This window comes from Rutidosis leptorrhynchoides, chromosome 7, assembly GCF_046630445.1.
Source record: "Rutidosis leptorrhynchoides isolate AG116_Rl617_1_P2 chromosome 7, CSIRO_AGI_Rlap_v1, whole genome shotgun sequence".
NCBI lineage: Eukaryota > Viridiplantae > Streptophyta > Magnoliopsida > Asterales > Asteraceae > Rutidosis > Rutidosis leptorrhynchoides.
In genome coordinates this window covers 315,659,369-315,720,316 of record NC_092339.1, presented here as the reverse complement: position 1 = coordinate 315,720,316, position 60,948 = coordinate 315,659,369, and the positions used below count along the sequence as shown (strand labels likewise).

General features: G+C 34.2%; 1 long non-coding RNA gene across 4 annotated transcripts; it reads right to left on the bottom strand.

Moving 5' to 3' along the window:
* Window positions 1-2,856: 2,856 nt before the first annotated feature.
* LOC139857969 (uncharacterized) lies at window positions 2,857-17,175 on the bottom strand. 4 transcript variants are annotated; one of them, XR_011762763.1, is made up of 13 exons: window positions 17,064-17,175; window positions 16,673-16,722; window positions 16,344-16,438; window positions 15,139-15,236; window positions 12,795-12,897; window positions 8,539-8,612; window positions 8,305-8,430; window positions 7,994-8,124; window positions 6,654-6,887; window positions 6,126-6,172; window positions 3,828-3,970; window positions 3,650-3,729; window positions 2,857-3,540 (listed from the first exon to the last, which is right to left on the bottom strand). It is a non-coding gene; the product is annotated as an uncharacterized lncRNA (long non-coding RNA). The 4 variants fall into 4 exon arrangements; XR_011762762.1 differs by having other exon boundaries at window positions 8,305-8,612; XR_011762764.1 differs by lacking the exon at window positions 6,126-6,172 and having other exon boundaries at window positions 8,305-8,612.
* Window positions 17,176-60,948: the final 43,773 nt, after the last annotated feature.

Genomic DNA, 60,948 nt, shown 5'->3' with positions numbered 1-60,948 from the left:
CTAGTTTGGCTTATATTACGTACTTTAAATACAATATATATAACCAGAGTTGTAATAATGTGAATGTAACAATTTTCTTGAAATTTAATGGAACAATCAGAGCATGACATGTGGCGCTACAATCACCTCACATGTAGGGATGACATCGGGTCGGGTTTGGTCGGGTTTATGTAATCCTGGACCAGAACCCGATTAAGAAACTCCGCCCCAAACCCGGACCGAAACCCATCAGGTCCCCATTTACTTACATACTATCGGGTTTCGGGTTTCCTCACGGGTAAACGGGTATACCCGATTGGTCATTCTTTTTTTTTTTTTTTTTTTTTTTTTTTTTTTTTTTTTTTTTTTTTTTTTGAAAGGCAATGTTAGTGGTTAGAGTTAATTCACGAAAATCCCCCCCCCCCCCCGAGACTCGAACCCTTGGTCTCCTCGAACACCATGTTAACATGGTGACCAATGAGGCAAAGCCCCATTGGCACCCGATTGGTCATTCTGTATCTATTTTTCAATAAGTTACCAAATCAAAACATTAAAAAATAACTTAACTACTACATGTTTAAAGTATTATAGAATATCACATACACAAAGTTGATTGAAACGTTTCTAAAATACTTAAATACACAAAGTATATAAAATATCATATTTCGAAAACTTATTGTATATGATTATATTGAATAAAATTATACTTGTTTTCAAAACAAATAGGAGAAATTTTTCATATATTAACAATATAATACTAATACTAAAATTTTACATAAAAACTAGTGTAATACCCGCAACCTTGCGAGTTCGAAAAAGAAAATAACTAAGTGCATTCAAGTAATATGAGTTAATAATATAAAAATTAGGTGTCAATTGTTAACTGCAAATGAAGAAAATCAACAGTGAAATGGCTCCCTTTGTAGCCAAGGCATCACCAAAGTAGTTTATAGCGTTAAATAGTGTGATAAATGGTAATCTTAATTGATTAGTGTTCCTTAGGCAGTTAGGCTATTATTTTCAGCAAAGATTAAAGCTATGAAGAACCGAATTTCACTCTGATATATCTTCAATGTTGTTGGAGCAGGTTGCACCAGATATCCTTGTCAAAATTCTTGCCACAAAACTGACACTTGTATGAACGGTTAAGAAACTATGTTATTTACAAACTCGATGACATAAAAAATCTAATAATTATGGCTGAAATTCCCCCTGTTTGGCAAGATTCACTTGTTATGTTCTCATGGTTGACTCAAATCACTAATGTTTGTACCCAAACCATGAGTCTTTAAGCATGTTATGTATGTAAATATTCCAGATACACATCAGTATACGTACGCGATTGTTTACATGATGATTCATTATGAAAACATAACATCCGTTTTGATTGTTAGTCGGGCCTGTTTGACTCCCTATATAGCTTCATAGCTTCAGGTGACTTAAAGGAAAAGATATTCACTGCGTACATCAATACATGTAGAAGTTTAAATATCCGTACCTTAATCGTAGCTACTGCTTCCACAACTTCAGGTGACCTATTATGGATTTCGAGGATCTAAAAAGTAATCAATATCAAAGTAAAACATCCACACTAAGATCATCTAAAATTAATAAACTCACTTTATCTTATAGAAGAGCAATGCCAACATTTTCACGAGAATAAAAAAATATCATCTGCCTTTTGCAAGATTTCATTGAAGTGATTAAAACTCTATCAAGAATAAAGAAGATATCAATATAGATAAGCTCCATACCTAATAGAAAATAAGATCCTTAATATTAAATCAAAAACCATCTAAATACCTAAGTTTAGAAATAAACTATGGGGCTGTTATTGAAAAAATATTTCTCACTAATCAATTTTAAAGAAAAATAGTATGTAAGCATCAACAAAATAAATTACAACACACTTACCTCACGAACGTCATGTGCATGTTGTGTATACGATAGCGATAGAAAGTCTTAACTCCCCATGTACTAATATTATGAGAATAGAGAAAACGACTGATAAGCTTTTCAGATAATCTATCTAATGTTAAATTACCATATAAAAGCAGTTTTAAAGACTAATGTTCGATATTCATAATTTATCCACCCAACTATAACTATTATGGTTCACCCGGCATAAGCTTATCAAAAAATTGTCTCATAAAGACTTCCAATAATATATAAATCAATTGAACCACATTGGTAATGGACATGTCTGTTACCTACAACTGTGATAATTCAATGGTTGCATAGTCCATCCAACCATCCTGTCGTGCATCTAATTATTCTCTTGCCAGTACTTTAGTCATGTTACAAAATTGCATCTCAGAAAAAGGTATCAGACTATAAGCGCATCCATTGAACGAACAATACGCAAGGAGATAACAAATTATGAATCGCTAACCTATTCCCACAAGAGAACTGCCTCAGAAACATCATATTTGTACTCTAATGGCTTATAAGTCTTAGACTGTGGGTTGAACTGCAGGTGCAAACCAAATTCAGAGGTCAATTAATTAATACGTGACACAGATATACAGATATACAGTAAATGCGGTGGATATAGAGATACATACCAAGGTGGTATTAGTCCCTTCATGAAACATAAGGTTCAACTTGCAGTGGTCAACGATATGCGCAGAAAGTCCAAATCCTCTATTTGCCTTCATTATAATTGACAAACTAATAGCACTTGAAATAAACATCATTATAATTGAATAAATAAACAATGGTGAACTTAATTCACTTAAAAAAAATCACGCGTTCAATATTGAGCGCATGTGTGAATGCATTAAGTAACAAATAACAGTAGGCTAACAAACCTGAAAATCATAGTTACTATAAAAACAGTATGCAATCAGTCATAGATTCAGTATAAGTTTGCTGATCTACTTAATTAGTTTTATCATATAAAAGAGCCCTTGAAAATATTTATAAATAATCATGACTAAAAAGAACCCTTGAAACTACATTTGCAGTATGTTTAAGCAATTATTCATTATTTGTCATCATAATTTACGCTCGATAACTTCACAACGATCTAAAAACTTAATTGCAACAGTTAATCGAAATACACATCCTTTGAATGTAGTTAAAATTAAATATGAATTTCATATTAGAGGGTGTGATGTACTGCCTTGTCCTGTAACCATTTCATGCAAAGAGCACCTAGCTTATCATCAAAAAACCCGACACCTAACTGACTTGCCAACAGAGGTATGTATTCAATGATAGCCAATTGAACCCTCCAACGCCTGTCCTCCGCAAGTTCAACAATTTCCGGTAGTAAGGATTGAGACAAATGATCGATCCCAATAACCTAAACAACTAACATTATATTGACTAAATAGAAACCATGAAAACTATTATCAAGAGTTCCAATAATACTATCAAGCTTATCACCATTAGTTACTAACAACACTTGTGAAGTGAAAAATTACAATAAATCATAATTAAAAGAGTGTATGCCTGATTCACTTGATCTAGCTTACTGATGATATTGAGGCGTACATCAGGGTACTCATCCTTTAAAAGTGAAAGAAAAATAAGAAGAAGTTGTTCAATTGTTGCATCCTACAAATAACCATGAAACATAAAATAAATAAGATATTTGATATCAATATCAATATAAGTTTATAAAATATAATTAATGGTATAAAGATAAATCAGATAATACACTTACTTTTACAAAAAATGTGACATGCCCATTATAACAGAGGCCAAAGCGGACCTAAAATGCTGACAAGAATCTGAAGACAATTCCTACATGTCATTGGCAAGTATTAGATAGTTGAATAAAAATAAAAATAAAAATAACAGAATTCAAATAAAAGCTCGATTTTTAAAAGTGAACAACTCACCTTCACACAAGGAAAGAATATGTAGAATTGCGAGTTCAACATTTAGAATGCAAGAGAACTTGGTGACCTTTCCAGCAGCTGCTATGCGAACTTCAGCTTCTTTATCTCTAAGTAGCCTTACGTACGCTGGGACCAACTCCGACCTATCAATTTCAAAAGGGGAAAAATAATGATTGTTTAGTGTTATCAATAAATAAAATCATAATATAAAAACAGAAAACAATTTTGTTATTATTATTTGTTTGAGGTGCAAACCAAAGTCTCACATCGGTCATGGGACAAAACAAATGTATGTATATAAGTCTAAGGGGAAGTCCCTCTATCACCAATTGGTTTTAGAAAAGGATGGACTCTTGAACTTATATTGCAGGACATTGTGTTTGGGCTATGCGATCCTTACAAGTGGTATCAGAGCATCCAGGTGTTTCGGATAGTTTTTTGTTTGGAGATGGCGGAAAACGGCGGTATGCAATTTAAGGTGGAGCCATTTGAGATGGCGGATGACGATTGTTATATTATTGAACACATGGATGTGTTTAATGGTCTGGTTAATCAACTTGAATAAGTTGAGGTTTAAAGGAGGAAGAAGATAAGACCCTTATTCTTCTTGCCTCTCTTCCCAGTTCGCAGGATAAGAGATGAACATCCGACGACCGTTTTGAGCATGGGTTTGCTATGGTTGGTCATGGAAGGGGAAGGTTTGCCGAGAAGAGATCTAGCGATAACAGTAGGTCTAGATCAGAAGACGGCGTGAAGGGTATCCAATGCTTCAAATGTTATGAGTAGGGTGACTACGGACGGACTGTCCACTCTAGAGGAATGGTGAAGGTAAATCTGGGGGTTCATCGGCTGCGGTAGCAGTTAATGTACCGGTGGGAGATGTTCTCACAATCTCTAAAAGTTCTACTTCTGTTCAAGATGAGGTCCTGATGATGGGAGAGAAGTATGAGGGTTTATATCGTCTGGTGGCGAGTACAAGATGTACTCATGTCTCGAAGGTTTTAAAAGCGTGCATGCGGGAAACAGGTCGGGAACATGTTGGGACATGTTTGACCAAGGTAGACGATGGTGAGAAGGAAAATTCTACTGTGGTGGAAGAGGTGATTCGAGACTCCTCTCAGGTGTCGACTAGGTAAGTTGACAGGGTTAGTTGCACATGTTTATTGGCCGATTTATTTGAATCAGGTTCAGGACCGAGGTGATTCAAGGTGTGTGCAGCGGGGATAACGGAGGCTAATGGTAGAAATACTGGGTGATAGTATTTTCGGTGACGAAGACAGTAAATGTTCGTCAAGGTGGAGATTGTTGGACAGTAGTCCATATTTGACTAACATTTAAATGTGATAAACATGTGGTTGTTAGAAATTGTCCAAGAGAAATTTGATTTTGCATCATCACAATTCAAAGTTGGCAATGTTTGTGTTTTCACATGGGGTAGGTGTGATCAAGAGTTGTTGACAACTTGTATGCATGAATATATTCATGTATAAATAGGTGATCTTGCAGAGAAGAAAATAACATCCACAAAAATGTAATCACAAAGGAAAAACATAGTTGATAGGGTTTATCAACGGAGTGTGTTTATTTGTGAGGGTATCACAAAGTAGATAGGGAGTTGATCAGTAACATCAACGGGAACCCTTCTTTGTGAGGTTAAGAGTTTTATTCTTGTAAGGAGTGTAAAAGGGTGTACGGGAAACTTAGATTTTATACTAAAATCTAAGGGGCTTGGGTTTGAGTTTAACTCATAGTGTACTTTTTCTTGTACCGAGTTCTTTTATATTATAAGAATAAAGGAGACTCTTGGGGTGGATGTAGGCAGGGTTTGCCGAACCACGTTAAATCGTCGTGTTATCAGTTACTTTATTTGCTTTCTATTATTTTTCGCAAGTTTGTCTCAAACAAATTATATCCTCGCTTCCGCTGGTGTGGGTGTGCTAGCCAAATTGTCATAACAATATTTGTTATTAGTGAACCACTTTCTGAATTACAAAAATGTTCAACCACTATAAATAGATTTGCATTAGGTGATATACATAATAAGCCTTCAACAACAACTATAACAATACTCAATCCTACGAAAGTGATGTATGGGGAAAAATAAGATGTTCCTCTACCCCAAATAAAAAGAGAAGTTAGTTTTCCAACATCAAGTAGAAAAAATCATTTCTCTACCTATACATAAGCCTTCAAATGTTATATCATATTAAACAATGCTCTAAAAAACAAGTCAATATAACATATGACCAATATTTAAAGAGGTGAAAGTGAACAAATGCAAGCAAGAGACATCTTAACCTTGAGTAGTGTTGCAAGTGAAGTCAATACTGTATGATCCACTCTGACTGCACATTACATAATAATTTAATATAGAAAATTATGCCACGAATTCAGGTTGAATTAAAATTTTAAAGTAATGAACTAACTAACCTCAAAATTATAAAGCAATAAATGAATTAAATTTTTTAATTTAGAGATTTACATAACTATTTCCAAGTTTGTAAGAAATGTTGCTTTTGAGATCATAATTAAAACTTACAACTATGTAGAAATTTTAACAAATGCAAAAAAAGAGTGTGTGATGATTAGGCCAACCCAATGCAGATGATTATAACTCGTACCGAACATAACGTTATTTGACCCACTGACTACCCGTGTCTAAGTTTTGCCCATAAAACAATATGGAAACCTGACACCATATGTTACTTATATACAAAAAATTAACATCAAATGAAAATGAAGTAATCATTCTGAACAAATTAACATTAAAAATACATTACTATACAACTAATAAATAGGTTGCAATATAAGGGCCACATAACAAACCTTAATCGAGCATTCCCCTCAAAACATCCTTTGAGAAACTCGATACAACCATCATCTCCCCTGCGCCACAACTTTGTGAATTGTAGTTATTTATTGGAATATTGTGATGTTTGTATAACGAACCACGGGTATTAATAATTGCGTCTTTTTGTGGTATTCCTTCAACCTTTAGACAAGAACACATCGAGATGCACAAAAATAACCACCACCGCCTTCAACTTACAAGTCTTATACCTGCTAAATGATTAACATTCGAAGGCGTTAGTATTGAGATTGAGTAGCTTAATTATATAATTATAATAAAAAAACCTTCAGTATTGATAACATTTGTACTGAAAGTAAATACATTGAAACAATTAGTATTGTAAACGTTACTAATGAATACAATTACAATGTATCATTCCATTGTTCATAGTCAATTATATCATCTCCGAGTTACGACCGCGTTAAATTTACCAAAAATGCAAAGCAAACACAAACCAAATTCATTCTTCATCTGCATTTACAAATCACATGTGTTGAATGTACAAAGATGCAGAAGTGGGTTAACTAATATATTTTGAAAAAAGACAACCTTTAACTATAAACATCTTGAAGTAAATGTTAGTTATTAAATGTACATAGAAACTGATACAAAGATTAAGGAGTTAAATATTATCCCTGAATTAAACATGTGTGTATCAAGGCATTTTTCAACAACACTGTGAAGTTTGAAAAAAAAAAATAGGCCAAACGGGTCATAGGGTCAAAATGGACATCCAAACCACTTAATTTAGTATAAGATTTAATGTCATGATGTATTATAAATTATGAGTTGCATACCTTGGTTTAGTTATCCCATTTTAGCTGGAACACGCAACAATATGAGTATAAACATTCGGCTAATTACTAACGCTAAAGAGGTTTCTATATATAGAGATTGAAAAACGTACAAGTTCATGGATATAAAGCCTAGAAAAATAGCGGACTATCAAGAAAGATTTTTGAGTAACAATAATGGGTGACAATATGGGTGGGTTTTGATAGCAGGTAAAATGGTTCAGATTGTTACGGGTCAATTCATAGACGGATGGACGGATGAATATGAGCCCATGTGCATAAATAAGCGATTAAAAAACTTTGTTGGAGATTAAATATTCATGTGCAAAAGTTACTAATCAAAAAGTTTAATGGACTGTTTGTTAATCAGTTTCTCACGAAAGAGATGTCAATGTATATTTTATTGACTGTTTGTTAATGGTTGTTATCAATTAGACATAAAATAAATAATATCATTAGTGAGAAACTGATATATATATACACACACAAAAATTTGATATAGTGAAGCAAAAAACCTGTACCTAACTCAATCTTGACATCCCAAGTCAGAAAGACTACCATGATCTACTCATGTAGTGATCTTGAAAGCATGCATCAACCATAAAGTGTCAAAAGAAAGTCAGAAATAGCCCTATGTAGCTGCAAAAACACACTGCAACGAAATATTCATCAACCATAAAGTGTCAAAAGAAAGTCAGAAATCGTTGCAGTCTTATATCTAGTAAGTTAATTAGCACAGAAACATCAACCATAACATAGTTTCAAATAATAAAGGTAAACACAAATTTTTAATCCACAATATAACAAGAAGATAATCGAGACTGGATAGTACCTTTCTACTTGGCTGATGTACTGAATCCGGATGGTGAAATTTAGACTCGAATCAACCAGATTTATTTTCTAACTCATCAAATCCTCGCTTCATCGAATAATTATCAATCGGGCCTCCATATGAATCCTAATAATAATAAAAAAAACCGGATCGATCAGATTTGTACATCTAATTCAACAAATCATCGTGCCAAATCATCAATTGTGGTTCATATCACCAGCTGAGGAACCTAACTGAGAAGAAAATGCGGCAGTAAAAGCTCTTCCAGTAGCATCCGGAAAAGTTGTCGTTGAGCCATTTACACCTGACTGCAGACCAAAAATTGACTCAAGAATAAATAAATCGACATTGATGCATGAACATAGGGTCACATTCCCAATTAACCAACACTTTGTCTAACTACAGCCACAATATGACACATTGTACAACAACAACAACAACAACAATACCCAATTCCACTGAAGTGGAGTATGGGGAAGGTTAGATGTAGACAGTCCTTTCCTCTACCCTAAAGTAAAAGGGAAGTCATTCCTCCACCCACGGATACCTATCGATCCCCGGTAGAGGAAGTCGTCCCTCCCTATTCTGTAGAGCAGAGAGGCTGCTTCCTAGGGACCTCCGACCAGAAAGAACCATGAAAACCGATATGTGAAATAAAAAATAAACAAGTAAAGTTGATAAAATATAAACTTCACCATGAAAAATGTATACTCCAATACGATATGTATAGGTAAATAAAGCATATAACAATATAATGTAATATAGCATATAAGTAAAATATGTGAGTGTCAAATAAGTAAGTATAACAAGTCATGTAAGTACAATAAGTATACGTAAACATGTTGGTAAGAAGCATGTAGGTATAATATGCAGTATAAAATAGATGGTATACTATGTAGGCATAGACAAATAAGTATACTCTGTTAGCATAAAAACATGTGATATGTAAGTACGTATAATTTAATAGCTATATAATGTAATACAAACATGTAACCATAAAGTGCAATAAAGCATGTGAATAAGCTACAATAAGTATAGATATATTATATATACGTAAAGTCCCACGAAAAAAATAAATAAATAAATAAATAAAACATATATGAAGTGCACACAAGCAAGTAGGCAAGAAATATAATATAAATATATAAAATAAAAAACCATATGTAGAACCTATTCATCTATTCTAATTCTACTCCTCCACAAATTCCTATCAGAAGTCATGTCCTCGGTCAATAAGAGCTCCTTCATGTCAAGCTTCACTCTATCCTCCAACCTACGTCTGGGTCTACCTCTTCTCCTTACGCCCCCAACAACGAGGGTCTCGACTCTCCTAACCGGGGCTAAAAGTGGGCGCCTCATAACATGCCCGAACCATCTAAGTCGTCCTTCCCTCAACTTGTTGGTTATGTTCCCAACTTCCAAGTTCTCCCTAAAAACTTCATTTGGAATCATATCTAGCATGGTCTTGCCACACGTCCACCTAAGCATCCTCATTTCTGCCACCTCCATTCTCCTCTCTTGGGCTTTCGTCATTGGCCAACACTCTGAGCCGTACAACATGGCCGGTCTGATTGCCACCTTGAAAAATTTCCCTTTCAATTTAAGGGGTACCTTCTTGTCGCACAACATCCCTTTCGCTGCCCTCCACTTCAACCATCCTACTCGTATACGATGCGTCACGTCCTCATCTATCCTTCCCGATTTGTGAAGCATCGAGCCTCATCTATCCTTCCCAATTCTGACATCCACTAAATCCTCTTGTTCTTCTTCGCTCGCCTTGAAATCGCATCTAAGGTACTCCGATTTAGGTCTGCTAATCCGTAGGCCATTTGATTCTAGTGCAGTCCTCCATTGCTCTAGCCTTCTGTTAAGCACATACTGGGAATCCGAAACTAAAACAATATCGTCGGCGAATATTATGCACCATGGGATGTCCTCTTGTATCCTCTTAGTTAGTTCGTCTAGGAAACGTCGTGTTGAAAAGGTTTGTCAACCATCTAACCCCATCGCCTCCTAGGCACCTCCACGCCTCAATCGGGATTTGGTCTGGTCCTACTGTTTCGTTTCTCCCCATCTTTCGTAGGGCTGATCTAACTTCCTCCTGGTTAATCCTCGTGCAGAAACAGTTGTTTTGGTATTCACGAACCTCGTGGAGTTCCCCGTTCCGCTCTGTTCTTTCCCTACCAAAAAGGGATGCAAAATACTCTTCCCATCTTTTCTTAATAAGGTCTTCTCTCACTATACTTTTACCTGCTTCATCCTTGATATATTTGACGCTAACTAAGTCCTTGCCTCTTCGCTCCCTAGCTTTAGCTATTCTATATATGCCATTGGCTCCCTCTTTAGAGTCTAGCTTCCTATATAAATCTTCATAAGCTTTGTCTTTTGCAATTGCTACGGCCTTCTTTGCTTCTCTTTTAGCTTCTTTATATCTTTCTTCTACTCTAGTTCTCTCTGCAGGTGTCCCTGCTCCAAAAGTAATGAGCTCCTTAAACCTCGTCTGCTTTAACGCGACTTTCGTTTGGACATCGTCACTAAGCCACCACGATTCTCTATTACTCTTATGGGCTCTCGATGTCCCTAATGCCACCCCTAAAGCTTCTTTTGCCACCTCTCTAATAGTGGACGCCATACGGTTCCATAACTGGTCAACGTGAGCAGGGGCTACGTTATCCCCTTCTACACTCAATCTATCGGCAACAGTCGTTCTAAAAGTCTCTTCCTTCGCTCCATGTAGGCTCTTCCAAAGGATTCTATGTTGCACAACCTTAGCCCTCCTACGAACTCTTCCCCAGGTAACTAGGTCCATGATCAACAATCTGTGCTGGGAGGAGCACGTATATGCTGGAAGGACCTTACAGTCCCTACATGTCCTAAGTTCCCCTTTACGAAGGAGCAAAAAGTCAATCTGGGTGCAACGGCCCCCGCTATAAAAAGTGGCTAACTGAGCATCCCTCTTCTTGAAAAAAGAGTTAGCTACAACCAACTCGTGGGCAATGGCAAACTCAAGGATTGAGCGCCCTTCTTCATTTCTAGGACCAAACCCAAAACCCCCATGGGCTCCCTCGTAACCTTCTGTCTCCACTCCTATGTGTCCATTCAGATCACCCCCTATAATTAGTCGATGATCCGCTGGGCACCCCCTCACTACCTGATCTAACAATTCCCAAAAACTCTTCTTTTCCGTATCACTTAAACCCGCATGAGGTGCGTAAGCGCTAATAACCGTGAAAGTTTCCTCCTTAATAATTAGACTAACCGACATAATCCTATCGCTAAACCTACCCACGTCAACAACGTTATCCTTATGTAGATTTCCCAAAAAGATACCTACCCCGTTCCGTGCTATCCTAGAACCCGAGTACCACAACCTATAGTCCTTAATGTCTACCGCCCCTTCACCCTTCCATCTAGTCTCTTGAACACACCCTATGTCCACATTACTCTTGATAAAGGTATCAACGAGCTCAATCCTCTTGCCCGTCAAGGTTCCTATATTCCAACTACCCACTCTAATCTTACCAAGGGTGGCTACCCTACTACCGCCTCTAACCCCTCTAAGCCTACCCACCCCTAAACTAGGAGGACATGACCTCAAGTGACCATAGGTATGCGTAAGATCAATATTAACCTATACACCAAAAGATGACCCAAGTAAAAGCTAAAAAAAAGACTATGATAAATAAGTATTTATAGTTGCAAAAATAATAAAAACATAAGATAAATAGAAATAGATTATGTTATAGCTAATATAAAATTCAAACTGGAATGCAAGTATAACAGTAATATCTATATAAATATGATAAAAATATGTGAATATATATAACAATGATATATATATAGATAAGGGTTTACTCCTAATATAAAAGTATAGGCAGGAATCAGCAAGCAATTAACACAAAGATAGATCGAGAGAGAGAAACGTAACCGGCCGGAAAGATAACTTTCCGGTTACAAGCGGCGGCGGCGGCCGACAGGAGACTTGTGGTGGAGCAAAGGGTGGTAATTTCCTATGCGAAGAAACGTTCTTGCACCAGGTATGAGGTCTGAGATTGTTCACTCGCCGAAAATTGGCCGGAAAAGCTTGAAAATTGACCGGAAAAAGTCACATACAACGGTCGTTCTTGGCGGCGCGTGGGATCTCCGTCACCGGCGAGAGTGGTCTCGTTCTAATCGTTAGCTATAATCAGGTTAAATGAAAGTGGTGGTGTCTTTTTAAAATCAACAGATTTGAAGAATTTTGACAAGCAAGATAAATGTACTCTTGGTAATTTTTGGTACGTTGGGAGAAAAAAATGAGAAGAGAAAAAAATATGACACATTGTGTTTAAGCATTACAAAAGTTGCCAGCGGAATTAACATCGAATTAGCTTTAGACTGCTTCAAGCACTTCAGCATAACAATACGATATTTATATAACATAAACATAATAACAGTAAGTATGGCAGGCAATATGGGTATAGTAACATAAGTATGGGAGCAGAAAATACATTAAGTATTCCGGACATCCTAGATGAAGTCCAAGCCACATGGCATCAAATCTTTCCTCTCTATTGTTGTTGATTTAGGTGTTACTTTGGCAGCACACTATCTCTGAAATAAGACGGGTAGAAACGACCAGATTAAATAAAGATAAACAAGAGCTAACATGTGCGACGTGACACCCTATTTAATTAAAGTAAAGATCTAGAACGACCAGCTTGCAAACACGACTATTTGTAATTATATTGGCTAACATTAGCAGTGATGATTGCTAATTACCGTCTTCCAGGCATACACACGTCCATTTTAAAATGTTCCTCAATAATAACATGAATTAACATGAAGAATGGTGACTTGAATTATCAAAATTGCCCCTAATCATGACTCTTTTGAAAATAAAATTCAAATTACATTATAGTCTGATAATAAAGTAATTGTATACATAACTTTGTATCATACGCACATACAGGCATCAACTTGTAGAAGCTTGGTCACACTTGGTTATATATCTGAACTCAATATCTAAGGTATAATAGTACGACAAACAAATACATGGCTCAATAAAGTATGTACCATAATATCCAATACCCATCTTAAAGACATTAAAAGATAACTATATTGTCTCTGGACTATCATTCATTACACGTTCTGCGACAAACAATGTATTCTGAATTACGCCATCAAGGATCTAATATTAAACATGTCCGTCTATAATCCAAAATTTGAGAACCTACAGAATAAAAAGATATGTTCATACCCTTTCATATTTAGCTACTTCAATAAATAATAATATTATGATAATAACATAATAACATATAATAATATAATAATATTAAACGTGCTTTCGAAACATAGCAACCTATAAGTAACTCTTAGTCACTGAAGTAAAAAATTCAAAACCACACATTTGATAATAAAAAAAAGCTAATTATATGCTCCATTATCTTAAAATCAGTATTTGAATTTCTAAACTGTTAAACAAATTGTGCCCTTCACTTTGTAACTTATTAGAATATTGAGGTTATTCACAGTGATTTGCAATTAATCTGATATTCCACAACATGGACTTCATCCTACTGATTACAGCTATATGAAACCACCATAGATGTATGAGTTTCCAAATAACTTATCACAACTCCAATTAAACAGACGCGAGATATCAGGATTTATAATTGTCAAAAGTGAAAAAGATAGATAAAAGCTCATTAGATTAAAAACTATGAGAAAATAATTATTTTCTACTGCCATTAAAATAATGCATTATTAGGCACAAAGCTATATGATCAGCATTTACATAAACTGTATTGTAAAAACAGTTAACAAACCATCAAGTCCCCTTATAAGCTAGTTAGACATCTGATACAAAGCTTAGTACTTTAATCAGATGAACAAATAACTATCACACATACATATATACATATTACAAATTATCAAAGAAATAATCCAATTTATGCCACGAAACACAAAAGCTCGACTTACATTTCACATTTATATTTATATATCTAACATGTGTCACAATAGATTAGACCTAACAATCAACAAACATTTTCATCAATTGTATATCAAATTGACAAACAGATACTCTAAATTAATATACTCTAAATTAACCTAATGATGAGTATTAACCCTAACGACAACCTTAAGAACGAAAACTAATTCAAACAAATAAACAAATTTGGCGATTATAAGTTATTTGATACGTATGAATGTATGATCGATCAGTAATTTAGAATTAGGGGAAAAAATGTAATAAAGGAGTATAGTTATACCGACTGTGATTGATCGATTGATCATGCCAAATCATCAATTGGTCCTCAATAAGTATGATAATAAAATGAAAAGAAATCGAATTATGTGATGATCATATCATTAAAGTCTAGGGTTCCTGTAAGATTAATTGATACCGAATAAGTATCAATTAATATGAAGCTGATTTCAAAAAGGTATTAGGGTTCCAGAGAAGAAAAAAAAGAGCCTGGTTTTTTTGTGAATGGGAAGTTTTGAGATGAACGTGACGGTTTTGATCAGATGAAATAACTTTTCGGTTTCCTTAGTTTTAGATGGGTACTAGTGAAGAGACCCGTAGAATTACGGGTTTGTAAAAGAGCAATTGTTAAATGATATGTTATAGTTGACAAATGTTATATATCCAAAATGTGGATCTTATATAAATGTATATCTTTATCTACATATCTCTAATATAATGAGTCAAATAAGTACCTATACTAAGATTGTTGAGTAATATATTAAGATAACCACAAAAACCACTAACACTTCAGAAACCAAAATGAACCCAATTATGTGTTTAACAGTTGAAAACTAAAAAAATCATACAATGATCAAGTAGGAAACCTGCTTATCCCCATTTTCACTTGAAGAATCCAAAATGAACCCAATTGTGTGTCTAGTTGCACGCTAATCCCCATTTTCAGTTCAAATCCGCTTATCTCCTTAAACCATGAAGCAAAATAATCAACAATCAAAACTTACAGCAACAACAACTAAGCACAAAATAAAATAACAAAGCTCTTCAACAAAATGAGTAAAAGTGTAATCTTTTTTTAACAGTTCCGTTTTTATACCCTTTTCCTCACATTACCAAGTGCAAATAATATAAAAAATGGTTGTTTCATAAAAATCATATTTAAATAGCTTTCTACCATTTACATGTTCCTGGCCTAGTTTTCTCAACACCATCATAAACTAAGTAGCAAGATACATGTGGTTAGACTAAACTTCTAATATATAATATATAAAAATTTAACATGGTAATACTGTTATTCATCATGTAGAATTATAAACAATGTAAACGGGTCCAGAAAAATATCAACACAACTATTACAATCTTACTTTCTAAACCCTAACTATTACAAATCAAAAGCTTCACTGAAACTATTACAAAGTTAAGGAAAAAAAAAGTTGAAGTATGAGTCTGAAAATCTTTTAAGTCACACAAAATCATCCCATTTATAAATCAATACTTAAATATGTAATAAATGAACGACATTGATGGTTGTAATTAAATCTACCTACGGTTGTAATTATCACAAGTAATCTTCAGAAATATATTACACCATTAGATTTGTTCTCTCTCATTTGCGACCCATTTAGAATTGGCTATGTGACCCACATTTATAAATCAATACTTAAATATGTAATAAATGAACGACATTGATGGTTGTAATTAAATCTACCTATGGTTGTAATTATCACAAGTAATCTTCAGAAATATATTACACCATTAGATTTGTTCTCTCTCATTTGCGACCCATTTAGAATTGGCTATGTGACCCATTTTGAAGTATGCTTCAACTGAATACTTTAAAAAATGATACTTGATTTTGTTCTCTCTCATTGGAGTAAATCATTATAGCTGATATCCTATTTAACACACTATTCTTATACAAACCACCCAATTTCCTCACAACTACAATCTTTACAGTTAGTGTTTTCATACCTAATATACATTTGCATATTATCTTAAGAACTCAAATATAGCAGCAGACACTTTTTAGAAGCAAAATGTAAATGCACCTAAGAGGTATGTAAGAACAGACCTTATAGGTGAGAATAATATTTAAGCGTCTCGGACATTTCATCAAACACCTTTTCATGACCTTTCATAAAAACTAATCATGCTTACTTTGAGCACCTGCATTTGATCAAACAGAAAAGAAACGTAAGAAGTATGTAAGAACAGACCTTATAGGCTTCATCTTAATTATATTCTTCAAACACACTTGTTGCATGATTCATCCCTATCCGACCCATTTACTCAAAGAAGTTGGATGACTAATACAACAAACAACTATTCATCAAAACAATAAGTATAAAGTAATACAATTATTTGAATTAATCAACAGTTGATGATATTAATTTAACTTACATTGTTGCCACATATCTCCTGCATAATCTTCACTATATCCAAAATAGTATCTACAGCCCAGTAACAACAAACATAAATAATCCACAAAATTAAGTCATCATATCATAGAAACATAATTTGAGCAACTAAATACTACTGTAATAATATGTACCAAAGAGCGAGTCAATACAATTGTGACATATTATAAATTAATATTAAACATCTACCTCTACAGGCATTTAAATTCATGTTCGTAAAAAGTTATTTAGGACATCGTGTTCTTAAAAAGTTATATGTCTGCAAAAACTTCATGTTCTTAAAAAGTTGTGTCCGCAAAAATATACCAACCAACTACATAAAAATACAAACATTACGAGCACCAATTAAATTATAGGAAAACTATAGGTCTTACGTTATTTAGAACTCTTAACCTCGCTTTAGGCCCACCAGAACAGCCAAGTGTGTCTAGATGAATTTCATATGGTTCTTCTTTCACAAGACATCTAGCTTTCCAAATAAGTTTATCTACATTGTAAATTGTAAACATTACCTGATAAGGAATTCAAAACCTTAAAGTCACAACAAAAAAAGAACCATCCCCAAGAAATATACAAATCAAACACTTACTGATTCGTTGTAGTTTTATTTTTTCAAAGCGAAAAAAACATAATGAATAATATTGTAGATTATTATGTGCTAATAACTTATAGTTATTGATATTCATATAAGAATTTCATCAAACATTTGATTTGCATATAAAACAATAAACCTTCTTACATAATAAACTTGTTTTGATGGTTAATTTAAACTATCTTTATCTAAATGCAGTAAAAAGAAAATAGTAATTGGGCAAAACACATCAAAAAGGAAGTACCTTGCTAGTTGAAGTTGTAGATTAAGATATGTTGCTTATGGTTCTTCATTAAGTGACTTCTGTCTTCTAATTCCATTTCTTTCTGAACGAACAAATACATTCAATCTTTGTCTCGCTTCAAAAATACCAATTTGATTTTGAATATAGAGGAATTAAACGATAAAGAGAGCAACGATGGTTTAAGATGATCCCATGGAATTACAAAGGTTCTAGGGTTGATAAAAAAAACATAATGGTTCTAGGGTTTATAAGCATTACCTGTTGAATTTGAAGACGAAAACGGCAGTGGTAGCAGTAGCGGCAGTGAAGACGATGGTGGTAATAGCTGCGGCAACGGTGGTGGTTGGTGGTTGATGAAGGATGAAGATGAAGGATAAAGGATGAAGATGGGTAGCGGTGGTTTTTTTGATTCTGGAAAGTTTTTGGGTAAAAAGGATTTGAATTTGAAGTGTATGGGAGAAGAATCATGGCGTGCCTTTTTTTGATATCTGTATTTACCTCCCCAATAAATAATGAGGCGTGCAAGGATGCAGTCTTTGATATATGTGTTTTAATATTAGCTTAATTAATTATAATTATTTTAATAATTAGTTACTTATAAATTTTATTTTAATTATAAATCAATTTGTTTTATGACATCTGATGTCGAACGAGGTGTATATAAAATAGTTTATAATTTTAGCAGGAAATACTATTAAATACGATACAATTTTACACAAGATATTTATTTATTTATAGAATGGATATACTTAAACCTTGCTACAACACTTATAGGCAGTGTACCTAATCGTACAGTAGTGTAGTTTTTAGTAAGTCCGGTTCGTTCCACAGGGAAATCTTTAAACAAAGCTCAACGCTATATTAGTTTACTTTTATAAAAATACAAATATATATATATAAGTAATATTATTATTATAAAGGGGGTTTTTACCGTTTAATGACCGGTTTGTCGATTTTAAAACCTTAGTCGCAGTTAAAACCTAATGTAAAATATAAAATAAATACAAGACTTAAATTAAAGCGTAAAGTAAATAACGATAATGAAATTGTGAATAAAAATGCGATAAAATTAAATTGCGATAATTAAAAGTACGATAATTAAAAGTGCGATTAAATAAAATAACAATAAATAAAAGTGCGATAATTAGAAGTGCAATTAAATATAAAATAAAGGAAATTAAATATAAAATAAAAGAATTATGCTTATTTAAACTTCCGTAATCATGATGTTTGACGTGTTGATTTTAGTTTTATGCCCATGGGTTAATTGTCCTTTGTCCTGGATTATTCAATATGTCCGTCTGGTTTTTGTCCATAACAGTCCATCAGTCATAAATATAAATTGCAAGTGTCCTTGTCAAATTATTATTATACCCGAAGATAAATATTCCAACTAATTGGGGATTCGAATTGTAACAAGGTTTTAATACTTTGTTTAATGAATACACCAGGTTATCGACTGCGTGTAAACCAAGGTTTTACTACTTTGTTAACAATTACACCAATTACCCTTGAATGTAATTTCACCCCTGTTTTAATTATTCTAGTGGCTATTAATCCATTCCCGTGTCCGGTTAAATGAACGATTATTCGTACATATAAATACCCCGCCCATCGTGTCCGATCGAGTGTATATGGTAATTTATAGGGACGCCCAATTGTAAATCTTTATATTAACATTAACAAACTTTCATTTAGTTAAACAAATATAAAGCCCATTAATAGCCCATAGTCTAGTTTCCACAAGTGTCGTTCTTTTGTCCAAACCCCAATTATGGTACAAAGCTCAATTACCCAATTTTAGTAATTAGCCCAACATCATGATTACTTCGTTTTAAACAAGCATAATAATAACTTAGCTACGAGACATTAATGTAAAAAGGTTGAACATAACTTACAATGATTAAAAATAGCGTAGCGTTACACGGACAGAATTTCGACTTACACCCTTACAACATTCGCTAACATACCCTTATTATTAGAATTATAATTAAAATTAAAATATAAATTATAAATATAAATATATATTACGTATATATTGAGAGAGATTGAGAAAAAAGGATGTAAAATTCGATCAGAATTCGGTTGGCTTTATAGCCAGAAGTGAATTTTGGGGCTCCGCGACTCGCGGCAAAATACCCTTAAAACTCCGCGAGTCGCGGAGAGGTATTTACAGTTTACACCCTTGGAGTTTCCTGCTGCCGACGGTTTTAAATATATATATATAATATATATATAATTAATATAATTAATTATATATTATATTATATTTATATATATAGTTAACTTGTAATTTTTAGTCCGTTGCGTCGAGCGTTAAGAATTGACTCTGGTCCCGGTTCCGGATTTTCGAACGTCCTCGCGTACAATTTAATATCTTGTACTTTGCGTTTTGAATCTTGTACTCTTGTGATTTTGAGACGTTTCTTATCAATAATTGGAACCTTTTTGATTGTCTTTTGTTCTTTTGAGCTTTTTGGTCGTTTGCGTCTTCAATTCGTCGAATCTGTCTTTTGTCTTCACCTTTTATTATTTAAACGAATATCACTTGTAAATAGAACAATTGCAACTAAAAGCTTGTCTTTCTTGAGGAATAATGCTATGAAATATATGTTCGTTTTTAGCATTATCAAATATTCCCACACTTGAGCGTTGCTTGTCCTCAAGCAATATTGTCTTGAAATACTAGAATCACTTCTTTATTCTTCACACTTTGTACATCAGTGATTTCTATATGGCGGTATAAACAATGGTAGTAACGATATGGTTTACAGTCCCACATGACTATAAAAATTTAGATCCATTAAGGAAATTGGATCTTTATGAAAACATTTGATCTTTTGAAAATTAAATCTAGTTTTTACCCTAGATAAGTTTTCCGGAATAACCCTTTACCGGTGTTTGCAAAATATTTTTGTGGGTTTGGTGGGTTTCAGATTTGAAAATTTTAGCTCAAAACTTGCGGTTTTGTGTCACCCACTTGCTAACCTTGTATTTGGAAAGCAACACGTCCAGTTTACTTGTTCCGTATATTACCTTTCGGCAAACTACCGTCCGGTTGTAAAGGAAAGCGTTGAACAAGCAACTGTTTAAGGCAATGTCCCATGACATGCTTTTGATTATGGTCTATAACGTGTCGGACGCAATTACTATCCTTGGTAGGAGCAATAGTAAAGCTCACCCTTATAATTTGTCGGTCTGGCACAAGGTCCTGTCTTTGACCATGTTATGCAACCACCGTTCTTACGGTTGACACCCGATTTAGTTCAGGTGACCTAATGAATTCCAGGTGAATTCCTAGGATTTTACGTTCAATGGTAATGAACGCATTGAAAATAGGGTTTTCAGAAAACAAATCGGTTTGTAATTTTTTTTTCAAAATATTTTCTCGTTCAAGCTCGAGTTTAGATATCATCGAATTCCATGAGTTTGAATTCTCAATCTTTAAGGTCAATCTCTAGGATTGAGTAATATCAGTCTTGAAAGCTGATTTTTAATCTTTAAGGAGATTATCCTTTCTGGGGATCTGATTCATTAGTCTTATCCAGCTAATTTGCACGGTGCCTCCCCATTGTACGAGATAAATCCTTCTCATGGTTAGGATAAATCTGACCACTTGGCGACCCTGTTTAATGCTGAGGTCCGTGGATTTCCTGCTGATTTTAGTGATGACTTTTCTAGATTTTTCGTCAACCTACAGCTGGTCTGAACGACAACTTCATGACCTAAATCAAGAAGCGCGTGTCTTTTTCGGAAGACTTTACTTCCTTTTAATGATGGAATTGATTCATCGTGTAGATCCATCTCTTCTTTTCTTTCATTGGGTAAAACAGTTTAGTTTAGTCCAAAGCAAAAGTATTTTCAGTTATTTGTTACAAATATATGTGACATATGTTTAAAATAACTTGGTAAATTTTCCCACACTTGGCTTTTTATTTTTCTTTTTATCGTCCTCTATTCCATTTTAAATGAATTTTAACATTTTAGTTTGTTTCTCAATTTATGTCCTTTCCGAGGTAACAATAATTTCGGTGTTAAAACCTAGTTTTATCGTTCATAAATATGTATAAACATGATTTTGAATTCATTTATTTGAAAATTTTGAAAAATTTTACTAGAATTGGGTAGTCAGTATATAAGACTAGGGCTGTTCTTTTTTTATCAGAGAGCACTAGATTCTAATACAACTACTGCTTTACTAGTATTTTAATGGTAACCAAGTGTTTAATATAAAAATTTTTAAAATCCGAAAGAATTTAACCCCTTCCCACACTTAAGATCTTGCAATGCCCTCATTTGCAAGAAATCAGTAACAATTTAAATTATTGAGGGTGATTTGTGTGAAAATGATTAAATTTTTACCAAAGTTTCCAAATATATTGGCGTTTGTTTGCTGAATGATAAATGGTGCACGTCATTTGTTCATTCCGTCTTGTTGTTATTTCACATATATTTTGCATCATTGTCGTCAAAATTAGTTGCTTTTGCTGAACTTAATGCCAGTCTTTGAAAATGCGTTGTTTTACCCTGTTGTGTACATAAGATAAACTGCAAACATATATTAAAATTTAAATATTAATTTGAAATGCATAAAATTAAAATTTCATATTTTAAAAATTAAAAATTCACACCAAACTTAATTTAAAAATTCATATTATAAATTCATACCAAACTTATATTAATTTTTTAAATATTTACAATTTTAAAAATATTGTTTTTACAAAGTTTACAATATTAATTTAAGATTTAAATATTAATTTTAAAAACATGATAAAAATAAAATTAAAAATCTTTTTGTCTTTTTATCCCACTTTAATCAATCAAATATTATCAAAAATATGCGCCCCTCTTTTCGGTAAAGTAATTTCGGTTCCAAGACCTAATTTAACTCATGACGAATTTTTGAAATATTTTGGGTTGATTGTTTAAAGATATTTATACCTTAAGAATAAACGTTAAATTTCGCAGTGATGTAATAAATTTTTGAATGATATCAATAATTTCGGTCGCCAAACCTAATTTTATTTAATACCAATTTAATACTTTTTAGCGAACAAATTAGCGTTTATTATCAAAAGGTTAAAAATAAAAATAAAAATAAAAACTGTACAGACATACCTGTGAAATAGATTTCTTAGTTATATGATCTATTATATTCATAAGATAGTCGGTTTAATTGGTCTTCCATGGCTGCATAGGCGTAACCTCGAGCATTCATTGTCTTTTCTTCTAAACACATGAACGGTCCTTCTCTGCATAAAGTAACAAATTCGGTATTTGAATAGGTTTGATTATTTGAACATTTACCTCCATGTGACCATTTTCCGCATTTGTGACATTTTTCTAGGTGTCGTGCTCTTCTTTTCGCTGCGGATTTTGATTTTCCTTTACCAAATTGTAACTTATTATCTTCGCATCTGGATCCTTTTCTAACTCCGTCCATTCTTTCTCTGATTACTGATACTATTTCACTCGGGAGTATGTCATTATTACGTTTAGTGATCAAAGCGTGTAGCATTAGACCATGGTTTAGTTCACAGGCAGTCTTCATTTTGTAAAAACCTAAAAAAAATAAAAATTCAGAATGGGGGGAGAAGACTAGTTCTTTAGGGTCTGCTAGGGAAAGACCATACGTGTTCCATTTTCGAGAATTACACGAAAACAGACAATCTAACTCTAACAGAAATATATATTATCCTTTAAAGACTTGATTCTCCCCATACTTAGTTAGCTGTGGTATTGAAATTGTGATTAACTTCGTTGTCGACTTCCATCGGACCCTGTATGTAATGTTTAACTCTGTGACCATTAACTTTAAATTCAATCCCATTTGAATTTATTAATTCTATCGTTCCGTATGGGAAAACTCTTTTGACTATGAATGGTCCAGACCATCTTGATTTCAATTTTCCAGGAAATAGCTTGAATCGTGAATTGAAAAGAAGAACTCTGTCTCCTTCTTTAAATTCTTTTGAACTTCTGATTCTTTTATCATGCCATTTCTTCGTTCTTTCTTTATAGATTAACGAATTCTCGTATGCTTCATGTCTTAATTCTTCTAATTCGTTTAGTTGACTTAATCGTAGACGTCCGGCTTCATGTAAATCAAGATTACATGTCTTCAAAGCCCAAAATGCTTTGTGTTCAATTTCTACTGGAAGATGACATGCTTTTCCATAAACAAGTCTAAAAGGTGTGGTTCCAATTGGAGTTTTGTAGGCTGTTCTAAAAGCCCAGAGTGCATCCTCCAATTTAATGGACCATTCCTTCGGATTTGATCCTACGGTTTTCTCTAGAATACGTTTTAAAGCTCGGTTGGTATTTTCAACTTGTCCACTTGTTTGTGGATGATATGCGGTGGAGATTTTATGAGTTACTCCATATCTTTTAAGAACTTTCTCAAGTTGATTATTACAGAAATGAGTACCCCGATCACTTATTAAAGCTTTCGGTGTTCCAAACCTTGCAAAAAGACGTTTTAAAAAGTTGACTACAACTCGTGCATCGTTAGTTGGGAGAGCTTGTGCTTCCGCCCATTTAGATACATAATCAATGGCTACGAGTATATATAGATTATTATGAGATTTTGGAAATGGACCCATAAAGTCAATACCCCAAATGTCAAATACTTCACATACTTGGATGACATTTTGTGGCATTTCATCACGTTGACTTATTCTTCCGGCCCTTTGACATGCATCACAGGATTTGCAAAGAAGGTGTGCGTCTTTGTAAATTGTAGGCCAATAGAATCCAGCTTCATAAACTTTTCTTGCTGTTAGTTGAGGCCCATAATGCCCTCCTGTTGGTCCTGTGTGACAATGGTTTAATATTTTACTAGCTTCATCTCCAAATACACATCGGCGTATTATTCCATCGGGACAACTTTTAAACAGATGTGGATCTTCCCAGAAATAGTGTTTTATATCACTGAAGAATTTCTTTCGTCTTTGGTACGATAATCCTTTTTCAAGGAATCCACAAACTAAGTAGTTTGCATAGTCTGCAAACCATGGGATTTCTTTATAATCTATCTTCAATAGATATTCATCAGGAAAGTTGTCTTGTATGGCCGATTCATTCAAAACTTCTAATTCGGGATTTTCAAGACGAGAAAGATGATCAGCGGCGAGATTTTCTGCTCCTTTTTTATCTCGGATTTCAATATCAAACTCTTGTAAGAGTAAGATCCAACGGATTAATCTTGGTTTAGCATCTTGTTTTGAAAATAGGTATCTAAGAGCAGAATGGTCGGTATAGACCACCGTTTTTGCTAGAACGAGATATGATCGAAATTTGTCAAAAGCAAAGACAATAGCAAGGAGTTCTTTTTCAGTAGTTGTATAGTTCGTTTGTGCTCCTTGTAATGTCTTACTAGCATAATATATAGGTTGAAATCGTTTTTCAATCCTTTGTCCTAAAACGGCTCCCATTGCAAAATCACTTGCATCGCACATTAGTTCAAATGATAGATTCCAATTTGGTGTTATCATGATTGGTGCATTAGTGAGTTTTTCTTTAAGAATATTAAAAGATTTGATACATTCATCTGAAAAGATGAATGGCGCATCCTTTTCTAGGAGTTTATTCATAGGAGTGGCAATTTTAGAAAAATCTTTTATAAAACGTCGGTAAAAACCGGCATGCCCTAGAAAACTCCTAACTCCTCTAACATTGGTGGGATGTGGAAGTTTAGCAATTACATCTACTTTAGCTCTATCCACTTCAATTCCTTCTTTTGAAATTTTATGTCCAAGAACGATGCCTTCTTTAACCATGAAATGGCATTTCTCCCAATTAAGTACTAGATTTGATTTTTCGCATCTAATTAGCATTCGTTCCAGATTAACTAGACATGATTTAAATGTATCACCGAAGACTGAAAAGTCATCCATGAATACTTCCATGCATTCTTCTATCATGTCGTGAAAAATCGCCATCATACACCTTTGAAAGGTTGCAGGGGCGTTACAAAGTCCAAATGGCATGCGTTTGTAAGCAAAAGTACCATAAGGGCACGTGAATGTGGTTTTCTCTTGGTCCTCGGGTGCTATTGGAATTTGAAAATATCCGGAAAATCCATCTAGAAAACAATAGTAACTATTTCCGGCTAATCTTTCCAACATTTGATCTATGAAAGGTAAGGGAAAGTGATCTTTTCTGGTGGCGTCATTTAATTTTCTATAATCAATACATACACGCCATCCTGTTACAGTCCTAGTAGGAATAAGCTCATTTTTCTCATTTGTGATGACAGTCATGCCACCCTTCTTAGGTACGCATTGAACTGGGCTTACCCATGGACTATCAGAAATTGGATATATCAAACCTGCATCTAGCAGCTTAATAATCTCTTTCTTAACTACATCTTGCATATTAGGATTTAGTCTTCGTTGACGTTGCACATACGTTTTATGACCTTCTTCCATAAGGATTTTATGTGTGCAATACGAAGGACTTATTCCTTTAATATCATGAATCTTCCATGCAATGGCTGGTTTATGAGCTTTCAACACATAAATGAGTTGTGATTTCTCATTTTCAGTAAGAGAAGACGATATTATTACAGGTAATTCAGATTCACCATGTAAATAAGCGTATTCCAAATGGTTTGGAAGTGGCTTTAACTCTAATTTCGGAGGTTCTTCTATCGATGATTTATATCGGTATCTGTCTTCTTCTTTTAGCATTTGAATTTCTTCTGTTGTTGGTTCATATCCATTAGCTATAAGTGTAGCTAACATTTCAGCTTCATCAATTGGTTCATTACCTTCTCCTAAAGAACATTCTCCTGTTCCTTGTAATTCTGGAAATTCTTCTAATAATTCTGCATGTGCATCTATAGTTTGAATATAATAACATGTATCATCTGCAGATTGTGGTTGTTGCATTGCTCTATCAACTGAAAAGGTAACACTCTCATCCTCTATACTTAGGGTCAGTTTCTTACCGAACACGTCTATCATTGCTTTAGCCGTGTTTAAGAATGGTCTTCCTAATATGAGAGGAACTTGAGAATCTTCTTCCATGTCTAAAACAACAAAATCTACTGGGAATACTAAAGTACCAACTTTAACTAGCATGTTTTCCATTATCCCTCTAGGATATTTTATTGATCTATCGGCTAGTTGTATGCTTATTCTGGTTGGTTTCAATTCTCCAAGGTCTAGTTTAGCGTATAGTGAATACGGCATTAGATTTATACTAGCACCTAAGTCTGCTAATGCTTCTATTGAACTAAGACTACCCAGAAAACATGGAATTGTGAAACTTCCTGGATCAGATAGTTTTTCTGGTATCTTATTCAACAGCACTGCTGAACAATTAGCATTCATAGTAACAGCCGAGAGTTCTTCCATTTTCTTTCTATTCGTGATTAGATCTTTCAAGAATTTAGCATACCTTGGCATTCCTGAAATTACGTCAATGAAAGGAAGATTTACATTTATCTGTTTAAACATATCCAAGAATTTGGATTGCTCGGCTTCAAGTTTTTCTTTCTTCATTTTACTCGGGTAAGGAAGTGGTGGTTGGTATGGTTTAACATAAGGTTTATCCTTAACTGTGTTATCTTCATTAACTTTCTCAACTACCGGTTCTTTTTCCTTATCTTGATCAGGTTGTGGTTCTTGTGGAGTAGGAATAGTTTCATCAGAAGTTACAGGTATTTCAGGTGATTTAAGTGTCGTACCACTTCTTGTGGTAATAGCTTTAGCTGTTTCATTCCGGGGGTTAGCATTTGTATCACTAGGTAGACTTCCCGGTTTTCTTTCACCTATTAACCTTGCTAGGTTACTTACTTCTTGTTCCAGATTTTGAATAGAAGCTTGTTGATTTCTAAATGCTTGAGCATTTTGTTCATTGGTTTGTTTTTGAGATGTGAAAAACTGCGTTTGAGTTTCAACTAGCTTCGTCATCATATCTTCTAAATTCGGCTTTTTATCATCGGTTTGTTGTGGTGGTTTGTTTTGAAAATTCGGTCTTTGCTGATTGTAAGTATTATTGGATAATTGTGGATTGCTAGGACCTTGTTGGTTGTTGTATGGAATATTTCGGTTATAATTCTGGTTTTGATTGTAAATCGGTCTTGGCGGTTGATAATTATTCTGATAATTATTTCCAGGCATTTGGTTTATGTATGAAATATTCTCTCTTTGTTCCATTGTTAATTCAATACTGAGACAATCTTTTGTCAAATGTGGTCCTCCACACTGCTCACAACTAATTCGTATTGAGTGAATATCCTTAGTCATCTTTTCCATTCGTCTCTCCACAGCATCTATCTTTGCGGAAATGGAATCTAAGTCATGGCTAGAATCGGCTCTAGCTGCTTTAGATGATCTAATGATATCTTTTTCTTGGTGCCACTCATGTGAGTGGGAAGCAGTATTATCAATAATTTTGTAAGCATCAGTTTCGGTTTTCTTCATAATAGAGCCACCAGCTGCTATATCTATGTCTTTTCTTGTAGTGATGTCGCATCCTTGGTAGAATATTTGTACTATTTGACAAGTGTCTAAACCATGTTGCGGACATCCTCTTAATAACTTCCCATATCTTGTCCACGCCTCATATAGAGTTTCATTTGGCTTTTGTGTGAACGTAACAATTTCTGCTTGAAGTCTTACGGCTTTAGATGCAGGAAAGAATTGTTTAAGAAATTTGTCAATTAAAACATCCCATGTATCGATCGCCCCTTCAGGTAACGATTCCAACCAATCTTTGGCTTCTCCCTTTAAAGTCCAGGGAAATAACATGAGATATATCTGTTCATCCTCCACTTCTCGTATTTTAAATAGTGTGCAGATCCTATTAAAGGTACGTAGATGTTCATTTGGATCTTCCTTCGGCGCACCACTAAATTGGCATTGATTAGTCACCATGTGTAAAATTTGTCCTTTGATTTCATAATCTGGCGCATTAATGTCTGGATGAGTAATTGCGTGACCTTGGCCAGTGCGTTTAGCTCTCATTCGGTCTTCCATACTTAAAGGTTCCAGATTCTCCATAATTGAATTTGTTGAATCGGTATCACTAGATGGTTCTGATTTAATAGTTCGTTCCTCAACAATCTCTGTTTGAATGATTGGTGGTTCCGGAGGAAAGTTTAATGGTTCAGGATCTACGAACCGTTCCTGAATATTTTCTGGATTCTCAATTGTGAGGTCGGGTTCAAAAAATGGATTATCGGAAATTTGAACTGAAGTACTTGGTCGACTGGATGACGATTCTAAAGAAAAATCAACGGCGGTTATATTTGTTAAACGATGTCTTGATCGAGTTACAGGTGGTGAACGTACAAAAGGTGATGAACGTCTTGCTCGGTGCATTCACAGAATATCCTATTAGTTTTTTTTAAAAAGGAAAGAAAAATTATAATAAGTTATCCAATCAATAGACTTTTCTGATTTTGCCCACGTTTCGAATAGCCAAAAGATGCAGCAGAGGGGCAGGATTCGTTTGGTCTCAATATAATTGAGGACTGTTTGGCTCCAATAACCCGGTCCACGTACAAATCCAACTATTACTACGAACCAGAAAATTTTGATGTCTATCAATTTAACCACTCAAAATAAATTTTCGTAATTTTTAGAAATTTAGATAAGAAGTAGAATAAAATTCTAAGTCCTAAAAACTAGAATGGCGAGAAATAAGAGAGAAAAAGATTGCGCGTCGAAAAATGTCGAAAAAGAAAAAAAAAAATGGTTGAAAAATAAAAGGTGACGGAAAAATAAAAGAAACTTATCAAAACTTAAAAATACTTAACTAATTTAACCTTATTACTACAACTAACTTAAAATTATAATCGCAAATTGAAATTACTAATTGGAATGATAATTGATACATAGTAAAAGGTGTAAAAATATTAAAGCTTACAAGAAAAACTAAATCCCAAATGGAAATAACTTAAAAAGAAACTAAAACTTAAAAAGGCGTCGCAAAATTCTAAAGCACCTAAATCTTAGTCTAAAGAAAAGGCACTTAAGGAATTCTACGGCAAAGCCTAAAAATATAGGAGTAAAAATAACTATAGCAAAAACTAAGTTTAAAATTAATTATGAGCTAAAAATATAAATATTACGCTACAATGATTAAAAAAAGTATAAAATATAAAAATATACAAAAAGTTGTAAAAAGTACAATTTTTATAAAAATATTATTTTTATATTATTTATTTAATTAAAACTACTAATTTTACAATTTTAATTAAACTTATTTAAACTAAATACATAAATTAAATAAAAATAAAACTTAAAACTAATACTAATAATAATAATAATAATATTTAGGTTTTAATAATAATAATTAATAATACCCCGTAATCAATGCTTGATTAGGGTTTTGTCCGTGTGTCAGAAGCCCTCCGCGAGTTGCGGTGATAAATGAGGAAAACCCCGCGAGTCGCGGGGTTCAGTAATTCAGTTGACAGGTACTAATTTTTACGCGTTTTCTTTATTTATTTTTTTTTTATTATTTTCTGTTTTCTGTTTTTAATTTAAATAAACGATTTTTAATAAAATTTATATTTTTATAAATTAAAATAAAGATAAAGAAACTTATAAAACTTAAATATTTAACAAAATCCTAAAAATACTTATATTTTTGTTTTTCTTTTTATATTTTTGAATGATTAAAACGTAATTTTTACAAAAACGACTTTTAATAAAAGTAAATAAAAATCTTTTTTTTTTTTTATTAGCGTTGCGCTTCCGGCTTTTAAGAGTAATTCCCCGGCAGCGGCGCCAAAAATTCTTGATGTCGAACGAGGTGTATATAAAATAGTTTATAATTTTAGCAGGAAATACTATTAAATACGATACAATTTTACACAAGATATTTATTTATTTATAGAATGGATATACTTAAACCTTGCTACAACACTTATAGGCAGTGTACCTAATCGTACAGTAGTGTAGTTTTTAGTAAGTCCGGTTCGTTCCACAGGGAAATCTTTAAACAAAGCTCAACGCTATATTAGTTTACTTTTATAAAAATACAAATATATATATATAAGTAATATTATTATTATAAAGGGGGTTTTTACCGTTTAATGACCGGTTTGTCGATTTTAAAACCTTAGTCGCAGTTAAAACCTAATGTAAAATATAAAATAAATACAAGACTTAAATTAAAGCGTAAAGTAAATAACGATAATGAAATTGTGAATAAAAATGCGATAAAATTAAATTGCGATAATTAAAAGTACGATAATTAAAAGTGCGATTAAATAAAATAACAATAAATAAAATATAAAATAAAAGAATTATGCTTATTTAAACTTCCGTAATCATGATGTTTGACGTGTTGATTTTAGTTTTATGCCCATGGGTTAATTGTCCTTTGTCCTGGATTATTCAATATGTCCGTCTGGTTTTTGTCCATAACAGTCCATCAGTCATAAATATAAATTGCAAGTGTCCTTGTCAAATTATTATTATACCCGAAGATAAATATTCCAACTAATTGGGGATTCGAATTGTAACAAGGTTTTAATACTTTGTTTAATGAATACACCAGGTTATCGACTGCGTGTAAACCAAGGTTTTACTACTTTGTTAACAATTACACCAATTACCCTTGAATGTAATTTCACCCCTGTTTTAATTATTCTAGTGGCTATTAATCCATTCCCGTGTCCGGTTAAATGAACGATTATTCGTACATATAAATACCCCGCCCATCGTGTCCGATCGAGTGTATATGGTAATTTATAGGGACGCCCAATTGTAAATCTTTATATTAACATTAACAAACTTTCATTTAGTTAAACAAATATAAAGCCCATTAATAGCCCATAGTCTAGTTTCCACAAGTGTCGTTCTTTTGTCCAAACCCCAATTATGGTACAAAGCTCAATTACCCAATTTTAGTAATTAGCCCAACATCATGATTACTTCGTTTTAAACAAGCATAATAATAACTTAGCTACGAGACATTAATGTAAAAAGGTTGAACATAACTTACAATGATTAAAAATAGCGTAGCGTTACACGGACAGAATTTCGACTTACACCCTTACAACATTCGCTAACATACCCTTATTATTAGAATTATAATTAAAATTAAAATATAAATTATAAATATAAATATATATTACGTATATATTGAGAGAGATTGAGAAAAAAGGATGTAAAATTCGATCAGAATTCGGTTGGCTTTATAGCCAGAAGTGAATTTTGGGGCTCCGCGACTCGCGGCAAAATACCCTTAAAACTCCGCGAGTCGCGGAGAGGTATTTACAGTTTACACCCTTGGAGTTTCCTGCTGCCGACGGTTTTAAATATATATATATAATATATATATATAATTAATATAATTAATTATATATTATATTATATTTATATATATAGTTAACTTGTAATTTTTAGTCCGTTGCGTCGAGCGTTAAGAATTGACTCTGGTCCCGGTTCCGGATTTTCGAACGTCCTCGCGTACAATTTAATATCTTGTACTTTGCGTTTTGAATCTTGTACTCTTGTGATTTTGAGACGTTTCTTATCAATAATTGGAACCTTTTTGATTGTCTTTTGTTCTTTTGAGCTTTTTGGTCGTTTGCGTCTTCAATTCGTCGAATCTGTCTTTTGTCTTCACCTTTTATTATTTAAACGAATATCACTTGTAAATAGAACAATTGCAACTAAAAGCTTGTCTTTCTTGAGGAATAATGCTATGAAATATATGTTCGTTTTTAGCATTATCAACATCACTAAGGATGCTTAGAATTTTTTTCTTTTTTTTTATGATTTTTTGTTAAAGAAGAGTTAAGGCTATTTATGATGTCATCCTAATAGTCTTTTATAAGATAGTAATGATATATGTGTTTTAATATTAGCTTAATTAATTATAATTATTTTAATAATTAGTTACTTATAAATTTTATTTTAATTTTAATTATAAATCAATTTGCTTTATGACATATGCTTAGAATTTTTTTCTTTTTTTTTTATGATTTTTTGTTAAAGAAGAGTTAAGGCTATTTATGATGTCATCCTAATAGTCTTTTATAAGATAGTAATAGATATTAGGAAAGACACATAAATGTAACATCAGATAGATAATTCTGACATCAGATAAATGTGAGCCTTTGGATCAATCAAGAATATTCTATTTTAAGGGTGGGGATTTGCTGTTTTAATGGATGATTTTAAAATCTGACTCAAATATCACTTTGCTTTAATATATAGAGTAGATAGATATTATTAAAATTCCACGGGCCGCGTATACGGGTACGCGGGTCGGGTATACGGGTCGAGTAAACGGGTTTGTTGTAACATCCCGCATTTTTTCCGTTAAATTTATTTTTAACACTATCTTTTTTTTTTAATAATATCTTTCGTTATTTAAATTCGTAGATTCCGTTGACAAACGTTCATAATATTCTCGTTATTTAATTATAACATCACTCGTTTACTCGAGCGTTTTTAAAATATTCGTTTGGATAATTCCCACACCCGCTTTGAAACTTGAGGGACCGAGGTTGCCAAGTGGGCAAACTAGTTGACTAGGTCAACTAGTCAACCCACCTCATCCACCCATTCACTTCCACTCACCTCCTCATCTCTTTTCTCTCCTTTCTCATCTTCCATTTTTGAACTTAAACACCCAACTCACAAAAATCATCATCTAAATCCGGATCAAGAGTCAAACATCAAAACAAATTACATATTCGTGATCCTCTCTTCATCCTCTACATTTTGGTACCAATTTCATCTTGTTTGGGTAACTTTCTAAAAACTCTATATTTCTCTAAATTCGTATTTTTGACTTGAAATGATGTTAGTTAGTGTCTATGGCTCGTGTATAACATGAATATATGTTTTGTTTGCTCGATTTGTTGTTTTGAGTAACTAGTTTGAACATTTGAAATGGGTGTGCTTAATCTTTGATTTTGGATGAGCTAATGTTGTTAAATTGTTAAAGTTCATGTTTTAATTGTGTTACTAGTATCACTAGCTTCGTTTTGATGCGTAGGTTGAGTAATAAAACTTCAAGAACATGATTAATGAGTTTGTGAAGTTTGGTTAGGGTTTGATAGCTTTAAAACGAACTTTTGATGCATTGAATGCTTGTTAATGTTATTGATAAGTGTTTAGTTGTAATGTATGTTTCATTACCTTCAAAACGGCATATCACATGTGTGAATTGAATTCCCGAATCTTAAAATGCATTTTGTAAACTTGAAACGATGATTTTGAACATTTAATGATCACTTGACGAGATTTTCGGCTATTGTAAATGATGTTTTTGCTTGATGAAAAGTGTTTAGTTGTATTCCTTATCAAAATACCTTTCCAACGATATAAGATACTTGTTTTGGATGTTTACGGTTTATGATTTATGTGTATTTGAAGTTGGATTCGTGCTTGAGTGTGAAAACTGCCAGACTTGCAGATCAGTTAAATGGAGCGGCGCGCCATTTGGGCCTGTCCCAATTTCTTTTTGTTTTTCACACTTTCACCCCCGCTTACTCGTAACTCCGATTAACATGAAACTTGGCAAACATGTTTATATATGCTTTCTCATCGTGGGAAAATTGTCGGATACCCGACCCGACCCCGTTGACTTTGACTTTGACCAAGTTTGACTTTTAGTCAAACTTAACCAAACACTTATGCAATCATTTTAATCGTATTTTATACTTGATTCTTGCATGAAACTTGACAACGTGATTCGCATGCTATACTAATCGAGTCGTAACGAGCCATAGGACTAATTGAACACATTTCGTCCGACCTTGTGTCATAACCGGTTAATTAATACAACTTACTTGTTTAGGTCAAGGCTAAGCAACTATCATGCACACGTTTACTTTGTGAAGTATTTTTATACTCGTGCACTCTAGGTGAGATCATAGTCCCATCTTTCAAACAATTTTTATGCTTTAAACTATGGGATGAGAAACATATACGTATAAAAACTAATTTTTTTTATTTAGAATATAGCGTTTCGCTTTCGTTCCCCGGCAGCGGCGCCAAAAATACTTGATGTTAAAGCGAAGGGGTATAAAATACTATTAATTTTTACAAGGAAATACTATTAAATACGATACAATTTTACACAAGTGATTTATTTATTTATAGAGTGGATATACCTAAACCTTGCTACAACACTTATAGGCAGTGTACCTAATCGTACAGTAGTGTAGTTTTTAGTAAGTCCGGTTCGTCCACAGGGAACTCTAGCCAAGCTTAACGCTATATTAGTTTTAACTTATAATTGTAAAAATACAAAAATATATATAAGTAGTATTATTATTATAAAAGGGGGTTTTTACCGTTTAATGACCGGTTTGTCGATTTTAAAACTTTAGTCTCAGTTAAAACCTAATGTAAAATATTAAAAATAAATATAACTTAATTTAAAGTGTAAAGTAAATAACGATAATGAAATTGCGATAAATAAAATAACGGTAAATAAAATTGCGATAATTAAAAAGTGCAATTAAATAAAATGACAATAAATAAAAGTGCGATAATTAAAAGTGCAATTAAATATGAAATAAAGGAAATTAAATATGAAATAAAGGAATTATGCTTATTTAAACTTCTGTAATCATGATGTTTGACGTGTTGATTTTAGTTTTATTACCATGGGTTAATTGTCCTTTGTCCTGGATTATTCATTATGTCCGTCTGGTTTTTGTCCATAACAGTCCATCAGTCATAAATATAAAGTGCGAGTGTCCTCGTCAAATTATCCTTATATCCGAAGTCAAATATTCCAACTAATTGGGGACTTAAACTGTAACAAGGTCTTAATACTTTGTTTAATGATTACACCAGGATATCGACTGCGTGTAACCCAATGTTTTAATACTTTGTTAACAATTATGCCAAGTGTCCTTGTACATAATTCACCCCTGTTTTAATAAGTCTATTAACTATTAATTCATTCCCGTGTCCGGTTAAATGAACGATTATTCGTACATATAAATATCCCGTCCATCGTGTCCGATCGAGTGTATGTGGTTATTTATAGGTACGTCTAATTGTAAATCTTTATTTTAAATTAATAAACTATCATTTAGTTAAACAAATATAAAGCCCATTAATAGCCCATAGTCTAATTTCCACAAGTGTCGTTCTTTTGTCCAAACCCTAATTATGGTACAAAGCCCAATTACCCAATTTTAATATTTTAGCCCAACATCATGATTACTTCATCTTAAATAAGCATAATAATAATTTAGCTACGAGACATTAAATTAAAAAGGTTGAACATAACTTACAATGATTAAAATAGCGTAGCGTTACACGGACAGAATTTCGACTTACACCCTTACAACATTCGCTAACATACCCTTATTATTAGAATTTAAAATTAAAATTAAAATTATAATATATATATATATATATATATATATATATATATATATATATATATATATATATATATATATATATATATCGTTGAATGATGGAAGAGAAAAAGATGTTGTAAAGTTCGATCAAAACCGCAAAATTTATAGGCATGTGGCCACAAAAAGTGGCCCATGCGATCGCATGGAGAATAAGCCTACAGGCCATGCGATCACATGGAGGTAGGTACCAGCTCACATATTTTTTTTCAAGCTTGTCGACGTTTTAATAAATAAATATAATATATAAATAATTTTAAAAATTATTTAAATATTATATTATATTTATGTGCATAGTTGACTTGTAATTTTTAGTCCGTTGCATCGAGCGTTGAGAGTTGACTCTGGTCCCGGTTCCGAATTTTCGAACGTCCTTGCGTACAATTTAATATCTTGTATTTTGCGTTTTGCGACTTGTATTCTTGTAATTTTGAGACGTTTCTCATCAATAAATTGAACCACTTGAATTATATCTTGTACATTTGAGCTTTTTGGTCATTTGCGTATTCAAATTGTCGTTTTCTTCTTTTGTCTTCGCACTTATTTATTTAAACGAATATTACATAAAAATAGAACAATTGCAACTAAAAGCTTTACATATTAGAAGGATATTGATACTAAATATATGTTCCTTTTTAGCATTATCAATAGCTTTAAAACGAACTTTTGATGCATTGAATGCTTGTAAATGTTATTGATAAGTGTTTAGTTGTAATATATGTTTCATTACCTTCAAAACGGCATATCACATGTGTGAATTGGATTCCCGAATCTTAAAATGCATTTTGTAAACTTGAAACGATGATTTTGAACATTTAATGATCACTTGACGAGATTTTCGGCTATTGTAAATGATGTTTTTGCTTGATGAAAAGTGTTTAGTTGTATTCCTTATAAAAATACCTTTCCAACGATATAAGATACTTGTTTTGGATGTTTACGGTTTATGATTTATGTGTATTTGAAGTTGGATTCGTGCTTGAGTGTGAAAACTGCCAGACTTACAGATCAGTTAAATGGAGCGGCGCGCCATTTGGGCCTGTCCCAATTTCTTTTTGTTTTTCACACTTTCACCCCCGCTTACTCGTAACTCCGATTAACATGAAACTTGGCAAACATGTTTATATATGCTTTCTCATCGTGGGAAAATTGTCGGATACCCGACCCGACCCCGTTGACTTTGACTTTGACCAAGTTTGACTTTTAGTCAAACTTAACCAAACACTTATGCAATCATTTTAATCGTATTTTATACTTGATTCTTGCATGAAACTTGACAACGTGATTCGCATGCTATACTAATCGAGTCGTAACGAGCCATAGGACTAATTGAACACATTTCGTCCGACCTTGTGTCATAACCGGTTAATTAATACAACTTACTTGTTTAGGTCAAGGCTAAGCAACTATCATGCACACGTTTACTTTGTGAAGTATTTTTATACTCGTGCACTCGAGGTGAGATCATAGTCCCATCTTTCAAACAATTTTTATGCTTTAAACTATGGGATGAGAAACATATACGTATCATACTTTTACACTTTGAACACAAGTACGAAAACGAACATTCCACGTACGAGTTTGAACAAAAATCCTCAATTCAATTATCATTAGTTACACTTGCAGGGTGTAAACGAGAACTTATATTATGTGATCACATGGGCTTGACGAGCCTCATTCGGACGGTTAGCTACCGTTAGCGGATGAAATATATTTTCGAGTATAGTGTATGTTCTAACACTACGTAACAGGGTACAAAACAGTTAAGTTTGATAATTGGGTGCCCGCGAAACAAATAACAACTTTGGAATGCAAATGATTTTGATAATCATCTTATATTAAATCTTGTGGTTCAAATACAACGTTTACTAAAACACCTATGATTTCACCAACGTTTTCGTTGACAGTTTTCTATATGTTTCTCAGGTTCATACTTGGCTATTTGATACATGCTTCCGCGTACACTCATACTTGCTTGGAGTCAAGCATGCATGCATACACTCTGATTTCTTGCTTGGGATCAAGCATACATACATACATACATACGCTAGTGATAGCACCTTTGGATTCAAACTTTTGTTTACATACTTACGCTATTTATAGCCACCGTGATTTTCAACTTATATTATGTCGCAAGTTTATTTCATTTATACATTATACTTTTGTAAACTTAAACTTGTTGTCGAACCGTTTGGTAAACTAAACTTTGCAAGTCTTGTACTTTTCAAATGAATGCGACATAATTTTGGTCAAACGAGTCTCATATAGGGACTACGACCACGTAACGGGACCTAAGTTAGCGGCGCCGTCAATGACGATTTTGTCGGGTCGCTACAGATGGTATCAGAGCATTGGTTGTAGGGATCTAGGATGTGCATTAGTGTGTCTGACAGAGTCGTTAGGACGCATTAGTGAATCTAGACTATAACCGGATAGTTAGCCATTGCATTCTGACATACATTTGCTATAGATAGCACTTACTTGACTACTTGTGCATTATACTTGAATCATTCTTAGGCAAACTTCTTAATGGTAGCAAGCTTTCATCATACGAATCCGTATTATGCCACTTTCTCGTAACACACGTGAATTCATGATTCATACGCGTAAGGATGATGACGACTTCATTAGTCACACTTGTTCGGGAACTCTGTCTCCCAGATTGTTATTCGCCATCGTTTCAACTTACTATTGGTGTCACACCGGTGTTCCTTGCTATCTACCACTTCTTGTTACTACCATCACTACTCTAGATGAGTATCGTCATCAAAAATTATCACTACGGTTACGTACTATTCGTTATCATGATTCCTTACTCTTTTCGTGCCTAAAGACATTATTGTTTGACTTGAACCGCATTGACGTGAACAATCATTTATACACTTCCCTCGGGGAACACTTCTTTAGAGCTGCACAAATTCTTTCGATTCAATACGAGTCACGTTAGTGATGTCACTATACTTTGTACATTTTAAATCTTCACGATTATACGAACTTGAGTCTATGGAGTGATGTGGGAATGGAGGTATGAGTTAGTATAATATAACGACACTCGATCAAAGTGGTTATATTATAGTAAGACATACCAAAGTTCTAATGACACGTGATAGTGGTTGGACTCGATCAACCTAATCATCACCATGTGCCATGTACATGACTTCATTTTTCTTGTTTGAACATCCGAAAACTCCGAGAATATTGATAACAACCATACCCGGGACACATCGTCGATTATTATCGAACCATACTTATGCTTCCGAATGAATGACAAATTCTTTCGACTTCAACCATATGCTATACGTGTATACCATCTCGTTTTCGCACAGTTTTATCGACGAACTACAATATGCTTGTTATGCTCACATCGAGACAGAAACTTCTCTCGCCTTAAACTCGTACTTCTGTTTAAGGAAATCTTTATTCTAAATTCTCAACGGAGAGAGAGACTCTCCACATTAAGCTAGTATTTGCCTCGAGGGTGAATAGTCCTAACGAACGTTTTTGGAAACCGATAAACTTTCCGCGGCGCGAAATTCTTGAGAAACAGAAACTTGTTCCAACAAACATTTTCAAGTCCTAACAAACTTGTTCGAATATACCTTACAGAACTGTACCTCATTTCGGATCGAGATCCTCATTTCACTTCTAGATTTCGGAGTGCCTTATGATAATGCTAAAAACGAACATATATTTCATAGCATTATCCCTCAAGAAAGACAAGTTTTTAGTTGCAATTGTTCCATTTACAAGTGATATTCGTTTAAATAATAAAAGGTGAAGACAAAAGACAGATTCGACGAATTGAAGACGCAAATGGCCAAAAAGCTCAAAAGTACAAAGTACAATCAAAGAGGTTCCAATTATTGATAAGAAACGTCTCAGAATTACAAGAGTACAAGATTCAAAATGCAAAGTACAAGATATTAAATTGTACGCAAGGACGTTCGAAAATCCAGAACCGGGACCAGAGTCAACTCTCAACGATCGACGCAACGGACTAAAAATTACAAGTCAACGGAGTACAAGAATATAATATAATATATATATAATTAAATTTAATTATATATATTATATTATATAATAAATAAATAAGCAGCCCACGTTTTTAAAGACTTTTGAGCCTCCCCAGCTGGCCATGCGATCGCATGGCCTTAAAGGGCAAAGCCCATGCGATCGCATGAGGCCCTTTTCCAGCCCACATGCCTATAAAAGTCGCAGTTTGGTGCATCAAATATCATATATCCATCCATCCAACTCTCAACGTATATATGTATATATTTATATTTTAATTTTAATTTTAAATTCTAATAATAAGGGTATGTTAGCGAATGTTGTAAGGGTATAAGTCAAAATTCTGTCCGTGTAACGCTACGCTATTTTTAATCATTGTAAGTTATGTTCAACCTTTTTAATTTAATGTCTCGTAGCTAAGTTATTATTATGCTTATTTAAAACGAAGTAATCGTGATGTTGGGCTAAATACTAAAATTGGGTAATTGGGTTTTGTACCATAATTGGGGTTTGGACAAAAGAACGACACTTGTGGAAATTAGACTATGGGCTATTAGTGGGCTTTATATTTGTTTAACTAAATGATAGTTTGCTAATTTTAATATAAAGATTTACAATTGGACGTCCCTATAAATAACCATATACACTCGATCGGACACGATGGGCGGGATATTTATATGTACGAATAATCGTTCATTTAACCGGACACGGGAATAGATTAATAGTCTATGGAATTATTAAAACAGGGGTGAAATTATGTACAAGGACACTTGGCATAATTGATAACAAAGTATTAAAACCTTGGGTTACACGCAGTCGATAACCTGGTGTAATTATTAAACAAAGTATTAAAACCTCGTTACAGTTTAAGTCCCCAATTAGTTGGAATATTTGACTTCGGGTATAAGGATAATTTGACGAGGACACTCGCACTTTATATTTATGACTGATGGACTGTTATGGACAAAAACCAGACGGATATATTAAATAATCCAGGACAAAGGATAATTAACCTATGGGCATAAAACTAAAATCAACGCGTCAAACATCATGATTACGGAAGTTTAAATAAGCATAATTCCTTTATTTTTATATTTAATTGCACTTCTAATTATTGCACTATTATTTATTGTTATTGTATTTAATTGCACTTTTAATTATCGTACTTTTTAATTATCGCACTTTTATTTATCGCAATTTCATTATCGTTATTTACTTTACGCTTTAAATTAAGTCTTTTATTTCTTTAATATTTACATTAGGTTTTAACTGCGACTAAAGTTTTAAAATCGACAAACCGGTCATTAAACGGTAAAAACCCCCCCTTTATAATAATAATATTACTTATATATATATTTGTATTTTTATAAATTAAAACTAATATAGCGTTAAGCTTTGTTTAAAGATTCCCCGTGAAACGAACCGGACTTACTAAAAACTACACTACTGTACGATTAGGTACACTGCCTATAAGTGTTGTAGCAAGGTTTAGGTATATCCATTCTATAAATAAATAAATATCTTGTGTAAAATTGTATCGTATTTAATAGTATTTCCTAGTAAAATATAAGCTATTTCATATACACCTCTGCGCACATCAAGTATTTTTGGTGCCGCTGCCGGGGAACAAATCTAGCTTAAAAGCCGGAAGCGCAACGCTATATAAAAAAAAGATTTTTAATTTTTAGTTTACTTTTATAAAAAAAATACGCTTTTGTAAAAATACGTTTTAAATATTCTAAAATATAAAAACAAAAACAAAAATATAAATATTTTTAAGAGTTTGTTAAATATTTAAGTTCTATAAAAGTTTCTTTATCTTTATTTTATAAAAATATAAGTTTTATTTAAATTATAAAAATATATCATATATATTTATTTCAACACAGCAAAACAAAAAAAATAAATAAGTAAAAACACTCGAGTCCAGTACTGTAGCAGCCCAGACACTGGCCCGAAACCCTAGCCCATGTGATCGCATGACTGGGTAACTTAGAACTCATGCGATCGCATGAGGGCATCAGACACGCCACAGTTGATTCTCGTACTGCATTAATTACGGATAATAATTATAATTATTATTACTTAACTTAAAACCCTAATTAGGGTTAGTATTTTTAATTGTTTAATTTTAGTTTTTAGATTTAATTTGTATTTTTAGTTTTAGTTTTTATTAATACATAAAATTAATAGTTTTATAAAATAAAAAATATAAAAATAATATTTTTATAAAAATTGTACTTTTTACAAATTTTAGTATATTTTTATATTTTGTTCCTTTTTATTTATTTTTAGCATAATATTTGTATTTTTCGCTCGTATTTAGTTTTAAGTCATAGTTTTTGCCATAGTTATTTTGTGTTTACTTATAGATTTTTAAGATTTGCCGTAAAATCCCTTAAGTGCTTTTTCTTTAGACTAAGATCTAGGTGCTTTAGAATTTTTCGACGCCGTTTTTAGTTTTTAGTTCCTTTTTAAGTTATTGCCATTTGGGATATAGTATTTCTTTCTAAGCTTTAATATTTTTAGACGCAACTTTTAATTTTTAGTTTTTAGTTTTTAGTGCCTTTTTATTTTTCGACGCCTTTTATTTTTCAACCCTTTTATTTTTTCGACGTTTTTCGACGCGCTCTTTTTCTTTCTTATTTCTCGCCATTCTAGTTTTTAGGACTTAGATTTTATTTTCTATTTCTTATCTAAAATTTCTTTAAATTACGAAAATTTATTTTAAGTGGTTAAATTGATAGACATCAAAATTTTCTGGTTCGTAGTAATAGTTGGATTTGTACGTGGACCGGGTTATTGGAGCCAAACAGTACTCAATTATATTGAGACCAAACGAATCCTGCCCCTCTGCTGCATCTTTTGGCTATTCGAAACGTGGGCAAAATCAGAAAAGTCTATTAATTGGATAACTTATATAATTTTTCTTTCTTTTAAAAAACTAATAGGATATTCAGTGAATGCACCGAGTAAAACGTTCACCACCTGTAACTCGATCAAGACATCTAGCAAATATTGTCGCCGTTGATTTTTCTTTAGAATCGTCATCCAGTCGACCAAGTACTCCAATTCAAATTTCCGATAATCCATTTTTTGAACTCAACCTCACAATTGAGAATCCGGAGAATATTCAAGGACAATTCATAGATCCTGAACCACTAATCTTTCCTCCGGAACCATCAATCATTCAAACAGAGATTGTTGAGGAACGAACCATTAAATCAGAATCCTCTAGTGATTCAGATTCAACAAATTCAATAATGGAGAATCTGGAACCTCTAAGTATGGAAGACCGAATGAGAGCTAAACGCACTTGCCAAGGTCACGCAATTACTCATACAGACATTAATGCGCCAGATTATGAAATCAAAGGACAAATTCTACACATGGTGACTAATCAATGCCAATTTAGTGGTGCGCCGAAGGAAGATCCAAATGAACATCTTCGTACCTTTAATAGGATCTGCACTCTATTTAAAATAAGAGAAGTTGAAGATGAACAGATATATCTCATGTTATTTCCCTGGACTTTAAAGGGAGAAGCCAAAGATTGGTTAGAATCGTTACCTGAAGGGGCGATTGATACATGGGACGTTTTAGTTGAAAATTTTCTTAAACAATTCTTTCCAGCATCTAAAGCCGTGAGACTTCAAGGAGAAATTGTTACGTTCACACAGAAGCCAAATGAAACTCTATATGAGGCTTGGACCAGATTTGGAAAGTTATTAAGAGGATGTCCGCAACATGGTTTAGACACTTGTCAAATAGTACAAATATTCTACCAAGGATGCGACATCACTACAAGAAAAGACATAGACATAGCAGCTGGTGGTTTCATTATGAAGAAAACAGAAACTGATGCTTATAAAATTATTGATAACACTACTTCCCACTCACATGAGTGGCACCAAGAAAAAGATATCGTTAGATCATCTAAAGCAGCTAGAGCCGATTCTAGTCATGACTTAGATTCCATTTCAGCAAAGATAGATGCTGTTGAGAGATGAATGGAAAAGATGACTAAAGATATTCACTCAATACGAATTAGTTGTGAGCAGTGTGGAGGACCACATTTAACAAAAGATTGTCTCAGTATTGAACTAACAATGGAACAAAGGGAGAATGTTTCATACATAAACCAAAGGCCTGGAAATAATTATCAGAATAATTATCAACCACCAAGACCAATTTACAACCAAAACCAAAATTATAACCGAAATGTTCCATACAACAACCAACAAGGTCCTAGCAATCAACAAGCATCCAACAATACTTACAACCAGCAAAGACCTAATTTTCAAAACAAACCACCACAAACCGATGATAAAAAGCCGAATTTAGAAGATATGATGACGAAGCTAGTTGAATCTCAAACACAGTTTTTCACATCTCAGAAACAAACCAATGAACAAAATGCTCAAGCATTTAGAAATCAACAAGCTTCTATTAAAAATCCGGAACAAGAAGTAAGTAACCTAGCAAGGTTAATAGGTGAAAGAAAACCGGGAAGTCAACCTAGTGATACAAATGCTAACCCCCTGAATGAAACAGCTAAAGCCATTACCACAAGAAGTGGTATTACACTTAAACCACCTGAAATACCTGTAATTTCTGAGGAAACTATTCCTACTCCACAAGAACCACAACCTGATCAAGATAAGAAAAAAGAACCAGTAGTTGAAAAGGTTAATAAAGATAACACAGTTAAAGCTAAACCTTATGTTAAACCATACCAACCACCACTTCCTTACTCGAGTAAAATGAAAAAAGAGAGACTTGAAGTCGAGCAATCCAAATTCTTGGATATGTTTAAACAAATAAATGTAAATCTTCCTTTCATTGATGTAATTTCAGGAATGCCTAGATATGCTAAATTTCTGAAAGATCTAATCACGAATAGAAAGAAAATGGAAGAACTCTCGGCTGTTACTATGAATGCTAATTGTTCAGCAGTGCCGTTGAATAAGATACCAGAAAAATTATCTGATCCAGGAAGTTTCACAATTCCATGTTTTCTTGGTAGTCTTAGTTCAATAGAAGCATTGGCAGATTTAGGTGCTAGTATAAATTTAATGCCGTATTCACTATACACTAAACTAGACCTTGGAGAATTGAAACCAACATGAATAAGCATACAACTAGCCGATAGATCAGTAAAATATCCTAGAGAGATAATGGAGAACATGCTAGTTAAAGTTGGTACTTTATTATTTCCAGTAGATTTTGTTGTTCTGGACATGGAACAAGATTCTCAAGTTCCTCTCATATTAGGAAGACCATTCTTAAACACGGCTAAAGCAATGATAGACGTGTTCGGTAAGAAACTTACCCTAAGTATAGAGGACGAGAGTGTTACCTTTTCTGTTGATAGAGCAATGCAACAACCGCAATCTGCAGATGATACATGCTATTATATTCAAACTATAGAATCACATGCAGAATTGTTAGAAGAATTTCCAGAATTACAAGGAACAGGAGAATGTTCTTTAGGAGAAGGAACTGAACCAATTGATAAAACTGAAATGTTAGCTACACTTATGGCTAATGGATATGAACTAACAATAGAAGAAATTCAAATGCTAAAAGAAGAAGAGAGATATCGATATAAATCATCGATAGAAGAACCACCGACATTAGAGTTAAATCCACTTCCAAACCATTTGGAATACGCTTATTTACATGGTGAATCTGAATTACCTATAATAATATCGTCTTCTCTTACTAAAAATGAAAAATCTCGACTCATTTCTATGCTAAAAGCTCATAAACCAGCTATTGCATGGAAGATTCATGATATTAAAGGAATAAGTCCTTCGTATTGCACACATAAAATCCTTATGGAAGAAGGTCATAAAACGTATGTGCAACGCCAACGAAGACTAAATCCTAATATGCAAGATGTTGTTAAGAAAGAAATTATTAAACTGCTTGATGCAGGTTTAATTTATCCAATCTCTGATAGTCCATGGGTAAGCCCAGTTCAATGCGTGCCTAAGAAGGGTGGCATGACTGTCATTTCAAATGAGAAAAATGAGCTTATTCCTACTAGGACTGTAATAGGATGGCGTGTATGTATTGATTATAGAAAATTAAATGACGACACCAGAAAAGATCACTTTCCCTTACCTTTCATTGATCAAATGTTGGAAAGATTAGCCGGAAATAGTTACTATTGTTTTCTTGATGGTTTTTCCGGATATTTTCAAATTCCAATAGCACCCGAGGATCAAGAGAAAACCACATTCACGTGCCCTTATGGTACTTTTGCTTATAAACGCATGCCATTTGGACTTTGCAACGCCCCTGCAACCTTTCAATGGTGCATGATGGCGATTTTTCACGACATGATAGAAGAATGCATGAAAGTTTTCATGGATGACTTTTCAGTCTTCGGGGATACTTTTGAAACATGTCTAGTTAATCTTGAACGAATGCTTATTAGATGCGAACAATCAAATCTAGTACTTAATTGGGAGAAATGCCATTTCATGGTTAAAGAAGGCATCGTTCTTGGTCATAAAATTTCAAAGGAAGGAATTGAAGTGGATAGAGCTAAAGTAGATGTAATTGCTAAACTTCCACATCCCACCAATGTTAGAGGAGTTAGGAGTTTTCTAGGGCATGCCGGTTTTTACCAACGTTTCATAAAATATTTTTCTAAAATTGCCACTCCTATGAATAAACTCCTAGAAAAGGATGCTCCATTCATCTTTTCAGATGAATGCATCAAATCTTTTAATATTCTTAAAGAAAAACTCACTAATGCGCCGATCATGATAACACCAAATTGGAATCTACCGTTTGAACTTATGTGCGATGCAAGTGATTTTGCAATGGGAGCCGTTTTAGGACAAAGGATTGAAAAACGATTTCAACCTATATATTATGCTAGTAAGACGTTACAAGGAGCACAAGCAAATTACACAACTACTGAAAAAGAACTCCTTGCTATTGTCTTTGCTTTTGACAAATTTCGATCATATCTCGTTCTAGCAAAAACGGTGGTCTATACCGACCATTCTGCTCTTAGATACCTATTTTCGAAACAAGATGCTAAACCAAGATTAATCCGTTGGATTTTACTCTTACAAGAGTTTGATATTGAAATCCGAGATAAAAGAGGAGCAGAAAATCTCGCCGCTGATCATCTTTCTCGTCTTGAAAATCCCGAATTAGAAGTTCTAAATGAATCGGCCATACAAGACAACTTTCCTGATGAATATCTATTGAAGATAGATTATAATGAAATTCCATGGTTTGCAGACTATGCAAACTACTTAGTATGTGGATTCCTTGAAAAAGGATTGTCGTACCAAAAACGAAATAAATTCTTTAGTGATATAAAACACTATTTCTGGGAAGATCCACATTTGTTTAAAAGTTGTCCCGATGGAATAATACGCCGATGTGTATTCGGAGATGAAGCTAGTAAAATTTTAAACCATTGTCACACAGGACCAACAGGAGGGCATTATGGGCCTCAACTAACAGCAAGAAAAGTTTATGATGCTGGATTCTATTGGCCTACAATTTACAAAGACGCACACCTTCTTTGCAAATCCTGTGATGCATGTCAAAGGGCCGGAAAAATAAGTCAACGTGATGAAATGCCACAAAATGTCATTCAAGTATGTGAAGTATTTGACATTTGGGGTATTGACTTTATGGGTCCATTTCTAAAATCTCATAATAATCTCTACATTCTTGTAGCCATTGATTATGTATCTAAATGGGCGGAAGCACAAGCTCTCCCAACTAACGATGCACGAGTTGTAGTCAACTTTTTAAAACGTCTTTTTGCAAGGTTTAGAACACCGAAAGCTTTAATAAGTGATCGGGGTACTCTTGTAGCGACCCCGACAAATCGTCAAGTGACGGCGTCGTCTACATGGGTCCCATTACCTGGTCATAAGTCTTTATGACAACGTTTGACCAAAATATGTCGCCTTCATTTCAACATAAAGATTGTTTCCAAAGTTTAAAAGAATTGTTCAACCAAAAGTTAAGTTACAAGGTTATAAGTACAAATGAAATCTAGGCGACACGGTTTAAAGTAAAGTCATAAGACGCTCCATGAAATGCATGTATACTCGACATCCAATGCAAGTATCAAATAATGAGCGGAAGCATGTATCACATATCGTGCAAGACCTGAGAAAAACATAGAAATATGTCAACGAAAACGTTGGTGAAATCATAGGTTTAAGTAAGTAAGTGAGTAAAAGTAAGTAAGTCGAACCACAAGGTTTGCAAAGTTGAAATAATAGTAATACATTCTAAAAGTTAATATTCACGAGCACCCAATTATCAAAGCTTAACATTCCATCCATTGTATACCCCATCCATAGTGCTAGAACAAACACTGATTCTCGAAAATATATTTCATCCGTAGACGGTAGCGAACCGTCAAAGATGAGGGTTGTCAACCCATATGGCCATATAACATAAGTTCTCGCTTACACCCGTCAAGTGTAACTAATGATAATCGAATTGAGGATTTTTGTTCTAAACTCGTATGTAGAATGTTTGTTTTCCCGTTCTTGTGTTCAGTTAATTCAAAAGAATCGTTTATGTTTTCTCATCCCAAATATAAGTTCAAAAAGAGTAAAAGTGGGACTATGATCTCACCTTGAGCGCAAGAGTTTATAAAGTACTTCAACGAGTAAACGCGTGAAAAGACAAAGCTAATCTCGACCTAAACAAGTAGGTTGTATCAATAACGATAGTCACGAAGGGTCAAAGTTGTTCAATTAGTCCTATGGCTCGACACGACTCGATTATGTAGCATGTGAAGAAAATTGTCAAGTTTCATGCAAGATACAAGTATAGAATCATGTTAGAAAGATTGCATAATTAATTGGTTAAGTTTGACAAAAAGTCAAACTTGGTCGGGTCAAAGTCAACAAAAAAGTCAACATGTTCGGGTCGGGTCCCGGACTATTTTTCTATGCTAATTATTCATATACAAGTATATTAGAACAAGTTTCATGTGAATCGAAGGTCGGTAGCTAGTCAAACATTTCACGTGAAATGGGACAAAGAGGTCAGAATCTGACCAGGCCAATCCGCGCGCCGCGCGGGGATGGGGCGCGCCGCGCCACCATCTGGGCAGAGAATTCTGGTCAGTTTTTCAAAGTATGCACGAACCAAAACCTTTTCCAACCCAACTCTTGACCCGCAAACACTTATAATGCCTATCATATATCGTTGGAAAGGTATTTTGACGAGGAATACAACTAAGCACTTATGGTCCAACAATAACATCATTTACAATAGCCGAAATCTCATCAAGCGAACAATAAAAGTCCATTTTCAAAGTTTCAAGTTCATCAATTGCATTTTGAGTTTCGGGAAACCAATTCACACATATGATATGCCGTTTTAAAGGTAATGAAGCATACATTACTACTAAACACTAACAATTAACATTCCATGACATTCAAGCATCCAAAAATTCATGTCAAGAACTATCAAACCCTAGTCAAACATCTCAAAATCAATAATCATGTTTTTGAAGTTTTCTTAATCAACCTACACATCAATTTGAAGCTAATGATGCTAGTAACACATTTAATACATGAACTTTAACAATTTAAACAACTTTTAATCATCCAAAATCAAAGATTAAGCAAGCAATTTTCATATTCAAGCTAGTTACACCAAAAACAACAAATCGAGCATACAAATTACATACACGACATCACAATGAGCCATAGACACTAATTAACACACTTTTAAGTCAAGAACACAAATTTAAAGAAATCTAGTGTTTTAGAAATGTTACCCAAAATCGAAGTAGTTAGCATCAAATCGAAGAGGATGATGAGAGGATCAAGAATATGTAATTATTTGGTTGCTAGCTCCCAAATCCGGATTTAGATGATGAATTTATGTTAGAAAGTTGAGAGGATTTGGAAGTATCAAAAGGAGAAAGAGAGAGATGAATGAGAGGAGGAGGTTGAAGGTTTGACTAGTTGACCTAGTCAAATCTTTGGCCTCTTTGCAAGTTTGGTCCCTCTAGTTTCAAAGCGGGTGCGGGAAATAACCAAACGAATATTTAAAACGCTCGAGTAAACGGGTGACGTTATAATTAAATAACGAGGATATTATAAACATTAGTTAACGAAAGATGCCAAATTAAATGACGAAAGATATTATTTAAAAAAAAAAAACGGTGTTAAAATAAATTTAACGGAAAAACGCGGGATGTTACATTATCCACACCTCAAAAGAAATTTCGTCCCGAAATTTAGTTGGAAGTAATAGTCGATGTCTCTTACTCGAGACCTAGTGTAGTGACTCTACGAATGATTGAAGGTACTTTCTTGGACATTCCACGAATCCGGATAGTCGGGGTGTTACGTTGTATTAGGGCTTGGTTTTACGATCCACAAGTTCAGCCGGTTTTTCCTTTGAGGAGGAGTTTGTCATCAATAGTTGGTGCATCTAGAAGGATTGCACGTTCCTGTTCCACAGGACACGTTTCTAAGTTTGTTACACGAAATGTAGGGTAAACGGAAACTTAATTGAGTCGGAAGTTCTAAACGATAAGAAGCGGTTCCAATACGCCCCAAGGTTTCAAAAGGTTCGATATTGCGGATATAGCCTTTCTCGATTTCCCAAAATGGATTACACCTTTCCAAGGTGCGGTTTCTCAATATTACGCGGTTACACACTGGGATTTGTGAGGTTTTCATCTAAGTTTGGTATGACTCTTTTGGGCGACTACGGGTCGTCTCGAGCCCTTCTCGGAATTGGATTATCTCAATTGTTGTTTCTTGGATGAGTTAAGATTCGGTGTTTTGTTTGCCACATGCTTTGGTCCAACGAATAGGGGTATGACATTAGCGGTCATATAGGGTTTCGGAAAGTGCGTGTGAACACACGAGTGGTAACTACTGTTGTAAGAGGGATCTACTAAAAGCGACCATGCAAGTTTGAAACATGTCTTTCGAAGACGTAAATCGTTCGTTTGTTCGGTTCGTCTGTTTGTGGGTGGTACGCGGTACTCATGTCTAAGCGGGTCTCCAAGGTTTCTTGTAAAACTAGAGGCGAAACGAGTATTTCGATACGGGATAATTGACAAAGATACTCCGTGTTGGAATAGAATCTCTTAGGATATGTTTGAACAAGTCAGTTAGGGTTCGAAAAATGTTCGTTAGGACTATTCACCCTCGTGGCGAATACTAATGTATTATGAGGAATTTCTCTAGCCATGGAGAAATGTTACAAGGAGTTTCTTTAAACGGAAATGCGAGCGATAAAGATAGGAGTGAAATGAGGACTTAGAATAGGATGAGCTTGCATCTCGAGGTTGCCATAACGTGCCTCTAGTTGTCAAAAGTTGAAGTCTGAAAGAGAAACGAGATAGTACACGTAGTTGTATAGTTCGGGGTTGAATAATAGTTGGCCGATTATCAGAAACACAAGGGCGTTAAGTCAAAGAAGAGTGAAGTATCGTTGGATTGTGTGTTATCTTAATTTCCAGTAATATCAGACGGTAACGGTGAAATAACAGAGGTATGTAGTGTGGTACGTGATGACGAGAATATTGATCGGATCCACAATTTAGTATTTGAATTCTTCGTGCTAAATAACGAATTTCTGTTCCGTTGATTTCGAGTCGAGGGAGTATGCCTTTCGGCGTCCAAGTAGAAATATTTCCATATTTGAGTCCCATCTGGTGTTGTACGAATTTAGCTAGAAATGTTGGTGTGAAGAATCACGCTCAAGGTTCGATCGCGGAGAGATTAAAGTCGTGTAACACGATAAAAGTCAGAAATGAATTTTCGGTAAGAACCGGTGAGATCTAAGATTTTTACGAATACAAGTCTGAGTTGGGAGAGTTCCCTGATTACATGTGGCTTGATTTCGAGATTGATTGTAATGCCTTGACCATTAACATCATAGTCTAGAAAATTGGACTTAGTTGAATAAGTTAAGATGTCATCTATAAATACGATAACAGATTTGTCTAGATAAGTTTGCATACGTGGTTTAGGAGGTTCATGAATACGGACGGAGTCCTAAATAAATCGACGGTACTAAGAGAGATTTACAACTAACGTTGCGAGTTCGGAAGATGGCTTAGGAGACATCGTCTCCCTTAACCCCCAATTGATGATAACCGGAACGGAGGTCGTTTTGGAATACACACGGGATTCATGCAAGTAATCATGAGGTCATGGATGCGAGGGAGAGGGTATCGGTTTCCAACCGAAAATTACTCAGTTCACAATAATCTATACAAGATGATGGGGAATCATTTTCTTTTTAACGAATAGGTTCCGAGCTCCCTAGTTCTATAGGTGTCAAGTCAAAAGTCTTAACGTATATCCTCCAATAAAATTTATAGGCACACAATATTTTCCGTTGGTCACTTAAATTGCCTAAGTAGTGTCTAGGGGAAAAAGGTGAAGTGCAAAGAGTATGAGTCAGAGCCTTGATTATAAAACGTCTAACGGTAACCGAATCGAATAAACATGAAACGTGAGAATTTCGAGAAGAAACATACCCGTGACTAGTCCATCGTCGTCTCGGGCATCCTAGGCGTTGATGTTGAAAGTTTAACGGCGTGCGTTGGGGTTGATTTTCTTATTTGGGCATTCATTCCTAAAATGACCCGTTTGGCCACATGCGTAGCAAGTGACCGACTTTTGTGTGTTGGGTCCCTTTCGAGGGACGGGGGTGGCACTTCCACAATGTTTGTCGATGTGACCACTTCCTTGGCGCCGGTGGCGAAACCTGCCACATCCTTCAAAGTGATGCTTGTGGCATTCGTTACAAAAAGGTAGTTTTCCGGCATACCCTTTCTTGTCGCCGGGGAAAAAGGGCTCTTTGGTGAAGTTGTTATTGTTGCGGTTGCTTGATTGGGAGGCTTCCCATTTTCTTTTGTTGTTACTCGGGTGGTTCTCGACCATTGGTGCCGGTGCTTCCATTTCATTCGCCGTTTCTAAAGTTTGGTGGGCCTTGGTTAAAGCCTCTTGTAGGTTAGTGGGTTGGGATGCCATTACCCCGTGTTGAATGCTCTTAGGGAGGCCATCCATGTAAAGTTCGACTCTTAGGGATTCGGGAGTCATGAGATTTGGACACATTGAGACTAGTTCGGTGAACCGTTGATTATAAGTTCCGAGGTCATTCCCGACCGTTTTTAAATTCCTTAGACCCTGTTCGAGCCTTCGAGTCTCGTCGCGCAGAAAATATTCGGTGATCATTCTTTCTCTTAATTCGGTCCATGAGAGTGTGTGGGCTTCATCGATACCCACCGATTGTACGTACTTGTTCCACCACGAAAGAGCAATGCCGGTGAAAGTGAGGGTGGAAAACTTGACCTTATCTTGGTCTCGACAACTGCTTGTGTTAAAAACGGTCTCCATTTGTTCAAACCATCGGGTGAGAACAACCGGTCCTCCGGTTCCATCGAAAGTGGGAGGGTTGTACTTCATGAAGTTCTTGTAGGAGCAACCTTCGCTTGAATTACCGGCTCCACGATTGGTGTTGTTGGAAAAGTGATCGGCCACGGCCGTACCCACGGCGGTGGTTATCATTCGTTGAAGAGCTTGTTCTAGAGTTTCGAGAGGGGTATTGTGTTGACCTTGGTGAGCCATTGTTCCTTCATGACACAAGAATATCGTTGAATAGTATTCTTAACAATACTAACCGTGATATGGAATAAGGATAGAGAGAAAATTTTTCCTTGACTCGCCTTAAATTCTTTATGTCATAATGTCGGAACGTCCATGTGAATCACCGTAATATAATCCCGGAAATTATATTACCCTGATTCTCATGTGCATTTAACATTACTTCATAAAGTCAAGGTGGCGCGTCAACAAAATTTATCAACGTAAGATCAAGATCGAATACGAGTTAGATATGATAGAAGAGTTCGAGTATAAATGCACAAATAGTCAAGTAATTCCTACTTCAGTCTATATGCCGGTTGTAGTCTAGATTCACCTATGTACCCTATGACTCGGGGTGGACACAAATGAACTCTAAATCGCTACAACCAAAGCTCTGATACCACTTGTAGCGACCCCGACAAATCGTCAAGTGACGGCGTCATCTACATGGGTCCCATTACCTGGTCATAAGTCTTTATGACAACGTTTGACCAAAATTTGTCGCCTTCATTTCAACATAAAGATTGTTTCCAAAGTTTAAAAGAATTGTTCAACCAAAAGTTAAGTTACAAGGTTATAAGTACAAATGAAATCTAGGCGACACGGTTTAAAGTAAAGTCATAAGACGCTCCATGAAATGCATGTATACTCGACATCCAATGCAAGTATCAAATAATGAGCGGAAGCATGTATCACATATCGTGCAAGACCTGAGAAAAACATAGAAATCTGTCAACGAAAACGTTGGTGAAATCATAGGTTTAAGTAAGTAAGTGAGTAAAAGTAAGTAAGTCGAACCACAAGGTTTGCAAAGTTGAAATAATAGTAATACATTCTAAAAGTTAATATTCATGAGCACCCAATTATCAAAGCTTAACATTCCATCCATTGTATACCCCATCCATAGTGCTAGAACAAACACTGATTCTCGAAAATATATTTCATCCGTAGACGGTAGCGAACCGTCAAAGATGAGGGTTGTCAACCCATATGGCCATATAACATAAGTTCTCGCTTACACCCGTCAAGTGTAACTAATGATAATCGAATTGAGGATTTTTGTTCTAAACTCGTATGTAGAATGTTTGTTTTCCCGTTCTTGTGTTCAGTTAATTCAAAAGAATCGTTTATGTTTTCTCATCCCAAATATAAGTTCAAAAAGAGTAAAAGTGGGACTATGATCTCACCTTGAGCGCAAGAGTTAATAAAGTACTTCAACGAGTAAACGCGTGCAAAGACAAAGCTAATCTCGACCTAAACAAGTAGGTTGTATCAATAACGATAGTCACGACGGGTCAAAGTTGTTCAATTAGTCCTATGGCTCGACACGACTCGATTATGTAGCATGTGAAGAAAATTGTCAAGTTTCATGCAAGATACAAGTATAGAATCATGTTAGAAAGATTGCATAATTAATTGGTTAAGTTTGACAAAAAGTCAAACTTGGTCGGGTCAAAGTCAACGAAAAAGTCAACATGTTCGGGTCGGGTCCCGGACTATTTTTCTATGCTAATTATTCATATACAAGTATATTAGAACAAGTTTCATGTGAATCGGAGGTCGGTAGCTAGTCAAACATTTCACGTGAAATGGGACAAAGAGGTCAGAATCTGACCAGGCCAATCCGCGCGCCGCGCGGGGATGGGGCGCGCCGCGCCACCATCTGGGCAGAGAATTCTGGTCAGTTTTTCAAAGTATGCACGAACCAAAACCTTTTCCAACCCAACTCTTGACCCGCAAACACTTATAATGCCTATCATATATCGTTGGAAAGGTATTTTGACGAGGAATACAACTAAGCACTTATGGTCCAACAATAACATCATTTACAATAGCCGAAATCTCATCAAGCGAACAATAAAAGTCCATTTTCAAAGTTTCAAGTTCATCAATTGCATTTTGAGTTTCGGGAAACCAATTCACACATATGATATGCCGTTTTGAAGGTAATGAAGCATACATTACTACTAAACACTAACAATTAACATTCCATGACATTCAAGCATCCAAAAATTCATGTCAAGAACTATCAAACCCTAGTCAAACATCTCAAAATCAATAATCATGTTTTTGAAGTTTTCTTAATCAACCTACACATCAATTTGAAGCTAATGATGCTAGTAACACATTTAATACATGAACTTTAACAATTTAAACAACTTTTAATCATCCAAAATCAAAGATTAAGCAAGCAATTTTCATATTCAAGCTAGTTACACCAAAAACAACAAATCGAGCATACAAATTATATACACAACATCACAATGAGCCATAGACACTAATTAACACACTTTTAAGTCATGAACACAAATTTAAAGAAATCTAGTGTTTTAGAAATGTTACCCAAAATCGAAGTAGTTAGCATCAAATCGAAGAGGATGATGAGAGGATCAAGAATATGTAATTTATTTGGTTGCTAGCTCCCAAATCCGGATTTAGATGATGAATTTATGTTAGAAAGTTGAGAGGATTTGGAAGTATCAAAAGGAGAAAGAGAGAGATGAATGAGAGGAGGAGGTTGAAGGTTTGACTAGTTGACCTAGTCAAATCTTTGGCCTCTTTGCAAGTTTGGTCCCTCTAGTTTCAAAGCGGGTGCGGGAAATAACCAAACGAATATTTAAAACGCTCGAGTAAACGGGTGACGTTATAATTAAATAACGAGGATATTATGAACATTAGTTAACGAAAGATGCCAAATTAAATGACGAAAGATATTATTTATAAAAAAAAAACGGTGTTAAAATAAATTTAACGGAAAAACGCGGGATGTTACAGGGTACTCATTTATGTAATAATCAACTTGAGAAAGTTCTCAAAAGATATGGAGTAACTCATAAAATCTCCACCGCTTATCATCCACAAACAAGTGGACAAGTTGAAAATACCAACCGAGCTTTAAAACGTATTCTAGAGAAAACCGTAGGATCAAATCCGAAGGAATGGTCCATTAAATTGGAGGATGCACTATGGGCTTTTAGAACAGCCTACAAAACTCCAATTGGAACCACACCTTTTAAACTCGTTTACGAAAAAGTATGTCATCTTCCAGTAGAAATTGAACACAAAGCATTTTGGGTTTTGAAGACATGTAATCTTGAATTACATGAAGTTGGACGTCTACGATTAAGTCAATTAAACGAATTAGAAGAATTAAGACATAAAGCATATGAAAATTCGTTGATCTATAAGGAAAGAACGAAGAAATGGCATGATAAAAGAATCATAAGTTCAAAAGAATTCTAATAAGGAGACAGAGTTCTTCTTTTCAATTCACGATTCAAGCTATTTCCTGGAAAATTGAAATCAAGATGGTCTGGACCATTCATAGTTAAAAGAGTTTTCCCATACGGAACTATAGAATTAATAAATTCAAATGGGTTTGAATTTAAGGTTAATGGTCACAGAGTTAAACATTACATAGATAGTCCGATGGAAGTTGACAACGAAGTTAATCACAATTTCAACACCACAGCTAACTAAGTGTGGGGAGAATCAAGTCTTTAAAGCATAATATGTATTTCTGTTAGAGTTAGATTTTCTGTTTTTGTGTAGTTCTCGAAAATGGAACCCGAATGGTCTTTCCCTAGCAGACCCTAAAGAACTAGTCTTCTCCCCCCATTCTGAATTTTTATTTTTTTTTAGGTTTTTACAAAATGAAGACTTCCTGTGAATTAAACCATGGTCTAATGCTACACGCTTTGATCACTAAATGTAATAATGACACACTTCCAAGTGAATTGGTATCATTAATAAGAGGTAAATTGGACGGAGTAAGAAAAGAATCCAGATGCGAAAATAATAAGTTACAATTTGGTAAAGGAAAATCAAAATCCACAGCGAAAAGAAGAGCACGACACCTTGAAAAATGTCACAAATGCGGAAAATGGTCACACGAAGGTAAATGTTCAAATAATCAAACCTATTCAAACACCGAATTTGTTACTTTATGCAGAGACGGACCGTTCATATGTTTAGAAGAAAAAATGTTGAATGCTCGAGGTTACGCCTATGTAGCCATGGAAAATCAATTAGTCCGACTATCTTATGAGTGGGCTAGAGCATATCATTAAGAAATCTATTTCACAGGTAAGTTTGTACAGTTTTCATTTTTATTTTTATTTTTATTTTTAACCTTGTGATAATAAACTCTAATTTGTTCGCTATAAAGTATTAAATTGGTATTCGATAAAATTAGGTCTTGCGACCGAAATTATTGTTATCATTCAAAAATTTATTACATCACTGCGAAATTTAACGTTTATTCTTAAGGTATAAATATCTTTAATCAATCAACCCAAAATATTTCAAAAATTCGTCATGAGTTAAACTAGGTTATGTAACCGAAATTACTTTACCGAAAAGAGGGGCGTATATTTTTGATAATATTTGATTGATTAAAGTGGGATAAAAGACCAAAAAGATTTTTAATTTTATTTTTACTTTGTTTTTAAATTTAATATATAAATATTAAAATACTATTGTAAACTTTTAAATCAATATATTTAAAATTGTAAATATTTGAAAAATTAATATTTTTAATATAAGTTTGTATGTATAAAAACAAAAATATAATATAAATTTGGTGTGAATTTTAAATTTTAATAATATGAATTTTAAATTTTATGCATTTTAAATTTAAGTTTGGTGTGAATTTAAAAACAAAAATTTACTTTATTTCGTAAGTTAAAAATATGATTTTTAAAATTCGTCGTGAGTTGAAGACTAGGTCGTTGAACTGAAATTGCTCTACCCAAGGGAGGGACGAGAACTTTTATTATCATTATTTTTAATTTTATTGAATTAAAGTATGCCAAAAACATTAAAAAACCCAAAAATCTTTGCTTTTAAAACCGCGCTTTGAATTGACAAATTTTAAAATTTTGTCGAGGGACAGACTAGGACAACGATCTGAAACGCCCTCATCCTAAAAAGAAACAAATTTTTAAAATTTTATTAATTTTATGTTTTATTAAGTATAAGGTTTTATAAAAAAAAAAAAAAAAAAAAAACTGAAAGTACTGTTCCCGGCACCCCATGCGATCGCATGGGGTTTACACTTCAACCTCATGCAATCGCATGAGGCTGAATAACAGGCCAGATAAAAAAGAGTCAGTGAGCTGTTCTTCATCCACAAACACACACACACACACGAAACTCTCTCAAAACTTCACCAAATTTCACCAAATTTTCACCGTAATTCGTCAAATTTCTTGCTCTAATCATGCCTAGATTCTCATTCTTCAGCAAAAAGGTAAAAATTACACCCCTAAACTCTATAAATTCCTAGTTTTTGTGATAATTACCAATATTTTACCTAATGCAATTTTGTTAATTTCTAGTGTAATTAGTGTTAAATTGTTAGTATTTTATGCATGTATAACCTAGATTGATGCTATTTAACATGATTTAAAGTCAAAAACTTCAAAATTTTTAGAAATCTAGGGTTTGTGTTCTTGAGCAATTTGGGGCTTTTTGATATAAACAGGTTATGGCCGATTTTTGTCATGAATTATTGCTAAATTGAGTAGTGTAACATATTTAGGTAGTTAAATGATCCAAACATTGATCCTAAACATAATTTTTGAAGATTAAAGCGGACTTTTTAAGTCCAAAATTCATGAACTTGATTAATTTGATATATTTGCCATTTGAGACTTGTTTAATTATTAGTAATGACTATTTTGACATGTTATTTGAGTTAAATGCTTATGAACTTTGTATACATTTTCAAATGTGCTTATTTGAAAAAGTGTAGAATTGTGAAAAATTGTGAAAATGTGTATAAGTTTAATTTTGATTTAACATGTTATTGTGATTGTTTTAAGTTGTTATTTTGCTAACACTAATGCATATTTGGATGCACAAATTTTGTATTTAATGTGTTTTACAGAAAGCCGATACTGGAGGTTCAGGATCATCATCATCTAGACGACCTGCTCCAGCACCAGAACCAGAACCAGAAATGCAACACGAGCCAGAACCCGAACAAGAACCACAACAGGAACCACAACAACAGCCTGATCAACACGTACCTTATTATGATCCGGTACAGTTTGTTAATGAATTCATAGTATTCCCGATGAGGCCGCCAGTAGAATACCCAATGATTCATGAGCACACTTTGCATCCTAATCTGAGATTTGATAGAAGATGGAGGGATTACGAGACATATCAAAGGAACAAATTCAGATTGGTAACTAAAAATGTAGAGGTGCCAAGGGTAATCGATTGGGATCCTTTGGAAAGAGTTCAGCTAGCTAATAGAGTCAGACTGCTACTGATTCAGAGGTACGTGAACTCTTCTTTTACAGATTGGGAACGTCTTTTCACCATTCGTAGACCTGTATATAAGGAATGGTGTGTTGAGCTCATGAGTACCGTATCACTTGATACAAATATAGTTAGAATAGATGATAGAAGATTTCTTAGGTTTATCCTTGGCTGTAGGATGTACAGAATGTCCATGCTGGACATGGCCAGGGCTTTACAGATATATACTCCTGGTGAGTTGCTACTACCCGATTGTACAAATTTGATTCATTATGGTGAAAGGGTAGATAGCAACTTTGACGCTGACGTCATTTGGAGGCGTATGTCACATTTTGATGTTTTTACACGAGCAGGAGGACACTCCTATACACATATTGACAGAGCTGAGCTTCGTATCATTCATAGATTTTTGGCTAACTCGATTACACAAAGAGGTAACAATAAAGAAAAAATAACCTTACATGATTTATTCTACCTAAAGTGTATTCGGGATCCTAGAAGCTTTGTCAATATCCCTTACTGTGTTGGTTTTTATTTATCTAAAATGGTAGAAGGAATGCAGAAGGGGAGTATAATAGGAGGAGGTATTTTTGTTACTCTCATTGGAGAGTATTTAGGTGTTGATAGGAACCAAGGGGGTCCATTACAACTTTGTAGAGAACAGGTTGAGCCTTTAGGATTGAAAGTTTATGTGGGTGCTAAGGTATTGAAAAGTAGACGCAACCAGGCAGTACCCTATGAGGGCCCTCATCCACAGGTAGAAAGGGGCTCAGACGAGGAAATGGAGGAAGCAGAAGACATTATGGATGTCTTTCGAGATGCCATTCTTGACGTCCACGTTCGTATAGATGAGGAATCAATGACGAACGCGGCCAGACATAGTATGTACGAGCAGTGGAACTCCGAGCGAGTATACGAGGATTATAGGCGACACCAACACGATAGCTGGTTAGTTCATCAGCACCAAATCATGAGCCAGCTATCATATCAGGTACCAAATAATTACGTGCCTACTCGACCTGCTCATTTTCCGCCACACAACCCCGACATCCGACCACCCTTTAACCGGTATGACTATAACCAAGCCTATCAGAACACCTATAACCAACAATGGAACCCACCTAACGAGATGAGCTGGAACCCCTATCCAGACTGA